This window comes from Mesoplodon bidens (assembly GCF_964165515.1).
Source record: "Mesoplodon bidens genome assembly, chromosome: 4".
Classification (NCBI taxonomy): Eukaryota; Metazoa; Chordata; class Mammalia; order Artiodactyla; family Ziphiidae; genus Mesoplodon; species Mesoplodon bidens.
This window is the reverse complement of record NC_138160.1, coordinates 130,068,554-130,139,983: the sequence shown is the minus strand read 5'-3', so window position 1 is coordinate 130,139,983 and position 71,430 is coordinate 130,068,554. Positions and strand designations below refer to the sequence as shown.

General features: G+C 47.5%; 1 protein-coding gene across 3 annotated transcripts; it reads left to right on the top strand.

The window, feature by feature from the left end:
• Window positions 1–13,940: 13,940 nt before the first annotated feature.
• Window positions 13,941–37,466, top strand: SPARC (secreted protein acidic and cysteine rich). 3 transcript variants are annotated; one of them, XM_081232499.1, is made up of 11 exons: window positions 13,941–13,959; window positions 14,256–14,315; window positions 24,815–24,884; window positions 26,358–26,420; window positions 27,020–27,107; window positions 28,523–28,644; window positions 30,465–30,585; window positions 32,340–32,473; window positions 33,362–33,510; window positions 35,598–35,746; window positions 36,233–37,466. In XM_081232499.1, the coding sequence occupies exons 3-11, from the start codon at window positions 24,828–24,830 to the stop codon at window positions 36,259–36,261; spliced, it is 912 nt and encodes a 303-aa protein (XP_081088625.1). In that variant the 5' UTR covers window positions 13,941–13,959; window positions 14,256–14,315; window positions 24,815–24,827; the 3' UTR covers window positions 36,262–37,466. The 3 variants fall into 3 exon arrangements, with proteins under 3 accessions (XP_081088625.1, XP_081088624.1, XP_081088623.1); XM_081232498.1 differs by lacking the exon at window positions 13,941–13,959 and adding an exon at window positions 19,541–19,630 and having other exon boundaries at window positions 14,250–14,315; XM_081232497.1 differs by lacking the exons at window positions 13,941–13,959; window positions 14,256–14,315 and adding an exon at window positions 19,735–19,758.
• Window positions 37,467–71,430: the final 33,964 nt, after the last annotated feature.

Genomic DNA, 71,430 nt, shown 5'->3' with positions numbered 1-71,430 from the left:
GGTGGGTCATGAATCTTTTTGAGATTAGGTCGTTAGTGAAGACTTCTCTCAGGAATTAGTTGAGCTGAGATCAGATGGCTGGAGGGTAGCATGTCTGTGAATTCCTGGAGTTAGAACATTCCAGATGGGAACAGCAAGTGCCAGGTCCCTAAGGTAGAACAAGGATCTGCTTCACAGAGAGAAGACCAGTGCAGGTAACGAGCATAAAGTAAGGGAGTGAGTAGTTTGAGCTGGAGGCTGATAGCTGGGACCAGATTACATAGGGCTTTGGGGGCCAAGAAAAAGAATTTGGATTAAAGCAAATGTTTAGGAAACATTAAGGGTGAATCAATTAGAATTAAGTTTGACTGCATATAACAGGAAACCCCCAAATAATAGTGCCTTAAACAAGATAGAAATGATTTCTCTAACAGGTAAAATTCCACGGTTGATATGGCAGCTCCTTGGTCATCAGGGCCCAGGCTCTTTCTATCTTAGCTAATGGCTTCCATTCTTAAGGTCATTTTGTGGTCCAATATAGCTGCTGGCACTCCAGCCATTATGTCTGCATTCCAGGCAGCAGGAAGAAGGGAGGAAGGAAAGGCCAAAGGGATAGATTTCCAATCGCTAGATCAAAGTATTGCTGGAAATAACAACTCTATCCTTTGGAGTCCTTTTTCATCCCACCAGAAATGAGTGTCTACCACATGATAGAACTTCATCACCTTGGGAAGGAGAAGGGATGAAGAGGACCAGCTTAGTCTGCTCTGCCTGCCAAGAGTGAGCATTTGAAGGATCTGAGGGGAATTCCCTGGAGGTCCAGTGGTTAGGACTCCGCCCTTTCACTGCCGAGGGCCCGGGTTCAATCCCTGATCAGGGAACTAAGATCCCACAAGCCACGCAGCATGGCCAAATTTAAAAAAAAAAAAAAAAAAAGATATTACAATATCATTGAAGGACCTGAGGAGGAGAGTCTATGTCAAGAGTCTATTGAGGACACGATACATAAGATATTTGGATTTAGCCACAAGCAGAGCTGCCTCTAGGGTGTACATGGCCTTGGCCAAATTTTTAGGGGTGGGTTAGAGCCCCTATCTATATAAATAATTTGATTTTTTTAAAAAGAAATAGATGGACTTCCCAGCTGAGTCAAATTCCTGAAAGGATCCTTCTCAGAAACTTCATATATCTCATTGGCTAGAAAATGGATACTGCAGGAGAGAATTCTGCAAGGGTTTCAAGCAAGGCAAGGACATGAAGTGATGTGCATTTTAAAGGAGTCATTCTAGTTGCTGTGTGGAAGGGGCAAGAGTGGAAAGAATATCAAGGAGGGAGTTGCAGACTCAGTTCCTCGTCCTGATGATATTCAAATTAACCATGTGACCTTGAACAAGTCTCTCCTCCTGCCTGGGCCTGAGTTACCTAATTTCTTAAATTGGGTTGGACGTGACAAACACTCAGTCCCCTTCCCCTTAGGAGGCTGACGTACCAGTACCAGAGGTGATTGCCTGTGGGCCTGGCAGCTCTCAGGGCAGATTCCATGCCCTGGAGAAGCATCTCTGGGAGGCTCTCCTGTCCTCTATCTGCTTAACCCCAGAGCTCTGAAAGGCACCTGTCTTCAGGCCTTGGCGCCCAGGTTCCGGAAGGAGGGAGAAGGCCCAGCCCTGGCTCCTGTGTGCCCCTCCACCTGCCCCGGATCTGCCTGTTCCTGCTCCATCTGTGTCCTCCACGTCTGCCTCTTCTCTGCTTTCTCCGGCTCCCTCCCAGCCTCCCACCCAGACTTCCAGCAGCACCACACCCAGCCCGTGCCAGCCTCCAGGGCCTTCCTTCAAATGTCGCTTTCCCTACTTGTGCTGCCCTTGATGCCTAGTCTGTCTCTCTTTGGTGGTTTCTTCCTTACAGTCTCTCTTTGCCTTTCCCTCTATGTCTGATTCCCTCTTTTAAAAGCATAAAATAACAGGCGATTACATGTCCATAAAAAATGCAATACAGAAGTATTAAGAAGTGAGCATGGGGCTTCCCTCGTGGTGCAGTGGTTGAGAATCTGCCTGCCAATGCAGGGGACACGGGTTCAAGCCCTGGCCTGGGAGGATCCCACATGCCGCAGAGCAACTAGGCCCGTGAGCCACAACTAGTGAGCCTGTGCATCTGGAGTCTGTGCTCTGCAACAAGAGAGGCCGTGATAGTGAGAGGCCCCCGCACTGTGATGAATAGTGGCCCCCGCTTGCCACAACTAGAGAAAGCCCTCGCACAGAAACGAAGACCCAACACCGCAAAAATAAATAAAATAATAAATTTAAAAAAAAAGAAGTGAGCATGAAGTCCCTTTCACCTCCCTTTTCCACTCCAATCCATCCCCTCTCCAGAAGCCACCACTATTTACGGTTTTGTGTGATGCATGGCCAACACTACATTCTGCTTTTAGCCCTTATGTCTCTCTCTCTCTCTTTCTCTTTCTCTCTGATTTTGTGTATGGGTTTGACTGGGTCTCAGTCCCTCTGACTTTATCTCTGTCTGTGTCTCTCTGTGTTTCTGTCTCTTTTGTTTTGTTTTCTTCCTCTCTCTCTGACTCTCTGTATGGGTTTGACTGGGTCTCAGTCTCTCTGTCTTTACCTCTCTTTTTTTTTTTTTTCCTTTTGGCTGCACCATGACATGAGGGATCTTAATTCCCCGACCAGGGATTGAACCCAGGCTCCGGCACTGAAAGCACTGAGTCCTAACCACTGGACCGCCAGGGAATTCCCATATCTGCCTTTGTCTCTTTCCGTTTCTCTGTGTTGCTTTCTCCTGCAGGTCTGCCAGTGTCTCTCTCTCTTACACTTTCTCTCTCTGTCTCTGCATCTCACTCTCACTCTTTATCTGCCTCATTCTATTTTTGCTTCGCTTGTCAAAAATATAGTTTTTTTTAAAGTTAAAAACACAACTTGCATAAAAATAAAAAATGGGCACATGTCAATGATTTATTTAACCTGTTAATGAGGAAATAAGCAGGGTGGTAAAGCTGATTCAAGGAGAGTTCAAAGAGAGATCATGTCTACAAAGGCATTGAAGGAAGGCTGGAAAAAGTCTGCTAGGACATATACAAAACTGGTTAATGTCCTACAAGGCATTAAAACTGTAACCTCTGAGCTTCTTTCTTTAACTGGACAGAAATCTATGAGTTAATATGTAACTTCAGAGCCAAACCCCTAATCAATAGTAAACAGCAAGTCAAACAACAATATATCCCCTAGAGAAGCAGATCTTTGGACAGGCGTGTTAGCCCAAGCTTCAGTCTAACGTCAAGAGGATACACAGGGACTTCCCTGGTGGTCCAGTAGTTAACACTTTGTACTTCCACTGCAGGGGGTGCAGGTTCGATCCCTGGTTGGGGAACAAGCCACGTGGCACAGCCAAAATTTTTTTAAAACAAATAAAGAAGATAAAAGACCTCTTAGCTTAGTACATTCATTTATTTAAAAAAAAAAAAAGAGGATATGCAGTCACCCTTTTGTCTTATTGCTAAGTTTTGAGTCGTTTTCTCCATATTTGTTTCTCTGTGTCTGCCTCTTCCCTTCTCTCCTCACCTCTGTCTCTCTCTTGATCATGACAGACTCTGTCTGTGTCTCTCTCTTCCTCTGTCTGAGCCTGTCTCCCTTTCTTGCTTTGACTGTGTCCCTCTGTCTTGATTTCACAAACTCATTTTTAGTCACCTTTACCTGGGAGTCATCCATGTGCCAGGACCCGCACAGGAGCTACAGGGAAAGGCCAGAGCTGAATCCCAGAGCTGACATGCCCCTGCCACTCTGTCTGAATTTCTTTTTAGCCTTGGAAGGACATCAAATGGAAATTCTGAGCACTTGGAGGAAAGGAGCTGAGGGTGTGGGACGTGGCAGGAGAAGGGAGGGCTGGTGAGCTGTTGTGGGCTGTAGCAAGCTCCTGGCTTCAGCTGGCTGGGGCAGAGATGATTTCACACCACAAAAATGTCTGAATCAGGAGAATAATCCAACTTGGGATAAGGCTGGGAAGCGGGGCCGTTTAGTGGGGGAGGGCAGGGGGTGGAGATCTCAGTGTTGCAACCAGGGGCCAAGATGGGTGGCTGGCTACAATTCCTCACGGCCCTGGGATTTCAGGAAAGAAACCATTTCTTCTCCCACGTTGCAAGTGAAGGCGCACAGCCTGGTCTCTCAAGAGACAGCGGGACAGACTTAGGGTTGCCACCCTGGAGGATTGTAAGTCTCCACTAGCAAACCTGAGGACCTGAGGGAGGGAGAGACGCAGGAGCCAGAATAGAAAAAGAAGAGGAAACACTGAACTGAAAGGCTGGAAGGCCTTGAGTTAAATGACTTGTGATTTTCAAGAGTAATGGAGCTGCAGAACCTGATTAAAATAGCCAAACAGCTGCCTCTGGGGGTCTAAGGAGGGAACCTGAGTGCCCTCATCTTGGTCCTCATCCCCTGCTGTTTGGAAATTATGACCTAACCCGACAGCCTCATTTTACAAGTGAGCTAACTGCCCAGAGAGGGGAGATGCTTGCCCAAGTCATTTACAGAGTGAGGAACTCAGGCCCCTTGATTCTTGGTCCACTGCTCTTTTCAAAAAGATGGGAAGGACAGAAAGAGGAGGGGCCCAGGAAAAAGGAAGAAGAAAAATGAGAAAATGGAGGAGAAGAGGAACAGATTAGCAGAGAGAAGGAAGCAAGAGGCTATGTCTCTTTAAAGTTTTCAAAACCAGAAAGTAAGACGTTGGCCCTTCTCCCAGACGAATACAGAAGAGGGATGGTCCATTCCCTTAAAGAAAGGTGAATCAGCCCCTATCAGTAAAGGTGCCAAACTGGTGGCCAATGGAGAGATTCCTCCTGAAGTTGCATTTTGTTTGGAGGGCAAAACATTTTTAAAAAGGGTAAAAGGGGGACTTCCCTGGTGGTCCAGTGGTGAAGACTTCACCTTCCAATGCAGGGGGTGCGAGTTCAATCCCTGGTCGGGGAACTAAGATCCCACATGCCTTGCAGCCAAAAACCAAAACATAAAACAGAACCAGTATTGTAAGAAATTCAATAAAAACTTTTTTAAATTAATTAATTAAAAGGGCAGAAGGGATCTGAGAGCCTCTGGGCAGGGCATGTTCTCTCCAGGTTGCTCAAGGCCCAGCCAATCCTTAGAGGGGCTGCTCACATCCATCACCTGCCTGCCCCTGAAGATGATAAATTTACCTCCCTGGTAACCCTTGTTTCTCCTCCAGGGATGTACCGGGCTGGTGGATGGAGCACCTTCCTCATGGCTGCCTAGCTGGGGTGAGCGGACTGCAAGTTTCCGGGGAGTGGGTCTGACATCCTCCAGGGCTCATGCGTGGCTATTGGAAACCTCCCTTTTCCCACAGGGCCTGGTATAGTTTGTGAGTTTGTGATACTCCGTGTCTGGGACAGATTACCCTCTTTTTCTCTGTTCATTTTTTCTTCACCCATAAAGCCAGTGGACGAAAAATAAATTTGTACATTTCAATTTTTTTTTTAAGCAGCGAACCCATTCTAGGAAATGAAATGAAATCTTAGGCAAAAATCTGATATGTCAGACAGATAAAAGTAGTTCTGCTCTAGATAACTAATAAGAACCTGCTATACAGCACAGGGAACTCTACTCAATACTCTGTAATGGCCTATATGGGAAAAGAATCTACAAAAAAAAAAAAAAAGAGTGGATATATGTATATGTATAACTGAATCACTTCGCTGTATACCTGACACTAACACAACATTGCAAATCAACTCTACTCCAAAACAAAACAGTAGTTCTGCTCTGGTTGAAGGCAGGGATGGACTGGGACCTAGAGACCTGCCCCTTTGGCCTTCTTTCCATCCCCTTAAGACTCCTGCATGAAACTCCTGTAGAAGGCAGTTTGAACACCACTGGCTTGAAAAGTCTCGAAGATTCATCACAAGAAGTTGCTGTCTGAGAACAGAAGCCAGAAGTGGGGAGAGGTGACATACTGGGGCCGCGTTAGATCAGTCTCAGAAGAGAGTGATGTGACCTGCCTTATCCAGGCAATGGTGGGGAAAAAAAGAGACTTGTGTTGGAGATGGGGGTAGAGGTTCTACTGGTTAATCCAGATCTCCCTTCCATGTCCCCTATCTGCCCAGCCCTGGGACCCAGAAAAGACCAATGGAGGCTCCAGGCTGCCCCCCAGGTCGGCTGAGTCACAGCAACGGCTGCCACGTCGCTGGGCTGGCGGGGCTGTCATTACTCCTGGGTCTACAGCTGCTAAAACTGAAGAGAGGCTTGGTTTGCGGGCCACGTCAGGGAACATGTAAGAGCTGCCACGTTGTTGGGTTGGGTTATTGGGCTTTCCTCCTCCTTCAGAAAAGAGTTCCAGGCGTGTGGGGTTTCCGAAGAAAATTGGTGCCTGCGTGGGAGTGTTCCCTGGACCTGGACCAGGACCAGCAGCTGCAGTGTTACAGAGCCAGGGGTGGGAGGAGGCAGAACTAATCCATAGTCGAGCTCCTCCAACCCCACCCAGGGCTGCGGGGAGACAGCTCAGGCCAGAGGGAGCCTGGCATCCTCAGTCATGGATACAGAACCTCAGAGGAAGAATAAAAGGCTATGAAACCAGTATACAAATCTTTGACATTTAGAGAGTGCTTGTCCACACCAACAGCAGAAGGTGTTTTCTCAGTGTTCTTTAACAGAGCAATAGCCCAAAGAATTCGTTAGCTTGGGTCAAGTTCCAGCTCTGCCATTTACTGGCCACGTAACCCAGGACAAGTCGCTTCCCCTTCCTGGACTTTAGTTTCTTCTTTGGACAAGGGCATTGGATCAAGTAGGCATTCCCCCAAAGGTATTTTCATGGAACACGAGTTCTGTGGGACGCATTCAGAAGTTCATGGAAAGAGAGATGTGTAAATGTTAGATGGAGTTAAACAGGTTTCTTTTCTGCAGAACTTTTCAGAGGCTTTAATGCTCTCATGGGCCTGAGGAATAGCTATGAGGAAGGTGGCAGATGCCACATTTCCCAAACTCGCTTGAACCCAGGGTCCCCCTTTTTATCTGAGGACTAATAGTTTGTGGACATGCTTTGGGAAATGTTTAATGATCTAATGGTAAGAGAGCTCACATTTATTGATAGTGTAGGATATGAACAGTGAGCCAAACATGTTACCTATATGATCTCATTTAATCTTCACAAGACAAAGGGGAGAGTTACACGTTACACTTGAGAAAACTGAACGTGGAGGTGAAATAACATGCCCCCAGTTTTAGAGTTAAGTCACTTGCTACAGGATCCAGGCCCAGAGATCTGACTCCAAGGCTGGGACTTTTGACTCTGCTCTTGCTAACTGACTCTCTGAAACCCACGCTCGCTTGAATCTTACACTGACTTTGCACCCAGGAGGGTCAGATAATTATGCTCATTTAACAGACAAGAAAACCGAGGTGGGGGCTTCACTGGCGGTGCAGTGGTTAAGAATCTGCCTGCCAATACAGGAGACACGGGTTCGAGCCCTGGTCCGGGAAGACCCCACATACCACGGGGCAATTAAGCCCGTGTGCCACAACTGCTGAGCCTGCGCTCTGGAGCCCGCGAGCTACAACTACTGAGCCTGGGCACCCAGAGCCCGTGCTCCACAACAAGAGAAACCACCACAATGAGAAGCTTGTGCACCACACTAAGAGTAGCCCCTGCTCACCTCAACTAGAGAAAAGCCCACGTGCAGCAACAAAGACCTAGTGCAGCCAAAAATAAAATAAATAAAATAAATAAATTTTTAAAAAAGAAAAAGAAAACCGAGGTGGAGAGGAAAGATGGGCCACTCAAGGACAGACTACAGGCAGGGCCACAGGGCACAGGTCCTACTACGGGCAGAACCTAACTGGAACTCAATCACTTCTCCTTGGGTGGGTTTGTGTCAATGCAAGCAAGCGCAGCCAACATATCGTGAACGGTTTGTTACCTCAACGAAGAAGGAGATGGCTCGGTAAGCTCTCCCTGGACCCTGGGTGGAGGCAGCTGGTTAGTGGAAAGAGCCTCGGACCAAGGGTTAAGTTTGGAATTGTCATTTCAGCACCACATGGGCCACCAGGGTGACCATGAGCAGGACATTCTGTCTGCTCAAGCCCCGAATGTGCTTAGTAAATTCGGACTTTTCTCCGAAAGACTATGGGAATAAGAGTCCTTTGTGAATAGCAAAGAGCTGAGGGAAAATCTGAATTTGCCCAGTGGGAGTGTGCAAGTGGGGAGGGGTGCTGACATGAAATTTCATCCTCCTCTCCCTTTGGCCTTGCCCTGGTCAGCGGCCACTTTGCCCAGGGGACCAAGGGCCAGATGACAATGGGGTCTTTGTGCCCTTCAGCCAATAGGAGGGCTGGCCCAGGAAAAGATACAGTAACAGGACAACAGGCTGAGTCAGTCTCCATGTGCCCAGGCCGTCTTAGCTTGGCAGCCTTGACCTTCAGCCAGATGCATAAAGGGTGCATTTCAGAGTTTTGATACATAATCTTCAGCCCAAAGGATCAGCTGGTCCAGTCTGTGACTCCAGAGACTTGGAACAGCCAGAGCTGGCCTCCGCCTGGGCCTGGAGTTGGGAGACCAGGGCTCTAGGCCTAGCTGTCTATACTGTGACCTTGGGCTCTACGATCCTCAATTTCCCCAGCCATACAAGGAGGTGTAGGGTTGGATAGGGCTGAAGGGCCTTATCAGCTCTAAACGTTGAAAGACTAGGAGGGAGTCAGCCTGAGCTCAAAGGATGGGTGGGTTTGGGGCAGATGGCGGAAGGGACATGGCATAGGCAGAGTTCTGATTAGGGAAGCTATGGAGAGTTGAGGTCTGGAGTTAAGCTACTTGTGTGGATTCCTGGATTTACCACTGTGGGACTTTGAGCAAGTTATGTAGTTCCCTGAACCTTTGTTTCCTCATCTTTGGAATGGAAATGGTCATTGTACCTACCTATGGTAGACTAAATCAGGCCCCCGTCCCCTGCCAAAGAAGTCCATTTCTTATTCCTGCAACTATAAATATGGCTAAAGGGACCAACTTTGCAGGTGAAGTTAAGGCTTTGGAGATGGGAAAATTATCCTAGATTATCCAGGTGGGCCCAATGTAATCACAAGAGTCTCTATAAGATGGAGGCAAGAGGGTCAAAGCCAGAAATAGGAGATGCAACAATGGAAGCAGAGGTTGGAATGATGTGCTTGGAGGAGTGGAGAATGGGCCACAAGCCAAGGAGTGCGGGTGGCCTCTAGAAGCTGAAAAAGACAAGGAAGCAGATTCTCCCCTCAAGCCTCCAGCAGGAACACAGCTCTGCCGACACCTTGATTTTAGGACTTCTGACCTCCAGAAATGTAAAGTAATAAATGTGTGTTTTAAGTCACCAAGTTTGTGGTAATTTCTTATTGCAATAATGGAAAACTAACATCCTACCTAAGTGTGTATATTAAGTGAAGATTAAATGAGAGGATGGACATAAGTGTCTTGCCCAGTGTCTGCTGAGAAATATTGGATATTATTATCTCTCTTCCCAGTTTACTCATAATTGTTCCAACAGGACATGGTCCCCCCATAGGCCCTCAAGTTCCCACATGCAAAACTCAGTAAGTTTTTTACCTGCAAGCCCCCTTAGGATTTACAGCCTAGAGATCTGAACCACTGAGATCCTGACACTGAGGCCTGATCCTGAGGCCTTAGGGGATGTTTCTTGGCACTGCTTTTATTTATTTAACTTTCTGCTTGGTGGCCTTCCTTCCTGAGAGAAGTTAAATCATCAAGAGCCTCCCTGATCTATTCCAGAGATCAGACCTCTTGCTCCTTGTCCTGGTATTTCTGCCCGTACATGGGAACACTGGTTGCCCACCTGGCCCCAGTCCAGCTCCCAGAGATGGTCCATCAGGTGGTGCAGGTGACACAGACTCTGGAGTTACGAGCAGAAAGACAAGCAGGTTCTCAGTGGGGTTGAGACTCTGCCTCTGAGCCAGTGCTCAGGAGACCTGGTTTTGAGCCCCAGCTCCACTGGGTGACTTGGGCCTCAGTTTCCCCATATCTACAACATAGGTTCTAAGTCCTAGACTGACTCCCTCACAGGACGGCTCTGTCATTCACTGAGAAAGTAGACGAAGAAGTACTTTGGAATGGCCGAAAGGGTGTAAAAATAATACGCATGAAGCAGAGGAAGAGGATGGAGAGAAGGAAGAGGAAGGCCAGGAGGAGAAGGGAAATCTCTGATTGGTAATTCTAGCTACACTTTCAGTCACTTGAAGAAGCCAAGCTCTCCCCGCCCAGAGTCTTGGCACTTATTCACCCCTTGCCTGGAACACTCCTCCCCCAGCCCTTCTCACTGACTCATGATTCAACTATTTTTTTCTCAAAATCGGCCTCCTCCAAAGGCTTACCCCGACTACCCTATCTAAATAGTCCCCCCACTATTTTCTCAAGTCATCTTGTTTAGTTCATTATAGAACTGATGACAACCTGAAACTCGTTTAGCACCTGCCTCCAGCTGTGAGAATGTAAAAGGCAGGAGGACAGCCTTTGACCTACTTATTGCTACGGCCTCTGTGCAGTGGAGTCCATGAATGAGTGATGGAGGCCAGCTGATGTCCTGGGAAGTGTGGGGAGCCTGGACGCCGTGCACCTGTGGGTATTGCCCTGGAGTTCTAAAGCTGTGCTGGGTGCTAAGTCAGGAAGGGCGGGATCAAGGTAGCGGGGGTGGTGCCTAAAGGAACACTGCTGGTGAGAGGGTGGAAGGGGTGGTGGGCAGCTGGCAGGGACCCCAAGGCGCTGGCTTCTCGTTCTGCAAGCTGAAAAGCTGATCCAATCTGATGCTGGGTCAGCAACATACTGAGCTAGGGAGATGGGCACCAAGTGGCTGTGTAGTCCAGAGTCCACAGACAGCAGAACTGGAGAAGAATTTAGGAGAGGGTAGAGTGTAGTGGTTAAGGATTTGGGCTCTGGTATCCCTTAAACCTGGATTTGAATCTCTGATTTGACCATGTATTTGGTGCATGAGCTTGGGCAAATTATTGATCTGAAATTCACTTTCTACATCTCTAAACTGGGGATACTAATAGTTCCTATTTTATAAAGGTTAGGTCAGAAAATACGTGCCAATCACCTAGCTCAGTGCTCGGCACATAGTAGGTGTTTAATAAATGCTGGCTCTCATTACTACTATTTTGCTGTCCAATCTACTTAACGATGGAAAAAGTGTAGCTCAGACGGGAATGGGGATGAGCCCTGTGTCACTTGGTGACTCAGTGGCAGAGCGGGGACTGGCACCCGATCTAGCACATCTGGCCCAGCTGCATGTCTCTCCCTTCTCTTGGTGGTGCCCTTGCTGGTGGCAGGAGGACCAGCCTTAGTCCTAATGGTCTCCCTCCCTAGGTCAAAGTCATCTTGCTTCAGAGACTCCTGTTCTCCCAGGGCACCCTCACCCCTAGATAGAAAGCCTACCAAGTTTTCCTCTGAGGGATCTGGGCTCAGGGTTCCCCCACAGGGGCTTGGGAGTGGCCCCCAGACAGGATCTCTGTCCTAGAGCTTTAGCCTGGCCCCAACCGACTTTGCAGTTCCTGAACCGAAGGCCATATGGGAACTCCAGCGAAACACTGGGAATGGTTCCATCAGCTCATTCTCATCAGCATCATTATCTTAGTTCATGAAGGAAAACACAAAGTTTAAGTTAATTTTAGCCCCCGCGATCCCTGGGAGCTATAGTAACCAATCCTATGAAAACATACATCTGTCCACACTGCAAACAGGTACCTGAGGAGCCTGCCAGCACCCCGTACTGAACAGCCGAGGCAGAGAACGCACTTTTGGCTTCTGGACCAGGGAGGGGTCTTGGGGGTCAGTTGGAACAGAGAAACTTTCAGGGATTCCAGTCCCTTTGGAAACCTGAAGGAAGCCATGGACCTTCTCTGAAGAAAAATGCACAGATGTCCAGACTTTTGCAGGTTTGAGGATCTCTCTCTCTCTCTCTTTTTTTTTAACTTTTTATTTTATAGTGGAGTATAGTTGATTAACAATGTTGTGTTAGTTTCAGGTGTACAGCAAAGTGATTCAGTTATACACATACATGTACCTATTCTTTTCAAATTCTTTTCCCATTTAGGTTGTTACAGAATATTGAGCAGTGTTCCCTGTGCTATATAGTAGGTCCTTGTTGGTTATCTATTTTATATTTAGTAGTGTGTATATGTCAATCCCAAATTCCAAATTTATCCCTCACCCCAACCCTTCCACCCTGGAAACCATAAATTCCTTCTCTAAGTCTGTGAGTCTGTTTCTGTTTTGTAGATAAGTTCATTTGTATCTTTTTTTTTTTTTGACTCCACATATACATGATATCATGTGATATTTGTCTTTCTCTGACTTACTTCACCTGAAGACCAGTGACGACCAGTCTTGGGCACTATTGCAGGGTGGAACCCTAGGTAAAAGACAACTCCACACCGACTGGCAGCCAGCTCCATGCTGGCCACTGTTCTAGACACTTGAAGCACTGCAGCAACTAAGACACGAGGAGCCCCTATCCTTATGGAGTGTCTGTCTAGTACAGTTGACAAATAGCTCCTGATCGTGACATGTGCCAGGAAGGAAAGAAAACAGTGAAAGGTGTTGAACTATGCCTGTGAGAGAGGGGGTCAGGAAGGGCCACTCTTAGGAGACATTAGAACGGAGACCTGGAGGGTGAAGACTCCAAGTACACACAATCAGATGGAGGAAGGTTCCCAGCAGAGGTAAGAGCAAGTGCAAAGATCCTGGGGTGGGAATAATGTTGTGGTTGTTGAGGAAATGAAAGGAAGCCAGTGTGGCTGGAGTAGAGTAAAAGAGGAAGAGAGGGCTTCCCTGGTGGTGCAGTGGTTGAGAGTCCGCCTGCCGATGCAGGGGACACGGGTTCGTGCCCCGGTCCGGGAAGATCCCACATGCCGCAGAGAGGCTGGGCCCGTGAGCCATGGCCGCTGAGCCTGTGCGTCCGGAGGCTGTGCTCCGCACCGGGAGAGGCCACAACAGTGAGAGGCCCGCGTACCGCAAAAAAAAAAAAAAAAAGGAAGAGAGTGGCAGCAGCAGGAGAGGATGGCCAGGGAGGTGGAGGCCATATTGTATAGAAGTTTATGAGAATGTTCTCTGCCTTCTCCCTTTCCATGTTATTCAAACCCAGTTCATGCTTTGAGAGCCACCTATTCCAGGAAGCCTTCTCTGCCTGCTCCAACTCAGAGATCCTGCCACTCTGAACCCCTGGGGATAAACCTCAGAGTCTGTACCCCTCATGTGAGTGGGTGGATGCCTAAGGCATGCCCTCTCAGCAAGATTCAAAGCTCCTTGAGGACAAGGACCAGATATTAATTCTTATACTTCTCAAAGTGCTAGGCCTGCATCATAAATATTCATACACTCATCAGTATTCTCATAAATATTCAACTGAGACCTGTTGCACTGAGAAGCTCATACAGCCTAAGAGTGAACCAAGCTGAATGTAGAATCAGCCGGCCTACCCCACTTCTAGCCACGTGATCTTGAGCAGGCTCTTTGCGCCTCTGTTTTCTGATTAGTAAAAGAGGCATAATAACAATATCTATGAAAATTCTAAGTCCTCAGTAAACCTTGGCCATTGTTACCTCTGTGACTGTAGTCAATATCATCAATTACCTTAGCTGTTCTATACTGATGACATAGATCCCCCAGCTAGAAAGCGAGCACTTTCTGTGTCCATTGCTGGTGCAGCTAGAGTTTGAATGGCTATTTTTAGACCATATCCCGAATCATCAGCGATGACGCATCAATGGCAGCTTCTTTAGTCTGTATAGAGGCAAGTCCTAGCCTTGCCTTTGTCACAGATACAACCCCCTCCAATTGCTCTGCCCTCCTCAGCACTGACTAATGTTAGGGAGGCTCTTGTAAAGATCACTGGTCATACAGTCAAGACCCTTGGGCCTGCCTCTGCCTCTGGGAACCTTGGGTGATCCCTTGCCTCTCCAGGCCTCAGTTCCCCTCTGAACAAGGAGGAGGCTGTTCTAGGTGATTCCAGCCGCCCCCTCTAGCTCTGGTGCACCGCTCAGTCTGTCTGTTTAGGCAACAGCTCCAGAACCCATGTGGCAGGCGGGGGTAGGGGAGGTGGGCCGTCCTGACCCACAAGGAGAGGAAGAAAGAAATGGAAGACAGAGACAGCTTTGGCTGTGGGGAGAAGGGGAGGGGGAGGGAGGGGAAGGAGGAGACACAGGAGGAGGAGGGACGGCAGGGTGGAGGGGGAGACCCAGCCCAGAGCTCTGAGTGGTTTCCTGTTACCAGGCTCTAAACCCCTCACATTCCTGCAGACCTTCAGACTGCCCGGAGCTCTCGCCTGCTGCCTGCCTGCCTGCCTGCCTGCCACTGAGGTATGCACGACCCCTGCCCTGCCTGTCCCTTCTCTAGTCCCATAACCCCTGCACTCTGGTTCACTCCTCAACTTTGTGTACAAGGGAGGGGAAGCTATGCTGGGAGGTCTCTTGGATCAGAGACAGGGATGTGCCTCTCCTTTGGGCTCCATCATTGCTCCCCTTAAGGGACCACGGACTTGCTGCCTATTGCTTTTCAGGATAACTTGGTCTCCCTTTTAGGTTCACAGAAAATAATCAGACTGTCTTTGAGGGAGTCTTTTCTCTCTGTCTCTCTCTGTGTCCGTCTCTCTGGTTTCAGAGGCTGCCTTTACAAATGTGGCAGCCTCTTCCTTTCCTGGGAATCTGATCTGGGCACAGCTGCAAGAGGGACCGGCCGGCAGCCAGAGTCTGCCCTGCTTCCCATTCCAGAAGAAGAAACTTCCTAGACTTGGTTCTTGGTCAGGAGCTCTGTTTTCCAAAAGAGACTCTGCCTGAATGATACATTGATCTCTGGAAGGCAAAGGGGGAGTCTTCATTTTTAATCAGCACCTCTGGGAAGGCTCCTGTTTCCCTGGAATTTCTGCCCTCTCAAACCCCGTCCTCCAACAAACACACACACACACACACACACACACACAAACACTGATTCCGGTGTCATTCACCCTGAAATAGCACTATCAGACAGTCAGTCTTGGGTTAGGCATTGTTCTTATCCTGGGTTCCCTGGGGTGTAAACACAGGAAATGGCCAGCAGTAGCCCTCTGAGTATCTAGATCTGAAGAGCCCAGACATCTGATATGGTCCAGCTGAGGCACTGGGTCTGATGGGAGGCTGGGTCGGGGGATGTGCTCTAAAGAGTGGAAGGGAGGAGGAAAGATGGAGAGGGTTCCAGGGCAACCTTCTCACACCTTGCTACGAGAAGCTCAAACTCTACACAGGCTGGTGTTAGGTCTTCTTCAGTCTATGGCTCCACTGGCTGGTTGAGAAGTGGACTTCCTGAGTCCCTGAGGACACCAAGAGAAAAGGGGGCATTGGGGGAGGCATATCTTCTAGGAAGCCCAGTCTGCCCCAAAAGGAACAGAGAGGCACACATTTTCCTCCAGAAAATTCTATTCTATGCAGAACGCATAGAGAAAGTGTTTTCTCTGGGGTTAAACTTCTATACACCCCAAGTGCTGACAGTAGGGTGAGAAGCACATCAGAAGCAAGGTGGCAGACCGAAGGCACACATTTTATGTGTAATCTTAGGTAAGTGTCTCCTCTGGACTTAGTCTCCCTGTCTGTAAAGTAAGAGGGGTGGACTTGATTGATGGTCTTTGGAGTGCCCGGCGTCCTCTGAAACTTTCAAAGGAAGGTCTCTTAAACCAGAATCCACGGACTAGCTTTTGAATAGGCTTAAAGGCACCTGCAAACCCCTTAAATTTGTATATACAGTAGTGTGTGTGTGAGAGAGACAGAGACAGAAAGAGGCAGAGACAGCAGCAGTGTATAAGAGGGTGTTCACAGCCTTCGGTCTTAACATATTCTCAAATGGATGCTGACCCTCCAGGTAGCTGGAGGGCATGATGTGGAACATGGAGTGGGTGGGTACTGGAAGCAAAGGTATATTTGCAGGAGGATGAAAAACTTTGAAATGGGAGTGGTTGGGGGAAGAGAGAGTTAACTCAGCCATCAGCTGCCACATCGACAAAGCCTGGAGCGGAGGGAGGGAGGGAGGGAGGGTGGGGAGGAAGGGGGCGGTGCCTGGGGAAGGAATCAACTTTTGAAACTTTTTCCAAGTCCCACCCACCAAAAGGCTCTTCTTTGCTATGACTCACTCTATGAGGAATGCAAGTTGCCACGGCAACCTTTTTTTCAGGGTCTCTGCTTGCTGGCCGGGGACTCAAGAAACACTTAGAACATCAGGCTCAGTCTGAATGTCCCCCACTCCACTATGTCCCCAAACACCAGGACAGCAAACTCTAGGTCCTGCCTTTCTGATCTCCCAGCACCCCAGGGCAGCTGTGAGGCTGTGATATGCTTCCCGCTTCCTAGACAGGCAACTTGAAGACCTGAGTTTTAATTCCACCTCTGCCTCAAAGGTGCCATTTGACCTTGAACTAATGGCTTCTCCTTTCTGAGCCCCAGGTTCCTCTTTGGTTAAAAAGCAATAACAGCACCACCTCAAAGGGATACTGTGTGGACAAAACAGGGTGATGCACAGTGAAGCACTTGCTACACTGTGGCCCTCCCACTTAATCAGATGGGTTTTTAGAACTGATGAATTTATGGCATCCAAAGAGTTGAAATCATCCCCAGCTTTTTTGTCTGGCAGCTTCATCATCTTGGGGTTTGGATATAACTTCCCTTTACTAAAAGTGCTGACAGGCACATTTAAACAAAATAAATATTGTTCAAATTCTTTTGATTTGGGCATCTTCTTGAGTATTTCCCAAGAGTGTTGTACCCTCCAGTGTGGAGAGAGCATTGGCCAAGGCAATGGCAGAGGTGGATCTTAATTCACAGTGAGTGACATTTGGAAAGACACTTCCCCTCTCTGGACCTCAGTTTCCCAATCTATTAAATGGGGAATGTAACCTAGATGGTTTCCAGGTACCCTTCCAGCTCTGAAGTCCTGTGAACCTAAGTGCCAGGTGCTGCTTTCATTAGAAGGAATAGTTGGGCTACATTTTTTTTTTTGGGGGGGGGTACACGGGCCTCTCACTGTTGTGGCCTCTCCCGTTGTGGAGCACAGGCTCCAGACGCGCAGGCTCAGCGGCCATGGCTCACGGGCCCAGCCGCTCCGCGGCATGTGGGATCCTCCCGGACCGGGGCACGAAGCCGTGTCCCCTGCATCGGCAGGCGGACTCTCAACCACTGCGCCACCAGGGAAGCCCTGGGCTACATTTTTAACACCTCCTAGCCCCCTAGTTGAAAAGGAAACAAGAGAGGACGGGCTAGGGGGTCTTGGGTTACGTAACAGTCCTGCTAAAATCTTCATCCATCTGTAGAGACTTGTCAACCAATAGCATGGCTGGGGTTTGCTATTCACAAGAGCAGTCTTCCTTGTTGAAAATAAGCTATAAATAGAAAAGGATGGTGGAGGAAAGAGCTGAGGATGTGAGGTAAACAGGAAAATATTTTATTTTTGAGGTTATTTAGATAGGTAGCTATGTGTGCAGAGATAAAAAACCCACGAGGATGCCAAATAGATAAACATTGATTTCACCAGCAGGCACCCACTGGCATAGCTAAAAATAAATGTCTCAATACATGAGCAGACACAGAAGGTCATGCACTCAAAGCTCTCCCTGAACGATACCCTGACTCACAGACAAGGCCCAGGTGTCCATTTTGATGCATATGCAAACTCTGACCCTCACCTACATAGGCTGAGATCGACAGATGCCGAGTCAAGTAGATATGCAGAGAGTGGCACACACAGCTTCATACAGAGGTCCTCAGGGCCATAGGTCACTCATACAGATACACAACTGCTGTTTGAAGCCACACACGGGTGTGCACAGCCAGATCTAACTATAGGCCATGGCAGGGAGACAGACTCCTGACCACCTGTTACATATTACAGACAGAAACTGAGACTCAGGAAGGGAGAATAACTCACTTAAGGTCACACAGCAAACTGTTGCCTGAGCCACACTTTCAGATGTCTGGAAACATCCAGATGTTCAATGCGTGTTTTGTTTGTTTCATCTGAGCAGTTTGGCATCCTCCATACACTCCTCCCTCTAGAGGCAATGAGCCCCGTGAATAATAAGTGATGAGCAGGACTTCTTTCTCTCCTTTGCTGGCCTGCCATGGCCTAACCCAGCCCACATGGCTTTGTCATTAGGGCAGCAGGATGTGGCTAAGAGACAGCTGCTCATCTGCTTCCTGCTGGCTCCCTCCCTAACCTCTTTTAAAGGAGGAAAGGGAAGGCTGGAGCTGAGTTTTCAGCCAACCCTGGGGATGAAAGAAATTACCTTTTCTCTACAGCACAGAGCTTGGGTCCTGACCCCAACCCTGAACGCAGGGACAGCTGGGCTGTGCAGGCCCAAGGCCAGCAACCAGTGACTTGACAGAATTATTTAGAAAAACAGCCTCCTTCTCACCCAGAAGATGTCTTAGACAGGAAATTAACTCTGCCCTCACTCATCAAGCTATAGAGCTTGATATCTATAGGGAAAATACAAATGGAAACAGCAACTCTCTCCAGAGCTGGGTTCTTTCAGAAACTTGGTATTAACCCATCTCATCTGTGGATCCTTCGGGGCCATCTTGTGTTAGTCATAGCCTTAGGATCCTGACTTGATCAGATGAAAAAATAAAAACGCAAACATCTGGATGTTTCTGAACATCTGGGAAGTTTAGCTTGCCATATGACCTCGAGTGACTTATTTTCCCTTTCTGATCCTCAGTTTCCCTATCTCTAAAATCAGAAGCATGGCAAAGAGATTTCCCATGGCTTGACAGTGCCAATCCATTGGTAGCAGCTGCCAGAAGAACTGTGTTCAGGATTTGAATGCCACTCTGGACTTTAGAGGAAAAGGTCGTATGATTGATTAGTAATGTCTGCCACATGCACAGGAGAGGCAGGTGGAGGCATATATGCCACAGATTTGCTATCTTTAGGATGTGACAGCCTGGACACTTTGATGTTATTTTTCATCCCCTTCATTGTGGTCACCCAGATGCAGCAGTGGCCCCTAGGGGGAGCCAAGAAGGAGAGCCTGAAGCTCCACCCTGGGGCCTCTCCTAACCACGGTGAAACGTGGCATCTCAGATGTGTTTATAGAACCTCAGTCAGATTGATTCTAGTCTCACACTCTGGGGCCACTTTGAGTTGCCTCTGAATCTTTTCAAAGCTAGGCTTGAGCACCCATAATACCCTAAAAGTTTCCCTTAGCTTCTTCCCTTCCAGCAAGAAATGTTAGAAGTGGAAGCAGGGAGTCAAGGGGCAAGTTGGGAAAGGTGGTATTCTGAAAGATTTCTGCCTCAGTTGACTCAGAATGTCAGGGCTGAAAGGAACCTTAGGGACCCCCTGGCCCCAAGGTCTTCAAACTCTTCATGAAAGAACCTAGAGGCATTCCAAGGTGTCTCAGGGGGTATCCAAGTGTACAGGATTTCCAGCCCCCATCTCAACACCGCTTTCACCTGCTTTTTTTTTCTTAATTTCAAGCTAATTCATTGAATAGATAATAGTACATTCACATGTTCAACAAATGCAAGAGGCTCTTAGCTGTTTCAAATTTGGACTTTTGCAGAAGACTTCATTGAGAGAAGGAGCTCCTGGCTTGTATCTTGAATACACTGGTCTAAAAGATCCCCCTCATTGTGCAGATGAGTGGCGCTAGGTGAGGTCCGGGGAGTACAGGAGCCTACCCTAATCTGCATGGTGAGTTGGGAGCAACATGGCCAAGACTCGATCCCAGGACCCGACTTCCACGTCACCTCTGACTGGCTGTATCTGCTCTCCTGGGGTGTGAGTGCCCATGTGGCTACGCTGGCCGTGATGGTGGCTCTCTGGCCTGGCTCAGCCCTCCTTCTGAGTCCCAGCTCCCTGGCGGGCCTGGATCACTCACGGGGTTCCTTTATTAGCCTCTAGACTTGTTTTCCTCTCTTTGGGCTTGTTTACCAGGAACATGTGTTTTTTGGAACCCTTGTTTGCAAGCCAAACAGTGGAAGCAAGACGCCTGGTTTGCGTCAGCAGCTCAACCGAGGGCAGCCTGGGGCCGGCTCTGTCACTGTGCCCACTGGGGGCTGGGCTGGTGCGCCTGAGACCAAGAGGAGAAATGTCTCCTTTCTCCACCCCAACACCTTTTTTCCCTGGACCACAGACAAAGAGCTGGTATTCTTGCCCTGGATTTTCAAGGGGGATGGAGATTCTGGGATCTTTGGATTTTAAGATGCTCTTCCATTGCTAACCTCTTGTATTCTCTTGGGCAAATCACCCATGAGCCTTTCAAGGTAGGTGTGTTATTTGCATGGAGACATGAATTGAGGCCCAGAGAGGGAAAGTCACTTTCTGAAGGTCACACAAATGCTAAGTGGCAGAGCCAGGATTTGAACCTGTATATTTTGTCTCCAGAGCCCCTGGGCTTACCTTTCTGCCATACTGCCTCTATAAAAGTTGATAACCACCCTGTCCAATATGGTAGCCACTAGCCACATGTGGCTACACAAATTAAAATGAAATACAGTGAAAACTTCAGCCCTTCATTTGCACTAGCAACATTTCAAGTATTCAGTAACCACTAGTGGCCAGTAGCTATCATATTGGACAATGCATATATAGAATATTTTCATCATCTCAGAAAGTTCTATTAGACTGCATTGCTCCATAAACTCTTCTACTCAAATCAGATTTGATGATTGCATCTCAGATTCTGTGTTTCATGTTCTCATGGGTCTATGATTCCAAGACCCACGATCTAAAATTTTATGATTCTGAGATTTCCCCCAGTTCTGACATTCAGGGACTTTTCACTGTTCAGCGAGAGCCCAAAGGAGGCCCGTTATATTTTGAGGGAGATGAACTGGGGGCGCTGGCTGTACTTTTCCATCCCCAGAGAAGTGACCTCAGCTTCGGGTCCTGCTGGCAGCCAAGGACAGGTTTTCAGCCATCTCCAGAGCAAATAAAGGCAAAAGGAAGGGACTGGATGTACGGAACAGGAGGCAGGACAGGCGGCGGGGTGGGAGTGAGCGGTGTCTGCATCTGATGACCACTGAGCCAAGGGAAACACACCTCCTGCCCCCCTCATCCCCCCACCCCCCAGGCTCATTTCCTTCCCTGTACCTTGGGCCAGTTCGCAGCCCAAGTGTGTCCCCTTCAGGTGAGCACCTAGGGAGGGAGCTGCCACAAAGGGAAACAGCATGTGAGGTGGAGGGCATGCCAATGACAGACGCGGGCAGCCTGGGTCCTCATTCAGCCCTGACGCTCGCTCCCTGGGGCTCTGAGCAGGTTTTTTCCCTGGCTCCGGGCGTCAGCCTTCTCTCCTGTACTATAAGGCAGAAAGACATGCCTTCAGCCCCCAGTGGGATGCCGGATTATGAAGACTTTGAAAAGGATAAACACAGGTATCATTACAAACTCAAGAGATACAAAGAAGGGAGTTTTCATTTAAAATTGCTCATTTATACAAAAGTATTTTTATTTTCCCTGGGCACGCCTGACCTAGGTTTGATTGGCAGAGGATGGGTGCACAGCTGATAATTTCTGGATGCTGGGGTTTGACTCTGTGTTCTGACCTTGCTGGCATTACTGATGCACCCCCTTAGCTTTGCAGGATGGGTGCCTTGCCTCTTCGGCCAGTGATGGTTTACAGAACCTCCAAGAGGGAGGTCATAGGTATGCAGGGAGTATGGTCGCACATCCGAGAACAGTCCAGCTGTCCCCCTTCCCTCCCATCCCATCATCTGGAGGGAGAGGGTTCTGGGACTGGTGAGGTAGCACTGGGCACTGGGCAAAACCTCAAATTTGGAGAATAAGTCCTCCTCCAAGATTTCGTGTCCTTTTCTTAACACTCTCACTTTCCGCTTTTCTCTCCCACCCCACTCCCATCTCCGAGCATGACCCCGATGAGGCCCAAACCAACGCCATGGGAAGGAAGTTTGTCAGCTTGGAAGGGGCCTGAATGTTGCGTGACTTTCTCCCTCTCCACCTCAGACTCCTCATCGTGACAGCAGGACTCAGAGCCCTCCCATGCCTGCCTGCCAGTGTGTCAGAGGCTCCAAGGGGACAGGGTACTATATGTGAGGCCTTTAGAAACTATAAAGTACTGTAAGATGTAGAATTATTTTTCTCTTCTGGCTGCAGCACCAAGGATGCGGGTGGCAGAAAAGGTCAGTGTGCCCCTGGGAAAGAGCGCAGGTGGTGAGGCAGCACAGACAGAAGAGCTGACCCACAAACCCTTCCCTGGTCAAAGAGAAGGAGCAGTTCCTCTGCTCATATGAAGGACACAGACCCTGGAGACATCAGTCTTCCTGGCTCTCCAACCTGAAGCTTATTGCATTTCCAGTCCTAGTTGGGCTGTTTCTCTAACGAAATGTCTTCTCTGCAATTGGAGCCCAGACGAGATGACTTTTTTCGTTCCTGCTACGAGTCTCACTTTGACCCTTCAACTTCAAACAATCTCAGACAAGCCCTTCATTCGTGCTTTCTCTCCTGTTCCCTTTGTCCAAAGCCACATGCGGGAGTTGTTTTGCTTGTATCTTCCGAATGTGGAAGGACGAAGGGAGATTTTTCCACCTCAAGGCTTGCGGGGAGGCGGGGAGGCGGGGGGGAAGAAAAGCCTACAGCTGTGTGAGGGGAGGAACATTCCCAACACTGCCTGGAAGGGGAAGACTGGATTCCTCTGGGAGTTGGGGCCATCGTGAAGCAAAGCCAAGCTCCCAGGTTGATTTCTTTAAATTTCTGTTGGTTTTATTTCTTGCATACTCTATGAAGTAGTGAGGTTTAGTGTCTATTCCAATCCAATAAGGGACCATTATGAAGTCTGCCCTTCCCCAGTCTGTTGCCCCAAATACCATAATCCAAGTTAAAATGGAGGATATCAGAGTGGAGGATGCATGCCTAGACCAGCATGTGCTGTGACAGTTTAAGGGCACCTTAAGGGCCCAGGCCACCACCTCAGTGTTCACCTCGTCTAACCCTCTCAATAGAAGGGGGAACCAAGGTCTAGAGAGGATGAAGGATTGAACCAATATACCAAGTTAGTATTTCGACAGAATCAGAATCCCTGGCATTTAGTTCCAAGCCAAGTGTTTCTTCCACGATGCCAGGGTACCTCCCACCAAGGTGCTTGGTCAGTTGAGAAGTCTTGGTAGGAATAGGGATAATGGGACTGATATGGAAGCTTTGGGGGACAAACGAGGGAAGATATGGTTGTTGCTCACCTTGGCTAAAAGCTGCTTGGGGGCAGAGGGAGCATGCTTGCTCTGTGTGGCCACAGAAGGACCATCAGAGTAGACCAGGAAAGTTTGAGGGGGGCAAATTGAACAGTATAAGGAAGAACTTTCTAAAGCCATTTGGAAACGGAAGTCCATTCAGTTAGAACAAGAAACGAAATGTCCCCACCATAGTTCCTCAGTTAGGGATGGCATTTTGGCAGTGAACCATCAGAGGAGATTCTGTTCCAAGATTCCTTCCAGTCATGAGATTGTTAGAGTCGAGAGCTCAGCATCTAGAGGAAGGTCACAGCAGTGACCAGGGCAGGAGAATATTCTAGACCTCAGCTGACATCCTTTAACTGTGAAGGGGAAAGGGAAGGTAACATGCAACATATGTAAGCATTTGGATAGTTCCCACACAGGATCCAGAGAAGTGCCATCCTCCTGGGTAAATGGAGCAAAGTAAGGCCACAAGTTTCCACTGGCCACACTCAAAAACTATTGTTCTTTGTTTAGAATGTAGATCTCATTGTCTCAAATTGGCAAGAGGTTGCTGCCCATTAGCTTCTCTTATTAGAGATGGGCAGGAAGCAGAAGGAAGTGGGGGGGAGGAGGAGGGGAGGAGAGTTTGGGGTATAGGAAGAAAACAATCCTAGAACACCAGGGATTGAAGGGACCCTTGAACATGATCTGGTTCAGCATTGCCCAGACTTCACTAATTAGCCAATCGCCTTTGTCGAATCACTTTTTAAAAACTTAAATAAATATGTTGAGGGGACTTCCCTGGTGGCACAGTGGTTAAGAATCCGCCTGCCAACGCAGGGGACATGGGTTCGAGCCCTGGTCCAGGAAGATCCCACATGCTGCGGAGCAACTAAGCCCGTGCGCCACAACTACCGAGCCTGCACTCTAGAGCCCGTGAGCCACAACTACTAAGCCCGCACACCTAGAGGCCGTGCTCCTCAACAAGAGAAGCCACCGCAATAAGAAGCCCACAGACCGCAACCAAGAGTAGCCCCCACTCACTCCAACTAGAGAAAGCTCGCGTGCAGCAAGGAAGACCCAACCAGCCAAAAATAAAAATAAATAAATTAATTTAAAATAAATAAATAAATAAATAAATAAATAAACGTATTGAGAAAGGAGACTTAAAAATCACTACCATAAATGGAAAAATCTGTGTACCTTTGTCACAAATAGAAGGAAACTGTAAAACTAAACACAAAGGAGACAAAACAAATTTATTGAATTCCAGCTGGATGTAGTTTCCTGTGGAGGCTCTGAGCCAGAGGCGTACTCTCGGTTCAAAAGGGATGAGTGTTAGGTGTTAAAGACACATTAGCACCAAACTGAGACTCTCTCATACAATCAGGATTGAAAGAGAAATGAGTTGAAGCAACTTACTCCCGTGTCTTTCACTATCCTTTAACATGGACCATCTAAAATTACCTTGCATATCACAGGAATTCAGCGTCAAGGACTCTCCATCAAGAACCCTTCCCCTTGGGGACTTCCCTGGCGGTGCAGTGGTCAAGACTCCGTGCATCCAATGCAGAGGGTGCGGGTTCGATCCCTGGTCAGGGAACTAAGATCCCAAACAAAAAGAAACCTCCCCCTCACTGAACTCTCCATCTCTCACCTCCCCACAGGGTTCCTAGCACCATGAGGGCCTGGATCTTCTTCCTCCTTTGCCTGGCCGGGTGGGCCTTGGCAGCCCCTGTAAGTACCTAAAGGTCACATCTGTTTGGTCTTACCTCCCACCACTAGCCCAGGGGCATCTAATCTGCCAGCCCTAGATGCTCAGAAGGGACAGAGACTTCCCCATCTTGATTTAACTGTCTAATTTTAAAAAAGAAATTTTTTTTTCTTTAATAAGCTCAGAAGAAAAAGTGAATGAGGACCATTGGGTGGAGATTCTAGAGAAGAGAGATTTCCATGTAACATGAAGATGTACTTTTTAGCAATCAGAGCTTCCCAGAAAGGGACGAGAATTGCTTTAGAAGGGAGTGAGCTGTTTGTCATATGAGGAATTCTAGCAGAGGGGGGGATGCTGATGGGGATGATGTTAGAAGGGATTCAAGCCACAGAGAGAGGGCTGGGTTAGTTTCTGAATCAGTGAGGGCTACTTGGTTGCAAGCAACAGATTCCAATCTGACTAAATTAGGAGGGAAAAGGATATAGGGGTAGATTATAAAATCCAAGGCCTTGGGGAGAACTAGAAAAGGGCAGCTCTGGGATCTGGAAGGTAAGAGCTAATGGACGGTCATGGAGGTGTTGCCATTTGAATGTCTCTACTCCGACAGTTTTCAAATCTTGAGAAAATGTGCCAAGAAGATTAAAAAAAATTCAAGGAGAGCCCATCTAGTTGAGCTTGGGTCCTGGGCCTGCTTCTTGGCCAAGGGATTGTGAGGCACCTTGACTGACAGGCCCTCCAAGAATCCCGTGGAGAGGGCCAGCAGTGGTCGTCCGATGCTATGCTGGTAGCTGTGACCAGAAAACAGAGGAGGAAACGTGAAGCGGGCAAAGAAACGTTTTTCACCTATGATTCCCTCGCCCTCTCTTCACCAGAAGTTGTGATGATGGTAGATGCTGGCAATCCTGATCAGGCAGTGAGATTTTGGCAAAAGATTTGGCAAGTTAGCATCACTTTTAGAAGAAGTCCCAGCCAGCCAGGCACCTAAAGTCACATGCTATCTTGCTTCTTCTAACTCCAAGTTGACTCCAAGAAGGAATCACCAAATAATAATAATAATGATGATGATATCATGCTTGTGGGGAAGACAATGACCTCTGTTAAAATTCAGTGTTCATCCCCTCTGGGTCTCAGTTTTCCCATCTGTAAGATGAAGGGAGTTGGTCTGCATTAGCGGTTTTCAGACTTTATGGGAGCCTAAGCAGTGGAAATGCTTTTCCAAGCCAAATCTTAGATAGAAGCTCCAGATATAAATATAAAGGGAGGTGCGCCAGAGCCCCACAGAGCCCCTGTGTTTGGCTTCTCCTGTGCCTTCATCCCTACTCACAGAAGTCCCTGAGGGGCTCTGCTCGTTGGAGACCCCCAAGTGCACAGCCTTGGGGGTCTCCAACGAGCCTTTCTCCTAACTCCCCAGCTTTAGAGGTCCAGGCCGAGGCACTTCAGCAGTGAAGCTGGCCTTGGCCCTGACCTCTCCAAACCCCATTTTCACTTCCCAACAGCAACAGGAAGCCCTGCCTGATGAGACGGAGGTGGTCGAGGAAACTGTGGCTGAGGTGTCTGAGGTAGGTGGGGAGGGACCCCAGACCTGCGGCCCCTCTTTGCCCACATCTGCTCCCTGAGAAAGCCAAACAGGTGCTGTGGGTCTCCTGCTGGAACGGGAGCAGCACAGATGTAAATCCTGTGTATCCCCCAATCCTGACACACTCCTGAATGCTCCCCAAACCTTCCATGGAACCTAACAGTTGGGAGCTATGATTTTGAATTTTGTTTACTTTTTAAGCTGTAGGACATTTTTTCGCAGATGATCACCCACGGTCTTCCCCATATGTCAAACAGATGAAAGAGGAGCTGCTCTGGTGTGGCTGGAAGGGTGGAGAGCTTGGCACCTCCTCTTGCCCTGACCCCCCTGGTGGCCTCTGAGGCATCTCCATAGAGCTCTGGGGCCCTAGAGGCACAGCGGCCTGTAAGATTCAGTCTCACTTCTGGACCTGGCAATTGTGCTCTCTGTGACCTGGGCCCAGTGCCCCTCTCCAGCTTGTCTCTCCCCATCCCTTTGTGGGTACCTGAGGCTCCAGGCAAGCCCCCTCCAGCCTTTGCCCCTTTCTTCCAGGTCTGGGATGGGGGTAGGGCCATTTGACTCATTCTTCTCCCTCCACCCCAGGTACCTGTGGGAACGAACCCCGTCCAGGTGGAAGTAGGAGAATTTGATGAAGGTGCTGAGGAAGCCGAGGAGGAGGTGGTGGCTGAAAGTAGGTCCCTTCCCCGCGTCTTGTCACATGAAGCCTCTGCCCTCTGCCACCTGGGCCTAAAGTGTGGGCCCAGCGTGCATGAAGTTCCTTCCCAAGGAAATGCAGGGTGGGGTCCTCCCTGCAGGATGGGCCGTGGAGGAGAAACTGCCTTGACTGAAAGGTTGGGATTATTTTCTGGAATCTGGAAAGATCTATTTATAGCCAGGCTGTGAGTGTCAGGAAGGGAAGTTCTCAAGCTTGCAAATGGCCTTCTCCCCTTATAGCTCTTTACTGTAATTCCAAAGTTGGGTTTCACATTCCCAGTGAGGTCCCCAGTCCCATCTGGTCACTTGATGGCCCCAGAAGCTTTCACACTCATGAGCTTATTTGATTTTCACACAGCTGTGAGGAAATAAGGCCTGGAAACCTGACACAACTCATATAAGGCTACCCGTGGAGTTAGCGCCAGAACAACAGCAATGACCCAGGGCCTCTGGCTCCCACCCACAGTGCCAGCATTCCCAGCCCACACAGTGGAGATGCTTCGTACCCCAGGGGCTAATAGCACAGACTCTGGAGGCGAACCAAACAAGGCTTGCCTCCAAACTGCCTCCTCTTTCTGCGATGCCCTCCGACAGCCTGCGAAGCTTCTCTGAGCCCAGCTTCCTCCTGTCTTACTTGGGGAAGGGTGAAGATGGTAGATCCTTGCCCCAGGGCTGTCAGAGGATTATGAGATAAAGCAGAAGCGCCCTTGGCCCAGGGCCTGGCAGGGCAGGCATCCAACAAAGGATGACTGTGATACCCCCAGCCAAGCACCAGAAGGAAAAGGCTAGACAGGCTCGCATCCTGAGGGCACAGAATATTCCGTTGGCGCAGAGGAGCGTCTACTGAGTCATGTTCCTTCCCCTCCAGCCCCTCATCCAGTGTTTACCAGACACAGGCAGGCTCTATTGTTCAGCGTGGGCCTTGGGGCTCTGTTCCCTTTTCCGCTACAGCCGCTCAAATCTGTTTTTTGGGGGCTCACAGCTCCCTGGCTCCGTGACAACAACTGACTTTCCAAGTCATTCTAGAAAGTCTATTCTAAAATCCCAAAATGCCTTGCGATGTTTGATCCACCGACAGCTGAGGACACAATGGTTGTTTCCGTCCTTGGGGGAACTATATGGCACCTGGCGCTCCTGGGTCCCAGACTGAGCCCCCAGCCCCCCAAGTGTGCCTGGCCCTGACCTCAGACTGAATCTCTAATCCCCAGACTGAGCCAACTGCTCCCCTACATGCCGATTGCTGGGTTCAGCAGAAGAGAAGGGAGGATGCAGGGCTGCTCAAAGCCCGAGTGGGAGCCACAGCCTAGGACTTCTGTCCAAGGATCCACTGTGGGGTGGGGTGGACGTGCTAGGCCGGGGTGATGCTAACCGGGTGCCCTTGTGCTCTACCAGACCCCTGCCAGAACCACCACTGCAAACATGGCAAGGTGTGCGAGCTGGACGAGAACAACACCCCCATGTGCGTGTGCCAGGACCCCACCAGCTGCCCTGCCCCCATTGGCGAGTTTGAGAAGGTGAGGCCTGAGGGACAGGGGCAGGGCGGGGGGCTGGGGTCCTCAGAACACAGAGCATCTGCCCAGAACACTGCTGGCTTGGTGGTCCCACAGGGCAGCTCCAGTCTCAGAAGTCCCCTCGCTAGGTGTAGTCACAGCAAGCAAGCGAGTCGGAGGGGAGTCTCTCCATCACTGGACTCTCCAGTAACCACCAGGAATTTACGTGGCGCCACCAGCTTCCAGCTCTACTCAGACTCCAAAGGGAATACATCAACACCACCAGGCACCGAGATAGGGGCTTTCTGTATGTGGGAGCAGCTTGGCAAAGCATCAGGTCCAAAAATGTGCATTCTGGGTCAGACTGAAGGCTGACATCAAACCCCATCTCCACCACTTGTTAGTGTGGGATCTTAGCTATGTTCCTCTCCAAGTTTTCTCGCCTCTAAAAATGGGACAGAAATAGACTTTATCTCATAGGGCTATTGTGGGGATTTGTCAGATAATGTCTGGTACTTAGTAAGTTCTCAATATGTGCTATTTTTAAAAATCTTTCAAACCTGTTCATTATACCTCCAGTAGGACTCAACCATCCATCCATCCATCCATCCATCCATCCATCCAAGTAAATACTTATTGAGCACCCGTGCATGTCAACCATTGTGCTAGTGGTAACCTAGCTCAGGGCAACAAATCGAGTACCAGTATCATTCCCACAACCTCCCACCTGGCTTCTCCATCTTCAATCTCTCCCTAGTACAGCTTATCCTCTGGGCTCCAAATTTTAGCATCTTTGTCAACTCTTCCCTCCTCGTCACCCCTTCACCCCCCACCGCACTGGTCACCAATGCCCATCAGTTCTCCCTCTGCAGTGATATATAAGCAATAAGCGTGTGCAGGATGTCCAACGCAAGGCTCCCCTCCGCCTGACACAGCCACTTACTCTGCCACTGCCTTTGTTCAGCCCACGGCATCTCTGCTCCACCACCCCCTCATGCAGAGATTCGCTAGGAGGACCAACATAACTCAGCATACAGTTGCACTCACCGCTAAGACTTAAGGGTATGTAGCTGGATGAAAAGGGAACAAGATACAGGCAGAGTGTGGAGGAATCCATGCACAGTCTTGCTTACTCTCCCCCTGCCATGAGGGGGTCTCACAGAACCCACTCTTCCCCCAGCTACAAAGATGAGATGTAGCCACATGTGAGCAAGGCTTCTGCCCAAGGAAGCCCTTTAGAGACTCAGCACCCAACGTTTAATTGAGGGCTGGTCACACAGACATCCTCTCCCTAGCATGTACCCAAAGTCCAGACTCCAAGCAGGAAAACAGATGTTCAGCATGAACCATATTATTTGTACAAGCAATCTAGGCACAGTGAGCCACTTTCATCACTGTGGACAGTTTTCTAACAGTGCAGGGAACTGTTTACCAGCCACGTTTTCAGACTCCAGCCAAGGGCCAACATCATAAGCACGCCTTTCTAAGGATAACAATCCCAGGCCTGCTGTATTAACTCTTCTGCACACCCTGTGCTTCACCCATCCTCACCTTCAATTCATCCTTTCCGTATCTCCCAGGTTTGCTTTCCCATGTCTCAGCCCTGACTCAGTCATACCACAGCTCAGAGACCAGCAGTGGCTCTCAGCATGGGCTCAACATTGGCCTGGGAGCCCAAAGAGTAGATTCTTGTCTGGGCTCCACCACTAACTCACTGTATGACCCTGGGCTAATCACGTTCCTTGCCTGGCCTTCAGTGTCCCCATATCTGAAATGGGCAAGGATGGCGGTACCAGAGAAGGGCTCTGGGAATAAGGGTGAGGCCTTCTATGCTTTGCCGCCAGGTGTGCAGCAATGACAACAAGACCTTCGACTCTTCCTGCCACTTCTTTGCCACCAAGTGCACACTGGAAGGCACCAAGAAGGGCCACAAACTCCACCTGGACTACATCGGGCCTTGCAAATGTGAGTCTCTCCTTGGACCCTGCCAAGCCTCCCATCTCAGGGAGAAGGCACTGAACTGGCACTGACGCCGGCTCTGCCACTCCTGTGCTGTGTGATCTTGGGCAAATCTCTTCCCCTCCCTGAGCCTCAGGGTTCCCATTTATAAAATGAGATGATTGTCTACGAATAGGTATCTGCATTCAGGACATGTCCAGGGAAGAACTGAGCAGCTGTGGGAGCACGAGATCAGGGAGGATTTCTGGAGCCTCTCACTAGCATCCAAGACAGCTCATTTCTTTCCTGTAAAGATGAGGAAGTTCTTCTATAGGGCTAACCACAATCTTTCCTGCTTCAACATTGTGAAGCAAAAGTGATGTTCTACCTGGGCCTATAAAGTGTTTTAAAACTACTTGAATTTGAATGCTTTAAAATTGGGGCAAGGCTGTCAGTTCCCCTTAGGCCCTGTTACTCAATATTGTCATATCCTTGGCCATTTTACTCCATTACATTCCTGTCTGCCCGCATAAGACATATGATTCACCACCTTCTTCTAGAAACCTGGGAGCCAGGTGTTTGGTGGAAGGGATGCCAAGGTATCACCTGGCCCTTTGTTAGTGATCCCAGGTGCAGTCTCAGCTGGCCGAGGCTTCTGCTTCAGCCTGGCTGCTTCCCTATCATCTGAAACACCCAATGCCACCTCTGCTCCCCTCCAAGACAACATCCACACGGTGTGTCTGGTACATCCTGGCACCAGATGACACTGGGGAGGGCCCCTCACCTGCCTCAGGTGTGCAGCGTGCAGAAAGGTGGACGAGGGGGAATGAGGTTCTCCTGTGGTCAGCCCTGCTCTCCCAGTTACGGGGCCCAGGGTGTGAAATGAGAAGGCACAGCCTGGAGAAGGAAGGCAGGGGGAGGAATGCTGGTAGGAATTCCTGGGCAGTAAGACTGACACACGGGCTGAGCGGTTCTCCCGTCCTCTGGGGCGTATCACTCCCTCCCTCCAACTCCTAGCGTTTCCAACCCAGATCTCCTCTTCCATCCCCCAGCTGCTGGTGAAGAAGGCTGTGGTCCTAATCACAGAGGGGGCTTTCCATAGGTGAAAGGATGAGGGAAGGATGGACCCCTAGGCCCTCAGGCACCCACATGCTCTGGTGCTGGATGAGGCTCCGACAGTGTGGCCTTAATCAAGCCCCTTCTCTCCACACTGACCTCTAATAAGTCCAACAAGAGGGTGGACTTGGATGAAACCTCCAGGTCTGACATTCTGGGATCCTAAGTTCCAAAGACCAGGATGGAATCGTATCGCTAAGAATGTTCTGGTGATTAAGCATACCTGAATCCCCACCCCAGCTAAGCGGGGCCTATGGATGGATGCTATTCCTCAGTATCCCAGCTTCAAACACCTCTCAAGAGGCAACACCATCATCGAGGGTCCTGGCCTCTGTTTTCAGGGCGCAACACCCAGAAAAATGCAAGAGCCATTGGAGGGAACCATTTCCCTCCGCAGATCAGATGAAGGTCAAGGGGACAGCAGACGTGCCTTTGCACTTGTCCATTTGCAGAGTATTCTTCCCCCCACACAATCTGTTTTGTTCAAAAGGTGTGAAGACACTGTGGCCCAGAGAGGCTGAGCCCTGTGCTTCAATCAAGGTTGCTGATTGAAGCTTCTTCCTGGTGGAGGGCGTGGGGTGGGGAGAGCCGCCCAGACAGCATGTTGGCCCTCAGGCAGGGAGAATCAGGGTCTGTGCTGACCATCCTTGTGTGTTGGGCCCTAGACATCGCTCCCTGCCTGGACTCTGAGCTGACTGAATTCCCCCTGCGCATGCGGGACTGGCTCAAGAACGTCCTGGTCACGCTGTACGAGAGGGATGAGGACAACAACCTCCTGACCGAGAAGCAGAAGCTGCGAGTGAGTGGTATCTTTTCATCCTGTCCCAGGGCACCTGAGCTGGATGCCTCCTGGCCCCAGGCTGGCTGGGATCCACAGTCCCACTCCTAGATCTAGACCCCCATGTGTAAGCCCACATCCCCACTCCAACGAGTGCCTGTATTCTGGGCACTAGGACACAGACTCCTCCTTGCTGCCTCTGAAGGCTCCTAGAGTATATGCACACCTTAAAGGCTCTGAGAAGTCCTGTAACAAAAAGACCTGCTCACTTTGTTTGTCTCCATACGAGACATAAATAACTCTATTCCTTTTTCCTTCTGAGTCCGTGGATCTTAAACTTTAATGGACATACCAAGCACTAAGAGTACTGACAGGGCTTCCCTGGTGGCGCAGTGGTTGAGAGTTCGCCTGCCGATGCAGGGGACACGGGTGCGTGCCCCGGTCCGGGAGGATCCCACATGCCGCGGAGCGGCTGGGTCCGTGAGCCATGGCCACTGAGACTGTGCGTCCGGAGCCTGTGCTCCACAACGGGAGAGGCCACAACAGCGAGAGGCCCGCGTACCGCAAAAAAAAAAAAAAAAGAGTACTGATAAATGCAGCTTCCTGGGCCCCGCCTCGGGCCCACTGAATCAGTGTGTCTGTGAAGTGAGCCCCAGGAAGCTGCATCTGAACATACTCCCCAGTCATTCTGATGTGGCAGCCCTATGGAGAGCCCTTTGAGATCGACCCAGGCCTTCATTTTTGTGGACGAGATGCTGGTACCCATCTACGCCACTTGCTTTTCTCATTTTGAACCTTGGCCTTGGCTGGTGTCTGCCAGCTCTGGCCTCCTGTCAGAGGCGGGAGGGGCCTTGACTGGTCTGGACAGCCTCCCTGGACTCTTTGTCACCCGTGTCTCTGCTCCCACAGGTGAAGAAGATCCACGAGAATGAGAAGCGCCTGGAAGCCGGAGACCACCCCGTGGAGCTGCTAGCCCGGGACTTTGAGAAGAACTACAACATGTACATCTTCCCTGTTCACTGGCAGTTCGGGCAGCTGGACCAGCACCCCATCGATGGGTAAGACCCCAGGCCCTCTGGATCCCAGGGAGCTGCTCTGGCTTGGCTCTGGAGTGGACAGTCATGGGTCAGCACTGCTAGGTGCACTAGATGTGGTCAGAAAACCTCCCAGTGGCCTCTGCTGCTCCCAGCCCTAGAGCCCATGGTTTGCCTAAGGGCTGTGGCAGGAAGGGACAGGTGTAGGAGAAAGGATGCGGGACCAGTGGGGAAGAAAGCCATGAGACACTCCCTCCTGCCAGAAGAGGCAGAAGCCATTGCAACTGAAAACCCATCCTTAACCCGGTGAGTGTTGGCCTGGGGTAGCCATTCACCGAGGGAGAGCGAGCTAGGAAGGAACGCCAGACTCCTCAGGGTGGCAGAGCCAAGGTGGGGCAGCCTGTGTGCTCACGGTCCTTCAGCAAGACCCTGAGACCCAGCCCTAACAGGGCAAACCGGCCCTGGAAGTTCTTAAGAAATTCATAGAGCCAACCCCATCCCCAAGGCAAGCCCTTGGTTTGATTGCTCTTGCCCCTTGTCGAAATGAGTTAGGAAGTGCTGTGTAACTGCCCTGCAGGATAGGCAGGGAGTTGGTCAGTGAACAAACACTGGCTGAGTGTCTATTACATGCCCAGCACGATTCTAGGCAGGGGATTGAACAGTAATCAGAACTGACATGGCCCTTGCCCCCATGGAGCTCACACTCTGGGTGATGATCAGTTTTTTTTCACAATCGAAGGAAAAAGTAAAGAAGGCTCCTGGAAGTTGCAGGTGGAAGCTGGAACACCTGCAGCTGAGCAGAGGTGGTCACCCTCACTACCGCCTTCTGGCCTTCTTTTGCTGTGTGTTCTTGGAGCAGTACGAAAAGGAGGACCACCTGCTTGCACGCTGTACCCAGGGATGCTCCCCTCGGGGAAGCTCACCTCTCCCTCCTGGTCCAGCCCCTGTGCCTGGAATCTGCCCACCCTGTGGGTGATCCCGGGGGCCTGGGGTCTCCTGAGCACTGGGAAACTCCCTGCTGCTTCTCTCCCAGGCTCTTTCTGTGGCTGGGATCCATCTGAGTCATACTGTGGCGGGGAGGGCAGAAGTCAGGGGAACATCTGGAGCTCAGGCTGAGCGAGGAAGGGGCCAGGAGGGAGGCTTCTGGATGGAGCTGCAAGGACTGTGAGTCTGGGAAAGCGCTTCAGCCTGGGTCAGGGGATCCATCCTTCCCCTCTCCTTGTCCCAGAGCTGCCTGGTGACCTTGGTTAAGTCCCTGCCCCTCTCTGTGGTCAGTTTTCTCACTGGTATACAATGAAGCTGCGGAGGGTTCAGTTCAAACATTGTGTGATTCCTTCCATGAGTTGGGTGGGGCAGGAGGGCCTGGGGGTCAGAGAGATAATTGGAGTCAAGTTGTAGTCCCTTGGGGAAGAGTGTTTTGAGGACAACTAATTGAGGGCTCTGGGGAACAAGGAAAAAAATCATACATGTGCTCTGGAGTCCAGGCCAGCTGGAAGGACAGTCGGAGAGAAATCAAAAGGCCTCCTTCTCACACATGACACAGTATACAAATGATAAAGTTCCAGTCCACCCTCCCTGCCAATCCCAGTCTCTTCCCACGCTCCTCCCCAGAAGTCAGCACTTTCTTCATTTTGATGCATCTCTTTTTAGCCTCTTTAATGTGCATTTGCAGCTGGATAAATGTGTGTCCACAGAAAACATACATTATTGTTCCATACCAGATTTTGATCTACCAATAGCAGAAATGCTGAATATTTTCAGTTTAAGTTTCTGTGCCCTCAACTCTTAGCCAATTAGGAAACAAATGCACCAAGAGACCGGTGTTATGAACCCACGGACATCAGAACTGGAAGGGCCCTTAGACATTATGGTCAACTCCTCTCCCTTTGATGGAGGGGCAAACCGAGGCTCAGGGTGGGGCAGGGCTGTGCTCTCAGAAACACAGCAGGTCAGTGGCAGAGCTGGGAGGAGACCCAGGATTCTGGCTTCTCATCTTGCATTGAACATCCTTTCCTTCAGCCCTGAGGGGCAGGCTCCCTGCCCCCGTCTCCCCATGCAGGGGTGTGGGGCTTTCTCAAGCTCTCAGGCTCTCCCCACCTCATCCCGTGCAGGTACCTGTCTCACACCGAGCTAGCCCCACTGCGTGCGCCCCTCATCCCCATGGAGCACTGCACCACCCGCTTTTTCGAGACCTGTGACCTGGACAACGACAAGTACATCGCCCTGGACGAGTGGGCCAGCTGCTTTGGCATCAAGGAGAGTGAGTGTCTGAGCAAAGGGGCCGCCGTCCTCTCCCTCCCTCTTCGCTGCCCTCTCTGCCATCTGTGTGTCTGTCCTCTCTGTCCATCTCTGCTTTCTGTGCCTCATTAACTTCTGTCTGCTCTCCCTGCCTGGGTGGGCCTTGCTCTCTCAGGCGGCTTCCTGATCCTTCTCTGTCCATCCATCGGGTGTCTCTTTCTCTCTCCCTTCCTCAAGCATCAGCTCTCACTCTGTCTCTAGCACTACTTTGGGAACTGGCAGGCACCTAGAGAGGAGACAGGGAGTGTAACTTGGCAGTGGGTGTAAGTGACAAGGACCAGCCAGGGAGGGGGAGACCAAAGTTCTCAGTCATAGGCTCCCTGGGTGACCTTGGACTGGTCACCTGGCCCCTGGTCCCGGGGATGGGTGGGATCCGCCCACTCCTTGGGAAGCACATCTTCATCAACACCGACCTCCAAGTCTAACGCTGCTTCTTCTTGCTTTACAGGGGACATCGACAAGGATCTCGTGATCTAAATCCACGTCTCCACCTGCAGAACCAGATTCTTTCTCTTTGACCTTCCCCCTCCTGTTTTCCCCAATGTTTAAAATGTTTGGATGGTTTGTTGTTCTGCCTGGGGTCAAGGTGCTAATATAGACTTAAATGAATACATTAACGGTGCTAAACATGGAAATTTTAACCCAAGTCATGACATTCTTAGCTGTAACTCAGCTAGCACAGCCTCTTGCTCATCTACTAACGGTCCCACTTTTGTCTTAACATTTGCACCTCTGCCCATCGTCTTAGCAGCATATAGGTGGAAATTTTGATCTGTTCAAGTCTGCCTTCAACCCACGTTGCATCTTTAGATTTTCTACTTTTCTGTTTGAAACTAATACTCACTGAATCAGACTTTGTGTTAATTTTATTTCAGGGTATTGGCTGCCAGGGGGTCATCCCTACGTGGCCCGAAGGTGGGCAAAGGGAAGTAATAGACATGTGACGTTGGCAAGGATGTCTCTGGGGCTAGAGGATCAGTGGTGGGGAAAACCTGCAGAACCCACCAGCCAGAACTGCAGATAACAAATCTTGTTTGCCCGGGGCTGTAACTGAGAGAAAGAACCCAAGACTGTGTTCTGGGAATACATAAACTCTCATGTAAACCCGGTTCCTCACCATTCCCCGCCCCCCTCACTTTTCAGTGCTGTTTCTTTTCATATCAGGCTGTTTGTTCAAACTTTTCAGAGCCGTGGACCATCAGTTCTCTAGAATCCACCACACCTCTGGGGGGCAGATCGCCACATTGTACAGGGCTGCTCCCCTCTGAACTGTCTTTGGGAGATGCAGGAGTGGGAGGGTGTTTCAGCCACAAAGGCCAAAATCAAGAAGTGAGGCTCAGAACGTTGTAAAACAGAAAAAGTGCAGTTGGTGAATCAGTTTTGTTTAGGGTGTTTTTTTTGGTTTTTGGTTTTTTTCCTCTTTTTTCACATCTGGAGGGCTGTCATGAGGGATCTTTCCTTTGGTTGCTAGCATATTCCTCCTCTTCTCCCCCACCCCTCTCTTTTCTTCTATTAATCAAAAGAAACTTCAAAGTCAATGGGATGGTCGGATCTCACAGGCTGAGAACTTGTTCACCTCCAAGCATTTCATGAAAAAGCTGCTTCTTATTAATCATGTAAACTCTCACCACGATGTGAAGAGTTTGACAAATCTTTCAAAATAAAAAGTACTGAGTTAGAAACTGCCTTCCTGAGTGATTCTGCATGTATCTTAGTGACCTCATTTCCCTGACACGCCAACACATGGACCTTCGTGTCCATACACAACTGCACAAATGCAAAGTTTTGCAAACACACTTTTATGCTTTTGTACACACACACACAGGCTTGCTTATACACAGGGAATGTATGGTGCTTATAAGCACAGATTTAGCTTACTTTTAATTTTATGACCTGGGGGCTGACCTTTTTCATGACTGCACTTCATTATCAGAGCACCAGGCTAAGCAACTCTCTCCCTTCCCTAACCACTCACTCATTCATCCATCCATCCATTCAATAAATGTTTATGACATACCTACTCTGGACAGATCCCATTCCAGGTGCTATGGGCACACATGTGGCAAAGCAGACAAAGCGTTTGTTCTTCTGGCTTTTACAGTCTAATATGGAATGGATTAAAAAATGTATAAATAAATATAAATTACAAGATGTGATAGGTACACTGAAGGGAGAGTATAAGAAGCCAGGAGTGTGTGTCACAGGATTATTCTAGAGTCCCACTATCCCACATGGTAGCTACCACCCATGCATGCATTGCTATTGAGATTTTAATTTAAATTAATTAAAATTTAAAATTGAGTCCCTCAGTCACTCTAGAAACTTTTCAAGTGCTTAATAGCAATACATGGCTAGCAGTTACCCTACTGGACAGGTAGATCCAGAACATTTTCATCAATGCAGAAGGTTCTATTGGACAAGGCTGTTCTAGGGCTTCCTTAAGAAAACTTGAGCTGAGTCACAGAGGAAGAGAAGGAATGAAGTGTTTGGAGTGGCAGAGGTGAGAGAGGGGAGAGGTCGGGGAAAGGGCATTCCAGGCAGGGGGAACAGCACAGGCAAAGGTCTTGAGGGGGTGGAGAGCACTATAAGTCCCATGCCAGTGTGGCTGGTGTGCAGAATGAGGGCTTATACTGGATGAAGCTGAAGAGGTGGGCAGAGGCCAGACTCTGCAGTCTGGTGGGCCATGAGATGGAGTTTGGATTTTATTTTTTTGTTTGCAATGGGAAATTGTTGGAGGGTTTTAAACCAGAGAAAGAGAGAGACAAGATTAGATTGGCTTTAAAAAGAACACTCTGGTTCTGGAAAGATAACGGCATCATAAGTCCACAGAGCATATTTTGAAGCTCTTTTGTGCCCACCACGCTGGTGTGATATTCAGGCTGGTGTTCCGAGGCACCCCTTCGAGACAGAGAAACAGCTCCAGGAAGTGTGCTCCGTTGCAATGGACCACAGAGCTAGGTCTTCAGATGCCAAGCCTAGAGTTGGTTTATTCCTCTCTTATTTTAAATTATTTTCAAATTACTAACATAATATAAACTCATTAAAAAAACCCATAAAACTCATCTCATAAACTTGTATTCTGGTGTTCTGTTTTCACACCAGAAGGAGGAGAGACTGGCCAGTTTGGTTCTGGCCATTTGGGGAACTCAAGGCCAGCACTTGTCTCATAATCTCTGGGAATCTAGGCAGAGACTGAGAGAGTAAATTTTGGTAACGGCCCATTCATTCATTCGATGACGTTTACCAGATGCCTGCACTAAGTTAGGCATGTTCTGTGTTCTCATGAGTAAGCTCGGGCATGGCCCCAGCTGCCCTGGAGCTTTCATTCTGGCTAGGCAGACAATGCACAAGTCAGACCATTTTGGGTAGAAACATGCGCTGTAAGGGAAATAAAGCAAAGAGCTCTGATGGAACATGGCTTGGATGGGTTGTTCCTTTGGGTAGGGAGGGAGATGTGATGTGACATTTTCCCTGAGACTGTAGGATGCAGTCCTTGTGCCTTGGTCAGCCTGGGGCAGATCACCCGTGCAACACACAGCACCCACTATCACAACAGCTCTGCCACCAACTGACTCACAGATGAGGAAACTGAGGTCCAGGTAGATTGAGTGACTTGACCATGTAATGAGGCAATGAATAATGGGGGGAACTTGAATCCAGAGCTTTCTCCCCCATATCTGGATGCCTCCCTCTGGGGAGTTTCTCAGAGTTTTCAAGGGAAAGGCAGCACCAGAGAGGCAAGGAGCATGAATCAGCCTGGGGCCCTGGGAGGACAGGGTGGGGCTTCACTGCCTGCTGGCTGCAGCAACACTGATCAGCTGAGTTGAGAGGGGCCCTAAGAATCCTTAAAGGCAGTGTTTTCACATTCTCCTTCTATCTGTGTTTCTCCTCCCTTTAAGTCAAATCTCTTAAAAACAAATAAAAACAAAACAAAACAAAAACTTACCATTTAAAGGAAATTATCTCATTACCTTGGGTGGAAAACCAGTATCATTTACCATAAATAGAGATAAAACCTTAAAGATAAATTTTTAAAAATACAGTGGAAAAAAATGTCACCCAATTATGAATGTCCCCTGTGCTTGAAGGATGCTCTGTTTCTTGTCAAAAGAAGAAATCTAAGACACTTTCTCTTTGATAATCAAATGGTCCAGAAGAGAACTGAATTACACTTAATTCAATATTAATTCATGCCAAATCTGTAGGTCTCCTAAAATCATCTCCTGCTCCGAAGTGGTGGGTATCTCTCCCTTTGAGCAATTCCTCTTTTCCTTGAAGGGGGTATGGGTCCCTTGGGGATCATCTAGATCCTGGTAATAGAAGCCAGCCTCCCTCCCTCCCTCCCAACATCTGCTGCAGAACTGGATTGAGCCCCATTCAGTCCAATGACCAAACACTGAGCTTGTTGTCCTCATCTGTAAAATCCTGATGATAATGGTCCCTGCCGCATAGGTCATGGTCCCTTCCTCATAGAAGAGGAGGAGGAGGAGGATGATATTCCCAACTTAAATGTGAGGGGCCTGCTCTTTCCCCACTGCCTGGTCTGGTCCTTTATCCCTGGTCCTCTCTCATTTGTAAGGTTTCAAGACCACATCCCCTTTGAGAAGGGACTCAGGCAGGTCACAGTTGTTAGGCTGTGCTGGGCTGCCTGGCGTCTGCGTTGGTTTTGGCTTTAAGACTGCAAGGGTAGGGCTTCCCTGGTGGCGCAGTGGTTGAGAGTCCGCCTGCTGATGCAGGGGACACGGGTTCGTGCCCCGGTCCGGGAGGATCCCACATGCCGCGGAACGGCTGGGCCCATGAGCCATGGCCCGTGAGCCATGTCCTCTGAGCCTGTGCGTCCGGAGCCTGTGCTCTGCAATGGGAGAGGCCACAACAGTGAGAGGCCCGCGTACCACACACAAAAAAAAGACTGCAAGGGTTAAAATATGTCCAGCAGGAAGCAGAAATAAGGGCACCCTAAGGAGGTAAAGAGGCTCTGGATAGGGAATCAGAAGTCTAGTTTCCAGGACAGGGGTGTGAGCCTGGACAAGTGCCTTCCCCTCCGGGGTCCAGTCTCCCTTCTATATAATGGTAGAGGGGGAGCTGAGTGAGATGGTCTCTTCTTCAGAGACTCTATGAGATCTCCCCATGTCTCCTTCTGAATAAGCTATCCTAGGGATGAGTAAGGACCTGGGGCCATCGAAGCCTCACAACCCGGTTTCCAGATGGCCACCCAGAGCCAGAGGGACCGAGCAGTCCGCTCCCTGAGCCATAGCCCTGGAGCCCGCTGAGCTGAGCCAGGGCGCCCTCTGGTGGAGCAGGGGAGAAGGGCTCCCAGAACAGTGGGATGCATCTAAACTGACTGCTACAAGCATCCAAGCCATAAGAACCCACAGAAGTCATCTAGTCCAGGCCCCCTCATCTTCCAAACGGGGAAACTGAGGCTTGCAGGAGCTGAAGATACCCCCTCAGGTAGGAATGCCAGATAAAACACGAGATTTCCAGTTAAACTTGAATTTCAGATAAACAACAATTTTTTTTTTTTTTTTAGTGTATGTCCCATGCAATGTTTAGAACATGCTTCTATTAGAAAATTATGCATTAGGTATCTGAAATTCAAGTTTAACCAGGTGTACTGTCATTTTCTTTGCTAATCTGGCAACTCAACCTCCAGTCCACCCACTGAGTTAATGTCTGAGCTGGGACTGCAGCCCAGATATGGGTCAGGTCTTCTTCCCCACAAATACCTGACCAACGTCTTTTGCTAGCAGCTCTGCCCAGCACTCAGGCGCATGGGAAATATTTGTTGACATTATTCTGGGGGAGAGCAAGTGGAAGGATATCGGAACATGACTTTGATGATCCTAGCAGTGTTTCAAACAGAACAAGGGAGATGGGTTCTCCCCACACTCCATGCCCCCCTCCTCCCCACCCCTGGCAACCATCAAAAATCCACCTTTTTGAGGTTTGGGTCATAGAGTTGCCTGACATCCCTGCCCCAATCTGATTTACAAGGTTAGGGAGGAGACTGGGCATCTGCATTTCTAAAAGTTCCCCAGGTGACCCTGATGCAGAACAAAGATTAAGACCTCCTGAGTTAGCTATAAGGAAGAACAGGCAACTGCTTGATGGGGCAGATTTTTTTTTTTTTTTTTTTTGCGGTACACGGGCCTCTCACTGCTGTGGCCTCTCCCATTGCGGAGCACAGGCTCTGGATGTGCAGGCTCAGCGGCCATGGCTCACGGGCCCAGTCGCTCCGCGGCATGTGGGATCTTCCCAGACCGGGGCACAAGCCCACGTCCCCTGCATCGGCAGGCGGACTCTCAACCACTGCGCCACCAGGGAAGCCCGATGGGGCAGATTTTAACTGGCATATATCAGTAATTGTCAAACTTCACTATGCATAGGAATCGTGGTGGGTGAGAGAGGAGGAGGGAGGATGGATTGTTAAAAATGCACATTGGGGCTTCCCTGGTGGTGCAGTGGTTGAGAGTCCACCTGCCGATGCAGGGGACACGGGTTCGTGCCCCGGTCCGGGAAGATCCCACATGCCGTGGAGCGGCTGGGCCTGTGAGCCATGGCCGCTGGGCCTGCGCATCCGGAGCCTGTGCTCCGCAACGGGAGAGGCCACAACAGTGAGAGGCCCGTGTACCGCAAAAAAAAAAAAAATGCACATTGCCAGCTCTCCTTCCAGAGATTGTGAGTGAGTAGACCCAGGTTAGGGCCTTGGAATCGGCACTTCGACAAGCACTCAGGCTTCACCTGTGTTTGTAACGTGTTTTATTTCTTAAGAAACAAAAACAGAACTGTAGCAAATATGGACGAATGGTAAAGTTCTTAAAAGCAGATAGTGAGCATATAAATATACGTAATTCTATTTGCTATAACTTAAACATTTCACTAAAAACACTTTCAAAACTTAGGAACATTTCAGGGGACTGTGATACAGGTGGTCTGAAGACCATAAGAAACCATAAGACCTTGAGAAACATTGGCAAGAGAGTGAACAGAGCCGTCTGCTTCAACACATACTAGGCATCCCCCCATCCCCCATGTCAAAGAGCTGGGAGAGTCAGGGGAGTTTCTGGGAGGAGATGGATAGGAGCTGGTCTTGAAAGGTGGATAAGATTCAGAGAAGTAGAGGGAAGTATCATGGTCAGGAATCAAGCAGTCTGAGCAAACGGGAAAGTGCGTGCCAGGAGACGGGTTGTGTCTTGTTTACAGATGGTGTCTAATAAATGACCCCTCCAGCCCTGTCTCCTAGCACACACCCATCAGCTACTATACTGGAGCCACAATGGCCTCCTTTGTGTTCCTGAAACAGCCGAGGTCTGCCCTGCCTCAGGGCCTTTGCGCTTGCTGTCCCTGCCATTGGAACTACACTCTTTCCCCAGCTTTTCATTAGTAGGCACATTAAAACACTTTCATTAGTAGCTTTATATTAGTAATGAAAATATTGCCTCTTCACCACTGTCAGGACTCAATTCAAATGTCACCTCCTCAGAGAGAGCTTTCAGGTCTACCCCTCTTACTGCCATTTCCTCTCCTTCATATCAATAATCACAATTTGTAATTATTATCTTGTTTATTAACTTTTGTTACCTGACACCCCTCCCCCAATGAAAATGTAAGGTCCATGAAAACAGGGACCTGATCTCTTTTGTTCACTGCAGTGTCCTTAACCCTGAGCACATTTCTTGGAACATATTAAGATTTCAGTGAATATTTGTTACGATAATTAATTAATTAATTAATGAGAGGTGGGGCAAGGTCAGAGTAGGAAAAGCCTTGTAACCAAGAAAAAGGGCAGGTGGACACTGGGTCTGAGAAAACAGGGAAAAACTCCTTGACGTTGGTCTTGGCAAAAATTTTTAAGTATGACACTAAAAGTGCAAGCAACCAAAGCAAAAATAAACAAGTGGGACTGCATCAAACTCAAAAGCCTCTGCACAGTGAAAGAAACAATCAACAAAATAAAAAGGCAACTTACAGAATGGGAGAAAATGTTTGCAAACCATCTATCTGATAAAAGGTTAATATCTAAAATATACCAGGAACTCATACAACTCAGCAGCAAAAAACCAAACAATCTGATTAAAATATGGGCAGAGAGGTTGAATAGATATTTTCCCAAAAAAGATATTCAAATGATCGACAGGTACATGAAAAGGTGCTGAGCATCATTTATCATCAGGAAAATGCAAATCAAAACCGCAATGATATATCACCTCACGTCTATTAGAATGGCTGTCAGTAAAAACACAAGGGTAATGAGTATTGGTGAGAGTGTGGGAAAAGGGAACCCTCCTACACTGTTGGTGGCAATGTAAATTGGTGCAGCCACTATGAAAAACAGTATGGAAGTTCCTCAAAAAACTAAAAATAGAACTTCCATACTATCCAGTAATCCCACTTCTGGGTATATATCTGAAGGAAATGAAAACACTATTTCAAAGAGGTGTCTCCATCCCCATGCTCATTGCAGCATTATTAACAATAGTCAAGACATGGAAACAACCTAAATGTTCATGAATGGATGAATGGATAAAGAAAATGTAGAAAAAAAATGATCACATGGAAACTAAAAAATGTGCTACTGAAAAACCAGTGGGTCAACAATGAAATCAAAAAGGAAATAAGAAAATACCTGAGACAATGAAAATACAACCTTACAAAATCTAAGGAATGCAGCAAAAGCAGTTCTAAGAGGGAAGTTCATAGCAGTATAGGCCTTCCTCAAGAAATAAGAAAATCCCCAATAAACAACCTAACCTACCACCTAAAAGAATTAGAAAAAGAAGAACAAACAAAACCCAAAGTCAACAGAAGAAAAAATAATAATAAAGATTAGAGAGGAAATAAAATAGAGATAAAAAAACAATAGAAAAGATCAACAAAAACAAGAGTGGGTTTTTTGAAAAGATAAACAAAACTGACAAACCTCTAGTCAGGCTCACCAAGAAGAAAAGAGAGAGGACCCAAATAAACAAAACAAGAAATGAAAGAGAAGAAATACCAACCAATACTGCAGAAATACAGAAAATCATTAAGAGAATACTATGAACAGTTATATGCCAACAAATTTGACAACCTATAAGAAATGGACAAGTTTCTAGAAACACAGAGTCTATGAAAATTGAGTCACAAAGAAACAGATAATTTGAACAGATTAATCAGTAGAAGTGAAATAGAATGTGTAATTTAAAAAAAACAAAAAAACAACAAAAAAAACTGCCTGCAAACAAAAGTCCAGGACTGGACAGCTTACTGGGGAATTCTACCAAACATACAAAGAAGAACTTATACCTATCCTTCTCAAACTATTCCAAAAGACTGAAGAGGAGGGAACACTCCCAAATTCATTTCATGAAGCCACCATCACCCTAATACCAAAATCAGAAAAAGACACTACAAAAAAGGAAAATTACAGGCCAATAAGTTTGGTGAATATAGACATAAAAATCCTCAACAAAATATTAACAAACCAAATCTAACAATACATAAAAAGGATCATACACAATGATCAAGTTGGATTCATTACCGGGATGCAAGGATAGTTCAACATAACACAAATCAATCAATGTGATACACCATATTAACAAAAGAAAGGACAAAAGCCACATGATCATTTCAATAGATGCAGAAAAAGCATTTGATAAAATTCAACATCCATTCGTGATAAAAACTCTCACCAAAGTGGATATAGAGGGGACACATCTCAATATAACAAAAGCCATTTATGACAAATCCACAGCCAACTTAATACTCAATGGTGAAAAGCTGAAAGCCTTCCCGCTAAATTCAGGAACAAGACAAGAACACCCACTTTCACCACTTCTATTCAACATAGTACTGGAAATCCTAGCCACAGTGACCAGATAAGAAAAGGAAATAAAATGTATGAGATTGGAAGGGAAGAGGTAAAACTGTCATTATATGCAGATGACATGATACTCTATATAGAAAATCCTAAACACCCCACACAAAAACTATTAGAACTGATAAATGAATTCAGCAAGGGAGGAGGATACAAGATTAATAAACAGAAATACGTTGTATTTCTTTACGTTAGCAATGAAATATCAGAAAGTGACCCCCAAAAATCCCATTTAAAATTGTGTCAAAAAAAAATACCTAGGAATAAACTTAACAAAGGAGGTGAAAGACATATACCCTGAGAACTATAAAACATTAATAAAGGAAACTAAAGATGATTCAAAGAAATGGAAAGATATCCCATACTCTTGGATGGGAAGAATTAAATTGCTAAAATGACCATACTACCCAAGCAATCTACAGATTTAATGTGATCCCTATCAAAATACCCATGACATTTTTTCACAGAACTAGAAACAAATAATACTAAAATTTATATGGAACCACAAAAGACCCAGAATTGCCAAGGTAATCCTGAGGAAAAAGAACAAAGCTGGAGGCATAACCCTTTCAGACTTCAGACAATACTACAGAGCTACAGTAATCAAAACAGCATGGTATTGGCACAGAAACAGATACATAGATCAATGGAACAGAAGAGAGCCCAAAACTATATCCACACACCCACAGTCAATCCATGACAAAAGAGGCAAGAATATACAATGGAGAAGAGAGAGTCTCTTCAGCAAGCGGTGTTGGGAAAGCTGGACAGCTACATGTAAACCAATAATATTAGAATACTCCCTCACACCAAATACCAAAAAAACTCAAAATGGTTTAAAGATCTAAATATAAGACATGGGACTTCCATGGTGGCTCAGTGGTTAAGAATCCGCTTGCCAATGCAGGTGACATGGGTTCAATCCCTGGTCCAGGAAGATCCCACATGCCAGAGAGCAACTAAGCCCATGTGCCACAAACACTGAGCCTGCACTCTAGAGCCTGTGAGCCGCAACTACTGAGCTCATGAGCCACAACTACAAGCCTGCATGCTCTAGGGCCTGTGCGCTGCAACTACTGAGCCTGCGTGTTGCAACTATTGAAGTCCACGCGCCTAGAGCCTGTGCTCCGCAACAAGAGAAGCCACCACAATGAGAAGCCCACACACCACAACGAAGAGTAGCCCCTGCTCGCTGCAACTAGAGAAAGCCCACACACAGCAACAAAGACACAATGCAGCCAAAAAAAATAGTTAAATAAATAAATAAATAATATAAGACATGACACCATAAAACTCCGTGAAGAAAACATAGGCAAAACAGTCTCTGACATAAATTGTAGCAATATTTTCTTAGATCAGTCTTTCAAGGTAAAAGAAATAAAAGCAGAAGTAAACAAATATGAACTAAGCAAACTTAAAAGCTTTTGCACAGCAAAGGAAACTATCAACAAAACAATAAGACAACCTACAGAATGGGGGAAAATATTTGCAAACCATGTGACCAACAAGGGGTTAATATCCAAAATATACAAACAGCTCATACAACTCAATATAGATAAAACAAACAACCTAATCAAAAATTGGGCAGAAGACCTAAATAGACATATCCCCAAAGAAGACATACAGATGACAAACAGGCACATGAAAAGATGCACAACATAGCTAATTATTAGAGAAAAGTACATCAAAACCACAGTAAGGTATCAGCCCACACCTGTCAGAATAGCTATCATCAAAAAGTATACAAATAATAAATGCTGGAGAGGGTTTGGAGAAAAGGGAACCCTCCTACACTGTTGGTGGGAATGTAAATTGGTGCGGTCACTATGGAAAATAATATGGAGGTTCCTTAAAAACAACTAAAAATAGAGTTACCATATGATCCAGCAATCCCACTCTTGGACATATATTCAGAAAAGACAAAAACCCTAGTTTGAAAAGATATGTGCACCCCAATGTTCACAGAAGCACATTTACAATAGCTAAGACATGGAAGCAACCTAAATATCCATGAACAGATGAATGAATAAAGAAGATGTGGTATATATATACAATGCAATACTACTTAGCCATAAAAAGGAATAAAACGTTGCATTTGCAGCAACATGAATGGACCTAGAGAATATCATAATAAGTGAAGTAAGTCAGACAGAGAAAGACAAATATTACATGATATCACTTATATGTGGAATCTAAAAAATAATACAAATTAATCTGTATACAAAACAGAAATAGACTCACAGATATAGAAAACAAATTTATGGTTACCAAAGGGGGTTAGAGGAGGGGAAATAAATTAGGAGTATGAGATTAACAGAAACAAACTACTATACATAAAATAGAGAAGCAACATGGGTTTACTGTACAGGGAACTATATTCAATATCTTGTAATAATCTATAATGGAAAATAATCTGAAAAAACTATAACCGAATCCCTTTGCTGTACACCTGAAACTAACACAACAGTGTAAATCAACTATACTTCAACAAAAAGAAAAGAAAATGTACACACACACACACACACAGACTGCAATATTATTCAGCCATAAAAGAAGGAAATCCTGCCTTTTGCGACAACATGGGTGGACCCTGAGGGCATTATACTAGGTGAAATAAATCTAACAGAGAAAGACAAACACTGTATGTTCTCACTTCTACCTGGAATCTAAAAAGCTGAACTTACAGAGGGTAGAATGGTGGTTGCCAGAGGCTGGAGGGGTAGGGAAAATGGGGAGATATTGGTCAAAGGGTACATACCCCCAACTATAAGATGAATAAGTTCTGGGGATCTAATCTACAACCTGGTGAATATAATCAAAACGTGTTATATACTTGAAAGTTGTTAACAGAGGTCTTAAATGTTATCACCACACACAAAAAAAGAGGTAATTTTATGAGGGGATGGAGGTGTTAACTAACCTTATTGTGGTAAGCATTTTGCAATACGTATGTATATCAAATCATCACATTTACGCCTTAAACTTACATGTTATATATCTCTAATATCTCAATAAAGCTGGAAAAAATTAGAAAATAAAAAACAAACAAAATAAAACCTCTGCATTTCATATACCTCTGCTAATTTAGTAACATTTCATTCTCCATCTGTTAAAAGAAGTCTCAGGTCTCTCTGGTTACGGATTTGCCAAGGGATATGGCTACAAATGCACGCAGATAAAAGTGGGTGGAAATGGGGACCACACAGGTGGCCCTGGTGACATGGTTTTATGAGATGGTAAACAACTCTTGGTAAAGTTCTATACAAAGCAAGGAGCAAGCATCATTGATTTACAGGATGGTTGCAATTCAGTAGACCCTAAAACAGTGCAAAACAGAACAGCAACAAACAAAAACGCAAAAGACTTTGTTAATGTTTGTAAAGGAGAGTGAGTTACAGGCTCAGACAATTATGAACAAGATATCTTCATTGGTTCATTCAAAAGCCATGCAGGATGTGAGACAATTCTTCACTGTGCAGTACTGTCTCAAGACTTGGAGGATGTCTAGGGTCTCTCAGCCCCTGCCCGTTAAATGCCAGCTGCCCCCCAACACCGCCACATCCCCCAACAACTCCACACGTCTCCAAAGGACACCCAAGGGGCGGTACAACCACCCTTGAGAACCTCTTTCTTGGAAGCTTCCTGAGCACTTCCTGAGAGGCCAGCAGGGGGAAACCTGACACAACAAATGGGAACTCCCAGGCTTGTGCTCCCCAACTCTGGAGCTTTGCCAGGAGCAGCCTGGCCTGTCTGCCCCAGGACAGTGAGAGATCACCTGCTCCACCACACTCCCTGACACACACACACACACACACACACACACACACACCATGTTACAGGTGGGGAAACTGAGTCTCAGGGAGGAAAAGGGAAAGTGACTGGCTCCATATCTTAGTGGCACAGCCAGCAAAGGAATTCCAGAAGCAGAATCCCAAAGCCCTACAATGTCATCATTCCTGTCCCTGTAAGTATCATGAAGTATCGTGGGCATAATAAAAACCTACCTAACAGCAAACTCCAAACTGTGCAGAAGGACATAAAATGTAATTAAAAGGTCTTCTTCTCAGCTCCCATTTCATTTCCTCAGCTGTTAATATTCTTTATACATCTTTATGGAAATATCATAATAACACACAAGAATATATGTGTGTACATATATATGTATAAGTACTTCTTGTTGCACAAATTGGGTTATACCATACGCTTTACTGTGTGCTTTATTTTTCATTTAAAATATCACCAGTAATTTGATTTTTCATTTAAAATATCACCAGTAATCTGGTTTCATTTAAAATATCAACCAGCAGTGATGTATATTTGCCTCCTTCCTCCTCCGAGTGCCTGCACAGTATTCCATAAAACGAATGCCCCACAGGTTAATGCTGCACCTACCAATACCCATGCCCTGTGCTGTCTCTGGGGTTCTTGCACCGACAAAGTGTGCACTACAGTGAACCTCGTACATACAGTTCTGTGCACACGTGCAAGGATTTCTTGTAGGATGAATTCACAGAGTGGAATTTCTGGGTCCAAGAATATGTGTGTGTTTAAAACATTGACAGATGTTGCCAAAATGCCCTTGAAAATGCATCCATTCCAATTCCTCCTCTGGCATAGAAGGCCACCTCCCCTGCTGGCCAGCAAGGGGAAGTACTCAACTTTGGGGTCTCAGTCTTTTCATCCATGGGATAAAGGTTGGACTGGATGATACCCACGGTCCCTTGCAGCCCTAACTTTCTAAGTTTGTGATTTTTGTTTTTTTTCCTCCAAGATGCCCAGCTTGGGGAGTGGGACTGAGCCTGGAACTTTAGTAGGACTCTGCTCCTCTCCACTCCCCTCCCCTCCCTCCCTCCAGTCCCAGGAGAGTGGAAAACGCAAGAGGCTGCCAGGTAACAGACCCAGTCCCTGAATTGCTGTGGGAAGGAATCCTGTAAGTCTCTCCGCGCCTTCCTGTCCATTTCTCCACCTGGTTCAGCAACTTCTGCCTTCCCTCTCAGGGCTCCCATGCGGGTCTCTTGAGATAACATCTTATGAAGTCCTGTGCCAAAAGCATGCCTTTTTCTGCCCCTGGAAGGAATTATTTTCACTTGTTCTGAAGAAGAGTCTCTGCATGTACTTGTAACTCCTGCCAAGAAACCTGAGAGGCCCCGAATTCCTCAGCGCCTGGATCCCAGAATCGCCTAATCTGCCGGCTGCTCCCTTCCAAGGGGCACTGAGATGATGGAGCTATGAGCTGCTTAAAGGCTTAGAGAGTGTCAGCCTGAAGGGAGGAGAGAGTGAGGGAGCGTCTGCCGCCACTTGGTTCGACCTCTCAGATGAAAGAGTTTGGGAGAAGGGAGTGTTTATGGGGATCAGTGCAGACACCCTAGAGGGGCCAGAGTTCCCCTTGGGCTTCTCAAAGATGACAGAGGCTTGACATCATCAGAGCCCCTGAGGAAGACTTTTCTACCCCTATGTCACTTAGCATCAGGATCCTAAGAGCCTGAAGGCTCATGCGGATTGAGCTACTCATGCGGTCAGGACTGCTTCACCTTGCACAACTCCAGGGGGCTCTGTTTACATTAACTACACAGTGAATGGTGCCCTGGAGAGGTACAGAGTGGTGCTAATGACAGCACTATAGCAGCCAGTGTGACTTTTTTAATGTTAAAAGAACTCTAATGATCTCTTGTTTTACTCAAAACAAAATCCATAAATCTCTCTGCACCATCCAGCCCCATTTTCCTCTCCAACCTCATGTCCTGCCATCACCCTGGCTCCCGAAGTTCCAAACACAGTGGCTGTCTTTCTGATCCCTGGTGGCCCAGTGGCCCACTTAGTTCCTGCCTCAGGGCCTTTGCACAAGCTGTCTCTAGACCTTCCCAAGTTTGGCTGCTTCTTGTTAATAAATGCTTACTTTGCTTTCAGAAATGGGCTCTTTCTATTCACTCCCATCTTACATTCAAAGTTCTATCCACAAGGAGCCACAAGTATCCATTCTCAATTCGCTTTTCCTTTTCCCTACCATATTATGTCCCTACCACTTATCTCATTCATGCTTATATCCACAGAGCCAAGACAATGCCTGACACCTTATAGATGCTCAGAATTATCTGTTGAACTGTTGACCTACAACAAATAGACTGCTGGATAGTTCTCCAGCAAAAATGAATTTATTTGGGATCAGCAAAGAAGTGCAATTTGGGAACTGCAACCATGGTGAGCTATGTGCAAGCCCCTGCACAACTAGGAGAGAAGAACTCTTTTACAGAGGGGAAAAGGCAGGTGGAAGGGTTGTAGTTAAACAAGAGTCCATGGCTTTTCATTGGCTGAGTCCTTGCTAGCAAAGAAGAGGAGTCTTTATTCTTCCTGCTGGGCTCTGCAGTGGTCCTGGGTGTGAAAGCTCCCTCTTCAGGTCTCCAAATTCTATTTAATTGAGGTTTCTGTTTATTAATTTTTTACAGAACAAGCACTGAATTGAATTAGGGCAGTGACGGCACCTTGGAAGCTGTAAAGTGCTACACCTCGGTGAAAACCATCCCAAGTAGCAGAAAAGCAATGAGTGTTAGAGAAAACTTACCGTCTCCTAGTTTCATAAGCAGTTCTTAAAAAGCGGAGAACTTTTTTTGGTGTGGGGGGGTCAGCCCATCATTTCTCCCCCCTGCCAGCACCCTGCTTACACAGACTGGTAAATGGTGGGGCTGGTGGTAATCCTTCCATCTAACCCCTTTGCCATAATGATGGGAAAACTGAGGCTCTCCCCAAGGGGCAGAAGATACCAACGTTGATAGCTGAGTTGAGACTAGGGGCTCAGGTCCCCTTCTTGCTGGGCCAGAGCACCCCAGTGTCCATTGCATAGACAAAGAACGGAGGGGGAAGTATACTTGAGGGGCAGCCTGATCTGCCCTGAGAAACCTGTCACAGTGCCTGGGTATTATGTCTCCAGAAGATTCCTATTAAAACAGAAACACGGGCTTCCCTGGTGGCGCAGTGGTTGAGAGTCCGCCTGCCGATGCAGGGGACACGGGTTCGTGCCCCGGTCCGGGAAGATCCCACATGCCGCGGAGCGGCTAGGCCCGTGAGCCATGGCCGCTGAGCCTGCACGTCTGGAGCCTGTGCTCCGCAACGGGAGAGGCCACAACAGTGAGAGGCCCGCGTACCACAAAAAAAAAAAAAAACAGAAACACTTTTTCAAAATTTCCTCTCTTAGAAGAGATTTGTTTCTGAGATAAGCCATGTGAAAAAGCAAAGAATGAGACCCTGAGGTGGGGGGCATAAATTCCAAAGGTGGTGGTCGTGGTGTCTGTTATAAAGGGGAGCTTGGGGTCTAGACTTGGGCAGGAGAGTGGAAGAGAGGTGTGGCACCCATGCCTACCTTTGCCAATCTCATTTTGCCTCAGGCTGGCCTCAAACCTGAACCACAGAGAACTGTTCAAATGCCAACAAACAAACACAAGCAGCAAACAAAGAGGTGTTTGTACTGGGGATAACCAGTCCCACGGGTGGTTTGGGTGTAGCGGAAAGCAAGGTTTGGATTTTGGAACAGATGGCGTTTAGAAAGCTGAGGAGGAGAGAAGGTCATCCCCTACGGCCCTGTGCCACCCTGCCCAGCAGCCCTGTGGTGAGGGAAGAGTCTGCATCAGAGGCACCTCCTGGGGGGCTGGACCACACAATCAGAGCCCCTCTTCATTCCTGCCCTCCTGGAGGGTGGGGTGGACGCAGGGGCCTGTCTATAACTGCTTGGACAGCTGGAATAGGCAGAAAACAAGCAAGTTCAGCAAGACTTTGATATTCTAGCTAAAAAGCTCAGAACTGTACACACCCGGCTCCCTGCAGCCAGCAACTAGAAACACCTATAAGAAACTCAATGGAACAAATAATATCACCCGTGGAAGTGGACCTGAGCATCCCCTGGTTTGTTCCATTCATCCTCTGCTCCTCCAGGGAGGGAAATGAAGCCAGGACCCGCTGCCAGGCCTTAGTTTGAAGGCTGCTGAGTGGGCCTCCAAAGCACATAGAGTTTTTCCTTCTTCTCTCCCTATTCAAAAGCTGTCACTTCTTAAAGCCTCAGTTAAAGTCCTTTCCAGCCCATAGCGGCTCTCTTCCCCCTGAGTGCCCATGGCTGTTTTCTTCACCGGCACCTTGCACAGGCAGCCTCGCGTCACCACTGCTTATCAATGCCTTACGTCTCTCCCCAGTTCATCATCAAGCTCCTTTGCAGGCACAGTGCTGAGCACATAGTAGGAGACCCTGATAAAAGCCTGGAGCTGAATGGAACCTGAGTCACCATGATTGTACACTCCCTCCATATTACAGATGGAGAAACTGAGACCCAGAGAGGGCAAGGGGCTTGCATGACAGACAGCTGGGGAGGGCTGGGGTATTTGCTGAACTAAGAAACAAAGGTAATGGCAGTCCCGGCGGTGTGTCCGCATTGGCAGGCATGGAAGGCAGCATTTCAACTGATGAATCTGAGATGACCTTCAACTTTTGCATAACTGCATTTTAAGAAATCAAATCCTATTTTAGCTCATTGGGGGCATTGTGGTTAAAGAAATTATACAGGATATTGTTCCTTAAAAGTCAATGATCGGGCTTCCCTGGTGGCGCAGTGGTTGAGAATCCGCCTGCTGATGCAGGGGACGTGGGTTCGTGCCCCGGTCCGGGAAGATCCCACATGCTGCGGAGCGGCTGGGCCCGTGAGCCATGGCTGCTGAGCCTGTGCGTCCGGAGCCTGTGCTCCGTAACAGGAGAGGCCACAACAGTGAGAGGCCCGTGTACAGCAAAAAAAAAAAAAAAAAAAAAAGTCAATGATCAGTCAAGATTCTCTAGCTGTGAGCAACAGAAACTGACTCCAGCTAATTTAGGAGAAAGGAAATTTACTGAAAGGATATGGGGATACTTGAAGAATAGAAGGAAGAACTGAGACATCAGGATAGGAAAGGGCTGGGAACTGGGCAGCTTTGGGGATCCAGGTAGGAGGAACCTGCAACAGAGACACCACAAGGGACCACAGGTTTGATCAGTTTCAACACCTTGTCCTTGCTTCAAGATTGGAAGGCCAGATAGAAAGGTCCAGCTTGGGCCATGTGCCCACCTCTTGGCCCAAGCTGGGCAGGTTACCTTGACCAAAAAGATCACACACAGGCAACTGGAAGTGTGGGTGCAGGAGGCGAGGAACACTGCTACACCTGCTTGCCACATTTTAGTGTATTGGTTTAGAACAGGAGTCAGCAAACTGCAGCCCACTGCCTGTTTTTGTAAATAAAGTTTTACTGACACACAGCCACGCTTGTACGTGTTATCCATGGCTGTTTTCCTGATACGGCAGCAGAGTTGAGGAGTTGAGACAGAGATCCTGTGGCCCAGAGTCTAAAGTATTTACTACCTGTCTTTTCACAGCAAAAGTTTGTCAACCCCTGGTTTAGAATCCTGTGTCACCCCCATCAGTTCCTCAAGGCCTGACTTTGAGCAAGACCTTTATTCACCAGCCTCAGTTTGCTCATTTGTTAATGATGAATTTGAGCTGTGCCTTCCTTCACGTGTCTTTCCAGAAGACTTAATTTAGCCCCATTGTTCTATAATTAAGCTGGTACAAGTAGTTTTTAAAAAATAGTCTTTGCTTCATGCCCATTAGGGTGGCTATTACTGAAAAAAGCAAAACAAAACAGGAAATAACAAGTGTTGGTGAGGATGTGGAGAAATTGGAACCCTTGTGCACTGTTGGTAGAAATGTAAAATAGTGCATACACTGTGGAAAGCAGTATGGTGGCTCCACAAAAAATTAAAATTAGAATTACCATATGATCCATCAATTCCACTTCTGGGTATATACTGCAAACAATTGAGAGCAAGGTCTCAAAGAGACATCTGTACATCCATATATGTAGTAACACTATTCATAATAGCCAAAAGGTGGAAGCAACCCAAATGTCCATCTGCGGATGAATGGATGAAGAGAATGTGGTATATACCACAAGGGAATATTATTCAGCCAAAAAGGAGGGAATTCTGCTACACACAACAACATGGACAAACCTTGAAGACATTATGCTAAGTGAAATAGGCCAGTCAAAAAAGACAAATGCTTGTATAATTCTATTTATATGAGATACTAGAGAAGTCAAATTGATAGATAAAGTAGAATGGTGGTTGCCAGGGGCCTGGGGTGGAGGTGGACAAAGGGGAGTTGTTTAATGGGTATAGAATGTCCATTCTATAAAATGAAGACGTTCTGGAGATTAGCGGCACAATGAAGTAAATTAGCACCACTGAACTATACTCTCAAAAATGGTCAAAATGGTAAATTTAATGTTATGTATATTTTACCACAATTAAAAAAATTTTTGAAGAAGTCTTTAAAGCTCTTATGTGATTTAGCAAATCATGGACGTTCCCCAAGGGCAAGGATTTTAGTCTGTTCTGTGCACTGCTGTACCCTTCACTCCAGAACTGCACCTGGCATGGAGCAGTGGCTGGGTACATATTTTCAGAGAGAGGGACTCCCAGCCACTTTGCCACGGTGTTTTAGTCACAACCCCTTTAAGGGTGAGGGTGACACTGCAATTGCTGTTTGAAGGTCAAGCCAAACCCCAGAGGGTCCTTGCCCTTTCACCCGCTTCCTGCCACCAGCTGAACTGGCACAGCTGGCGCCAGGGCAAGGCAGCAACCTAGTGTGGGCTGTGACAACCCAGAATCTATCCTGCGCCAGACCTCACTAGCATTCTTACAGGTGACTTAAATAAACAGTCACGGGCTTCCCTGGTGGCGCAGTGGTTGAGAGTCCGCCTGTTGACGCAGGGGACACAGGTTCATGCCCCGGTCCGGGAAGATCCCACATGCCGCGTAGCAGCTGGGCCCGTGAGCCATGGCCGCTGAGCCTGCGTATCCGGAGCCTGTGCTCCGCAATGGGAGAGGCCACAACAGTGAGAGGCCCATGTACCTCAAAAAAAAAATAAAATAAAAAATAAAATAAAATAAACAGCCATGTCTCAGAGCACTCAAGTTAATTTGCTCTATCATACATGAATATGTCAAACAATATCTGAAGCTAGGATGAAAAAAAACAAATAACTCTGTCCAAGAGGCACAGTATGCCTCATTTCTGTTACAGTAAACCTGTTGTGGCCGTGTTGGGTAGGAAACCTCTTCCCTGACTCCAGAAGGCGGAGAGCTGTGACTGGCCTTTATCCTTTCTTCTGCATTCTTACACAGTAGTGGGAGCTCCTCAAATGATGGCATTTTAGAGAAAGAAGAGCTGTTATTATATTTTTTAAAAATAAATTAATTTATTTATATTTTTTGGCTGTATTGGGTCTTCGTTGCTACGCGCTGGCCTTCTCTGGTTGCGGCGAGCGGGGGCTACTCTTCATTGCGGTGCAAGGGCTTCTTATTGCAGTGGCTTCTCTTGTTGAGGAGCACAGGCTCTAGACGCTGGCTTCAGTAGTTGTGGCTCGTGGGCTCAGTAGTTGTGGCTCGCAGGCTCTAGAGCACAGGCTCAGTAGTTGTGGCACATGGGCTTACTTGCTCTGTGGCATGTGGGATCTTCCTGGACCAGGGCTCGAACCCATATCCCCTGCACTGGCAGGAGGATTCTTAATTATTGCACCACCAGGGAAGTCCCTATAACTTTCATTATGCAAAATTTCAAACAGATACAAAGGTATACAATATGGCATAATGAACCCCTGAGACCCATCCCCTAGCTTCAGCAATTCACATCCAATTTTGTTTCATCTCGATTCACCCATTCCCTCTCCTATCTCTTTTATACTTTAAGTAAAGGTTTATTGAAGCAAGATATATATCCAGAAAAGTGCCCACATTATAAATGTACAATTCAATGGATTTTCACAAATTGTACACATCTGTGTAACCAGTGCCCAGTTCAAGAAACAGAACATCACCAGCCTCCAGAAGCCCCCTCATGTTGCCTGGAATGACACTGAATTCTGCTCTGATATTTTCATTTCGTAAAAGAGAAAATTAAGGCCCAACAGGGAAAAGGGCTGTCCCAAAGTGACAAAGTTCAAGGTCCTGCTACTAGTTTATAGTCTTGGAGATGCAATGACTCCCACACAGAACATATCCCTCTGGGCTGCAGGCACAAGCACGTATGGAACACAACACGCTGGGTACCTGATGCCTTCTGCCTGAGGATGCTGAACTCAGGGCATGGTCCGCACCTGCCCTTTGCGGGGCTGATTTCTACATCCTGGCCATTCCCGGGGTTTCATACAGAACTCTCCCCTGACCACATGCTCCCAAGAAGCTCTTAACAAGATTGTGCCAGAAGGACCCTCAGAGAACCAATCATCATATGGTTTGTTTAAAAAAGAAAAAGAACAAACCCATGAAATCTTATGTTTAAAATTCTCTAAATTAGTGGGTGGTTATTATTTTTAAAATTCTAAATATAGAGGAATATACCAAGCCAACGTAGAAAATTCCCTTGCCTGGATTGTAAATTAGTCAGGAGTACAGGTGGCTGTGTGGCCAATAGGTTTTACATGTGTGTGATTTTTTTTTAACAGCTAGAGGAGAGAGCTGCCTCTTTTTCTTCCCTCCTCCTTGGCTTTCTCTCAAAGTCACTGTTTTGCTGCCAAAAGCTGGATGAGGAGGAGATGGGAAGGGGGAGAGTGATTGCCATTGGCTATGTACCACAAAAGCCCAGCTTCTCATTCACTTCTGGTGTCGTGCCTTTGTGTGTGATAGAAACACAGAGCAAGAAGGGTATTCTCAGCACTAAGGTCTCTGTAAACAGGACCATGTACTAGAAAACACAGAAGGCTGGAGTGAGATGCAGCCTTAGTGTCAACCATGAGGATGGGGAGACCAGAGCAGCTGTGCAGTCTCCTGGGCTCTCTCTCACCAGAGCTTGGATTAACTCCAAGTCTCCTGGCCACCAGTGCAGTGCTCTTTGAACTATTCCACTTGAGTTCCCAGGACAATCTCAATTTTTCTATTCTGTTTTATTTGCTCCCCAAACATGTATTTGTACTTGTAGTACTATGGGTGTCAATTCTGGGTTTGTGAAACAAGCAGGAACTCAGAGAGCCTGCCCCTTTGAAGAGCTGAGTTGGCTGGGAATTTTTTAAGATAGGCATGTGTAGCCATCAGAACTAATTAGGTTGCAAGTGACAGAAACTGAGATTAAATGAGTTTAAGTAGAAAGGTAAGTTATTGGTTACTTATGCAACACATAAGTTGAGACTTCAGGCATGGCTGGATCCAGGGCTCTCTTCTCTCCATCTCTCAGTTCTGCTCTCTCTGCCTGTTGGCTTCTCTCTTTTGCTGCTGTTGAGCTTCCTCTACATGAATGGGTGTGTGAGTTGAATAATAAGCCCCAAAGATGTCTGTGTCTTAATACCCGACTTGTGAATATGTTACCTTATGTGGTAAAAAGCAATGTGTGATTAAGTTAAGGATCTTATGATGGGGAGAGTATCAATGGATTATCCAGGTGAGCCCAGTGTAATCACAAGGGTCCTTATAAGAGTGAGCAGGAGGGTCAGAATAGGAGATGTGATGACAGCAGAGGTGAGGGTGAGAGAGAGAGAGCGAGAGAGAGAGCGAGAGAGAGAGAGAGAGCGAGCACTTTGAAGATGATAACTTGCTGGACTTGAAGACACAGGAAGAAGTCACAAACCTAGGAATGGAGACGGCCGCCAGAACCTGCAAAAAGTCAGGGAGTCTTGTAGTCTCCCCTAGAGCATCCAGAAGGAATGTGACCCAACTGACAGCTTGATTTTAGGACTTCTGAGCTCCAGAACCATAAGATAATAAATTTTTTAAAAATATATTTATTTATTTATTTGGCTGTACTGGGTCTTAGTTGTGGCACATGGGATATTTAGTTGTGGAATGTGGGATCTAGTTCCCTGACCAGGGTTCAAACCCAGGCCCCCTGCATTGGGAGTGTGGAGTCTTAGCCACTGGACCACCGGGAAAGTCCTATAAGATAATAAATTTATGTTCTTTTGAGCCACTAAGTTTGTGGTAATTTGTTACCACAGTAATAGGAAACTGACACAATGGGCTTACCTCCCCAGGTTTTCATCTTCTCACATATGGATCTAGTAGTCAGTCCATGGGGGTGGGGAAGTTTCTTTCTCCCAAAGTCCCCACAGGGCTCCCAGAGGAAGATTCTCTTTGGTCACAGTCAGGTCACGGGGCTGTCTGTTGTCAGTACCAATCACTGGTGCCAGAACAGGGGAGTGAGAAAGTCCGCCCAGCCTGGGTTACCTGCCTGGGTGGGGATACTGAGCAATGAGCCCTCTGAGTCACTTACAGTGGAGAGAGGAAGGCCTGCTGGACAAACTAAAAAATAACACATGTGCCCTACATTTGGGACTTTTTGGAAAGTGATGTGAGGAGATGAAACCAAGGGCTGGATTAGGAGGTGCTGACCATAGCAGAGAGGTGAGTGAACAAAGTGGGGGGACGATAGAATTGCCTGGAAGGTTCTGGACCCTTCAGAACCACATGGGAATTTTGTTGCTACGTCACAGAGTTGTCAGTGTGATAGTACTGGAAAAAAAGATTCGGGGTGTGTGTGTGTGTGTGTACACACACAGGAGGTAGCAGAGTGCAGTGGTTAAGTTCTGAAAAGTCTGGGTTCCTTATCTCAGCTCTGCTACTTACTGGCTGAGCAACCTCACACAAAGTCCTTCATCTCTCCTAAGACTCAGACTCCTCATCTACCAAATACGGACAACAGTCATCCCTACCTCGTGGGACCATTGTGAGGAGTGAAAGAGATCACGCATGTAACATGCTCAGCAGAGCATCCAGCCACAGTAAATTCCACATTAATGGTACTTGTTATTATTATCTTAATTAAGGGGAAACACCTTCAACACATGAAAGATTTTCAGGGGACAACTTGCTTTGTGCGGTCCTGGAGGGCAGAACCAGGGCCAAAGAGTGGAAGCCATAGTTCAACACAAGGAAGCACTTTGTCTGGAGTCTTGGAAGAAGGGCCAGGCTGCCTTCGGAGATGGTGAGCATCCATCCCTGAGGTGCTCAGGTAGGGTGGAGGACCACTTAGAGGGGATGCCATGGAGGGGATGTATTTTAAGTAGGAGGTTGGTGTGGTCACCTTTTAAGGGCTCTTCTTGTTCCAAGAGCCAGCCATCCCTGAGGGGAGCCTTCCCCATGTGAGTTGGGCCTCTGTGGTTTCAGAAACCCTCCAGGATCCATTGAGTCCACACATATTTGGTTCTGACAGTCCTGGCCTGGGATTACTTCCAGGCTTTACACTTGCAGCCCCAGAACTTGACTCCATCTCCAACTTGTTCAGCTGCAGCTTAGCGAGCAGAGGAACTGATCTGTATTCAATAACCACCTCAGGAATCATGTGTGAAAGGCTTGGGAAAGTAGCTTCTGTCTTGTGGATAAGATCCCAGCACCGCCCCCCGCCCCCCGACAGGAGAGCTGAAAATAACAGCATTAACAGTCTTTGACCACTTCCAAATTGCCTGGCACTGTGTGAACTCTGGTATCAACTAGAATTCAGCATGGCAAAAAAGCCAAATAACCATAGTTTACACATAAAAGTTTCATTTTTCTTAGGTATAGAAGAAGTATGGACACAAGCAGTTCTGGGTTGATGTGATGATGCCATGCAATTACCAGCGACCCAGAATCCTTCTACCTTTTTCTCTTTAGAGCAGCATTTCTCCAAAGGGTGTTTGCTCTGATAAATTTGGGACATACTACAGACTATAACCCTTCTTTTTTTAAAAATAATTTTAATTGGAGCATAGTTGATTTATAATGTTGTATTAGTTTTAGGTGTACAGCAAAGTGTATAACCCTTCTTTAGAAATCACAAATGAGCCCCAGAATGCTCAGGACCTGCACTGCTTCCTGGTGCTTTCTTAGTATCTTTTTTTTTTTTTTTTTTTCTTTTGGCCACACCGCATGGCATGTGGGATTTTAGTTCCCCGACCAGGGATCAAACTCGTGCCCCTTGCAGTGGAAGCTCGGAATCTTAATCACTGGACCGCCAGGGAAGTCCCTCCTGGTGTGCTTTTTTTTTTTTTTTTTTTGCGGTATGCGGGCCTCTTATTATTGTGGTCTCTCCCGTTGCGGAGCATAGGCTCTGGACGCACAGGCTCAGCGGCCGTGGCCCATGGGCCTAGCCGCTCCGCGGCATGTGGGATCCTCCCGGACCGGGGCACGAACCCGTGTCCCCTGCATCGGCAGGCGGACTGTCAACCACTGCGCCACCAGGGAAGCCCCTGGTGTGCTTTTCTTTGAATAATTTTTTTAAAGTATTCGCTTTTTTAACCACACAGTTCATATTTGCTATAAAAAATGTTCTTAAGTATAAACAAAGCTGAAAAAAGAATAAAAAAGAAATTGTCCATATCTTTTCACTCAGAGAGAACCCTTATTAGGAAGTTGGTATGTTACCTAGGTTAGATATAAAAAATATACAAACATAAATATTTACAAAAATGGGATCATTCCCACATACTATTTTATAACCTGTTTATTCTATTTAGGAAGATATCATGACCATCTTTCCATGCTGAGAATGACGGTCATAGCATCAAATTAATTCATTTGTTTATTCAACAAAATAAAAAAATTTCCACAAGCATGCACCCCCGTAACCACCACTCACATACTGAACATGTCTGGAACCCCAGAAAGTTCCTTCCTGCCCTTTCCCAGGCACACAGAACCCTCTGAACGGAAACCCCTTTTGGAGCACGTGGATTTTGTTCACGGCAGTGAGTTCTGTCTCTAGAGCTAGACAGAATTTGAGCTCCTCAGCACAGCCCCTCCTGGGCTGGGCTCCCCTCTGGCCCTTAGGGACAGGGCAGGCTGGTGGGCTCTACTGATGACTGCGGGTGCACCCCCTGGGACCTCCAGACACGTACCCTCCCTGGGGGCACTGGAGGCAGAGGCGTCCTGTGCTCCCAAGTCAGAGAGCACGAAAGCTCTCCTCGAGGCGGCACCTCCTGTCCTGTCTGGCCTGGGCAGGCCTCAGTGGAGTGGGCAGGGGAAAGGGGCCCTGAGCAGGAGGCAGCAGGTGAGAAAGAAAGGATTAAAGGCCTGGGTCAGGTTCCCCAGGTGAAAGGGAGGGGCACAGGGGTAATGAGTAAAAATAATCGCCAGTTCTGAGGCGGGGCTGGGGGCACGACTGAGGACATTTGAATATGGACAGTATATTAAATAATGGTACTGTATCAAAGGTAAATTTCTTGATTTTGATCATTATACTGTGGTTTTGAAAGGGAAATATTCACTAACACACTGAGGGATACTGTATTTGACTTGACCTCAAATGGTTCAGATAAAAATCGGTGTGTGTGTGTGTGTGTGTGTGTGTGTGTGTGTATTTACAGAGCAAGAGAATGGTAAAGAAAATGGGGCAAGATATAAACAAACGGTGAATCTGGGTAAAGGGTTTCTGGGAGTTCCCTGCACCATTCTTTCAGCTTTTGTCAAGTAAGTTTAAAATTATAACACCAAGGGGCTTCCTTGGTGGTGCAGTGGTTGAGAGTGCGCCTGCTGATGCAGGGGACACGGGTTCGTGCCCCGGTCTGGGAGGATCACGCATGCCGCGGAGTGGCTGGGCCCGTGAGCCATGGCCGCTGAGCCTGCGCGTCCGGAGCCTGTGCTCCGCAACGGGAGAGGCCACAACAGTAAGAGGCCCGCATACCGCAAAAAAAAAAAAAAAAAAAAAAAAAAATTATAACACCAAAATCACAGAACATAACGGTGTCTGAGACCTGCCTGAGTTTCAGATGTTTCCATTCTGATACCGGGGAACAATGTGATCTTGGGCGGCTTCCTGTCTCTTTGGTCCTAAAGTTCTACTTTGTAGGGGTGAAACTGGACACCAGATGGTCTTTGTGTGACAGATCAGCTCTGCCTTTCTGGAAACTTAAGGCTCTGGGTTTGTACTGATAGAATCACAGGATTACCCAGGTGACCCACCAGGTGACTGATGGGTGTAGGGTCCCTCTATCTTAATCTTCCCATTTTTACCAGATCACCTGGGGCATGGGGTTTGCTTCCTGCTGGGGAGGATGAGAGGAGAAGTGATTTTCCAGTGGTTGCCTTTCTCCCAAATTTAAAGTAACAGAAAACTTGTAAGTATGGAAAATAGGGAAATGACAAGCAAGTAGCCAGGCCTCTACAATCCCACTACCCTAATGTTGGCACTTATTCGACAAGTGCAGGCTGTTAGAATAGAAGGGAATCCCTACTCGCTGTACTGCTGGGGAAACTGAGGCTCAGAGGTGGGAAGTGACTTGCTCAACATTCCATAGATGCCCCCTAGTGGCAGGGTCAGGATTAGAGACTATGTGTTGTGAATTTCAGACTAGCTCAATATTGGTGTTTATTATTATCATTACTTTTTTGGCCAGGCCTCATGGCTTGCGGGACCTTATTCCCCCGACCAGGGATTGAACCCGCGCTCTTGGCAGTGAAACCACGGGTTCCTAACCACTGGACTGCCAGGGAATTCCCCCAATATTGGTGTTTGATATATGTTATTTTTTTCTAATTATGTAGGAAATATAAAATATGGAAAAGTCTGAGAGGCCACATCAGATGGATTTGCTTGCTGGCTTTCTTGCTCTAAGAATCTCCAGATTCCAGATGGAGCGTTCCTCTCTGCATTTGGGTCCCACACCTGGCCCTTCCTTCATCCAGCAGCCTGGGCGGGGCGGGGTGGGGTGGGGCGGGTTGGGTCGGGTCCGGGCAGGGCAGGGCAGGGCAGGGCAGGGCAGGGCAGGGCTGGACTCCATTCCTCAGCAGGGTGTTAATGGCTTCCAGCTGACCATCAGTAAAACACTCAGGCCCTGAACCTTCCCTGATGGTTCCTTCTCATCTCCCCCATGGAAAGTTGGGCTGGGGCTAGCCCATGGGCTGGATGTTGTACAATATATGCCACTCACAGAGTCTGGCTTTGGGGGATCAGGAAGATAATCTGTGCATCGTTCTACCTGAAATTTCACAGTTAATGCTTCATTCCTTTAACTTAAGCTTTGGCCAAATTCCTCCAGTAGCCAGGTCCACCTCTAGAGTTCATAAGATGGGGGTCATTCTGTTTGTGGGGAGAGGAGGTATCCTGCTCTTCTTTTTCTCACTCCCCAGAAACCCTTTCATGCATATTTTCAGTGAACATCTGTGTTCTGCTCTGGGGCCATCCCTGGACGGGGCTTATTGTGATCTTGAGGTTGGTCAAAGTAAGAATGTCTGAGGGCAGATCCATTTAAGTTGTTTTTTTTTTTTTTTTTTGCGGTACACGGGCCTCTCACTGTTGTGGCCTCTCCCGTTGCGGAGCACAGGCTCCGGACGTGCAGGCTCAGCGGCCATGGCTCACGGGCCCAGCAGCTCCGTGGCATGTGGGATCTTCCCGGACCGGGGCACGAACCCATGTCCCCTGCATCGGCAGGCGGACTCCCAACCACTGCGCCACCAGGGAAGCCCCATTTAAGTTGTTTTATAAAATAAAACAAAAATAGTGATGAACTTAATATTTATTGAGCTGTTATGTTGGGCTAGGCACTCTGCTAAGTGCTTGAAATGCATCACTTCTTTTAATGCTCACAACGGCCCTATGAGGTATATATTTTCTTCTCCCTGGTTTATTCTTGTGGAAAAACTGGCTAGAGAGATTAGATTACACACACCTGGAAAGAGTAGTAGGGATGGGGTCAGGGATGCAAATCCAGGTCTGGCTCTGGGAGGAGGGGTCACCGTTGTTATTGGGGATTGGCTATCCTTCAACCTCTAGACTGCCTCTATCGCTATGTCTGGCCCTGGGCAAAGGCTCCATCCCTTCTCCCTCCCCAAAGCCCCACACCCTGCTCACACTGCTGCCAGGTGAGACTGGGAATCGCCCTCAGAGATGATCCACACCAACCCTCGTCCTCACTTTTCGTAGAGCTGAGGAAGCTGAGATGGGAGGCAAGGCCACTGGGTTGCACAACTCCAGGGGCATCCTTTCATTGTCTTCCATGTGCATGTTACTTCCTGGAGCTGTGCAACACAGGGCCTGTGAGAGAGAGGCAGGGACTAGCCCAAGGCACCCGGACTAGAAGAGCCAGCCCTTGAACCCAGAGCCAAGGCCTTTCCTGGCAGTCAGGGTGGTCCTTTCGGTGTGTTTTGGGGAACGGGGAGGGTTAAGTCTTGCAGGAATGTGTGCCCTGGAGGCAGGCCTTGGAGGCTTGGTGTCCACTCCAGCCATTCCTCAGGGCAGCGGCCCCCAACCTTTTTGGCACCAGGGACTGGTTTCGTGGAAGACATTTTTCCATGGACTGGGGGTGGGGGGAGAGGGGATGGTTCAGGCGGTAATGTGAGCAATGGGCAGCGGCAGATGAAGTTTCGTGACCGCTCACCTCCTGCTGTGCGGCCCAGTTCCTACCAGGCCGCAGACCCGTAGCAGTCCACGGCCCGGGGGTTGGGGACCCCTGCCATAGCAGGGGAGGCCTTCTCTGCAGGAGGATCCACAGCCTCCTGTATTTGGCCCCAGAGCACAGCTGGGAGGCACAGGTGCCCGTGTGCAGCTGTGCAGCTTGACGGGGAACCCTTCTTACCCCATCCTGGCAGCTCTTCTGGAAGGCCCAGCAGACAGCAGGAAGTGGTCAGGCCTCCTCCCAGAGCCAGCCCCTGGCCTGGTGCCCATCCTTTCACTTGCTGCCAGTGAGCACAGGGCACAGCAGGTCTCTCCTCCCTTACAAAACCTTCCAGGATGGCCATGGCCTGCAGGATGGAAGAGTCCAGACACTTCTGCCCACCTTCCAAGGTCTGCCATAACCAGGTTCTACTTTTCCAGCTGCATCTCAGGCCACAGCTTTCTTTGCACTCCATCAACCCCAGACCACTTACAACTATCACCAAGCACCTTGAACTCTCCTGTCTCCTGCCTTATCTATTTGTCCTCAGCTCCCCAGACACCTTTCTCCTTTTTTTTTTTTTGTCTTGCCTCCTACATTACTTAATAAAGGAGGTATGAACAATTTGTTCCCTATATTCAGCTTAAAAAATTCTGGAGACCAAAGTAAGCTGAAAGCATAGCTTTTTATGGGACTGCTTTTGGTCCCAGAAACTATTTGAGAGACCTTCCTTTCTCCTTTCTAATCTCTTGTTCTTACCCTGCTGAAATCTTATCCATCCTTAAAGACTCTAAGAAGTGTTATAATCAGAATTAACTTCCCTCTGGGTTCTGAAAATATTCAACTGACCACCCATCCATTCATCCATCCATCCATCCCTCCCACTGTGTCCTATGCTTAAAGATTAAGTATTTAATAAATACCGCTTGGACACGGCTGTCAATTAGCTGTAAGTCAGAAGGCAGATAACTAAGCAAGGAATGTTGTAAGTGCTGCCCTGGGGAGAGAGAGGTCCTCAGCAAAAGCCTCACAAGGAGATGGGACAGTCAATTCTCCTTTAATAAGTAAAGGAGATCTACGTGGATTCAACTCCACACTACATTTGGAATGAAAAGCATAGCTGTTGGTGACAAGCAAGTTGTCCAGCATGCACTGTTTATCACCAGCACTATTGTGTGTCCTTAATAACTCCCCATATTGATGTTTTGCTTTATTTATTTTGCTTCATGCTTTCTTACGCATTCTCATTTGGGTCCCACGATAATCCTGTTATAGATTAAGACACTGAGGGTCAAAGAGGTAAAGTGACTTGCCCACACCACACAGCTAGTAAGAGGCAGAGCTGAGACTAGAACCCAGGTGTTCTGATTCTAATCCACTGGCTTCTCATTTCCATCTCAGCTGCCTCCTCTTGAGCTTCTCGCTTATATCCACTGGCTCCATTTACCGCACAGCCAACACAATGGACATGGATGCTCCCTGCCTTTATAAATGTGGAAATTACAGCCTCTCACCTCTAGCTTATTGAGGTGGTCAGCCACACTTTGGCTGGGTGACCTTGGGCAAGTAACTTAACCTCTCTGGGCCTTGATTTCCTTATTTATAAAGGGGGAAATCCTTTCTCCATATATATGTTCCATATATATGTTCATTAACTACTTTTAACTCCCTTTGGAGGAACTAATGATTTAATATATATATATAATTAATAAATAAAATATATAAGTAATATATAAATATAAAATGATGATTTAGAGCTTAGGCTCTGGAGTCACACAGATGTAGTCACACAAATCCCAGTTCTGCCACTGACCGGCTTTGTGACTCAGAGTCACTTAACCTTTCTGTGACTCTGGTTTCATGTCAACAAAATGGGGATAATAATTGGCAACTTCCTAGGGTTTTTGAGGAGATTAAATATTACATGAAAAGAATTTAGCTCAGTGCCTGGCATTTTATTTTATTATTATTTTTAATTTTAAATATTTATTTATTTATCTTTGGCTGTGTTGGGTCTTCGTTGCTGTGCGCGGGCTTTCTCTAGTTGCGGCAAGCAGGTGCTACTCTTCATTGCAGTGCGTGGGCTTCTCATTGTGGTGGCTTCTCTTGTTTTGAGCATGGGCTCTAGGTGTGCAGTCTTCAGTAGTTGTGGCACATGGGATCAGTAGTTGTGGCCCGTGGGTTCTAGAGTGCAGGCTCAGTAGTCATGGCGCACAGGCTTTGTTGCTCCGAGGCATGTGAGATCTTCCCGGACCAGGGCTCAAACCTGTGTCCCCTGCGTTGGCAGGTGGATTCTTCACCACTGTGCCACCAGGGAGGTCTTCTGCTTAACTTTGTTTTAACATTTAACCATTCTCTCCTCCTCTCTCCTCTATCCCTAACATGTAATCATCTAGCAAAACTGTCCAACTTGTCTTGTTTTGGTTGGTCAATGAAAAGACATTATCCTATTTCTTCTTTTCTTCAATAAACATCCCCTAATAAGAGCCCCTACAACATCCCAGGTGCTGCAGCCAACAGAGCAAAAAAGACCAAGAGGGTCCCTGACCTAGTGGGGAAGCAATGAATAATGAAATAAGTCCATATGTAATTGTAACCTGGAAGTGCTCTCTGGATGACACAGCAGAGGCAGGGGAGAGCTCAGGTATCTTAGACTGAGGTCTTATGTAGATGTGGTTTGGCCCATGAGACTGCAGATGGGGTGCATTTCACATCGGGACAAAATCAGACAGTGGAGGATCCCCATTCCAAGTGTGCCCAGGTGCCTATAGGTGTAGCGAGTGTGGGGATGGAGGAGGGCCATGCTCAGTAGGACAGCTGCTGTGAACGGGGTCTGCTAAGTGACTGTGATGAATCACCCGGCCTCTCTGATCTGCTTAGCTTATGTAATAGGAGCAAGAAAACTGACTTCCCTCGGTCCCAAGAGGGTCTGCAGAGTCCTCTGACATGAGGGAATTATTTATGTGTACCTTCATTTATTTGTAAAAGATTCCTTGAGTGCCTACCTACTTCATGCTCTGTACAAGAGGAAGATGAACCCATGGGCTCTTGAGAGGCTCATCATAAGAGCAAGGATTTATTGAGCTGTTATTATGTTTCAGGCACTTTACCCATATTGTCATTTTATTGTCATAAGACTCTTATGGCAATAGTTCTTACTGTCCCATATTTTATAAGCATGGAAATTGAGGCACAGAGAGGCTGACTGACTTGTCCATCGTTCCCAAGAGTTTGGCCATAATCACTACACCAGTGATTCTCATGGAGTGGCCTGGGGAACCCTGAGGGTCCCAGAGACCTTTGTTCATGGTCCAAAAGGTCAAAATAATTTTCTTTATTAATAAGAACTTGGTTGCCGTTTTAACTCTCATTTTCTCATGAGGGCACAATGGAGTTTTCCAGAATCTACATGACTTATGATATCACAGCAAGCAGCTGGGAGAATCCTGGTATCTTCTGCAGAGATGTGCAAAAATGTAGAACAATGCCACTCTCCTCACTACTTATTTATTTAATAAATTTATTTATTTATTTTTTTGGCTGTGTTGGGTCTTTGTTGTTGCGCACAGACTTTCTCTAGTTGCAGTGAGTGGGGGCTATTCTTCGTTGCGCTGTGTGGGCTTCTCATTGTGGTGACTTCTCTTGTTGCGGAGCATGGGTTCTAGGCACGTGGGCTTCAGTAGTTGTGGCATGCGGGCTCAGTAGCTGTGGCTTGCAGGCTCTAGAGCGCAGGTTCAGTAGTTGTGGTGCACGGGCTTAGTTGCTCCGCGGCATGTGGGACCTTCCCCGACCAGGGTCCAAATCCATGTTCCCTGCATTGGCAGGCAGATTCTTAACCACTGCACCACCAGGGAAATCCATTAATATTTTATCTTGAAAACATTTTTCATAAGGATACTTTTTGTGAATATGTGATGGGTTTACTGTTATTTTTAAAATAAATTACTCCAGATTGGAAGAATCAATATTGTGAAAATGATTATACTACCCAAAGCAATCTACAGATTCAATGCAATCCCTATCAAATTACCAATGGCATTTTTTTTACAGAACTAGAACAAAAAATCTTAAAATTTGTATGGAGACACAAAAGAACCTGAATAGCCAAAGCAGTCTTGAGGGAAAGAAATGGAGCTGGAGGAATCAGACTCCCTGAATTCAGACTATACTACAAAGCTACAGTAATCAAGACAGTATGGTACTGGCACAAAAACAGAAATATAGCTCAATAGAACAGGATAGAAAGCCCAGAGATAAACCCACGCACCTATGGTCAACTAATCTATGACAAAGGAGGCAAGGATATACAATGGAGAAAAGACAGTCTCTTCAATAAGTGGTGCTGGGAAAACTGGACAGCTACATGTAAAAGAATGAAATTAGGGCTTCCCTGGTGGCGCAGTGGTTGAGAGTCCGCCTGCCGATGCAGGGGACACGGGTTCGTGCCCTGGTCTGGGAAGATCCCACATGCCGCGGAGCGGCTGGGCCCGTGAGCCATGGCTGCTGGGCCTGCGCGTCCGGAGCCTGTGCTCTGCAAGGGGAGAGGCCACAACAGTGAGAGGCCCGCCTACCGCAAAAACAAAAACAAACAAACAAAAAAAACAAAAACAAAAACAAAAACAAAACAAAACAAAAAAGAATGAAATTAGAACACTCCCTAACACCATACACAAAAATAAACTCAAAATGGATTAGAGACCTAAATGTAAGACCGGACACTATAAAACTCTTAGAGGAAAACATAGGAAGAACACTCTTTGACATAAATCATGGCAAGATCTTTTTTGATCCACCTCCTAGAGTAATGGAAATAAAAACAAAAATAAACAAATGGGACCTAATGAAACTTAAAAGCTTTTACAAAGCAAATGAAACTACAAACAAGACAAAAAGACAACCCTCAGAATGGGAGAAAATATTTGCAAATGAATCAATGGACAAAGGATTAATCTCCAAAATATATGAACAGCTCATGCAGCTCAATATTAAAAAAACAAACAACCCAATCAAAAAATGGACAGAAGACCTAAATAGACATTTCTCCAAAGAGGACATACAGATGGCCAAGAAGCACCTGAAAAGCTGCTCAACATCATTAATTATTAGAGAAATGCAAATCAAAACTACAATGAGGTATCACCTCACACCAGTTAGAATGGGCATCATCAGAAAATCTATAAACAACAAATGCTGGAGAGGGTGTGGAGAAAAGGGAACCCTCTTGCACTGTTGGTGGGAATGTAAATTGATACAGCCACTATGGAGAACAGTAAGAAGGTTCCTCAAAAAACTAAAAATAGAACTACCATATGACCCAGCAATCCCACTACTGGGCATATACCCTGAGAAAACCATAATTCAGAAATATACATGCACCCCAATGTTCATTGCAGCACTATTTACAATAGCCAGGTCACGGAAGCAACCTAAAGGCCCATCGACAGA

What these genes read in the sequence shown, in the direction of transcription:
- SPARC (XM_081232498.1), top strand. An exon ending in GGAGGAGGTGGTGGCTGAAA is followed by an intron (nt 27,108 to 28,522) that starts GTAGGTCCCTTC and finishes GTGCTCTACCAG; the next exon opens with ACCCCTGCCAGAACCACCAC. An exon ending in CTGCTTTGGCATCAAGGAGA is followed by an intron (nt 35,747 to 36,232) that starts GTGAGTGTCTGA and finishes CTTGCTTTACAG; the next exon opens with GGGACATCGACAAGGATCTC.